General features: G+C 40.2%; 1 protein-coding gene across 1 annotated transcript; it reads left to right on the top strand.

The window, feature by feature from the left end:
- Positions 1–29,007: 29,007 nt before the first annotated feature.
- Positions 29,008–50,542, top strand: LOC124545646 (arginine-glutamic acid dipeptide repeats protein-like). Its single transcript, XM_047124592.1, has 3 exons — positions 29,008–29,028; positions 39,466–39,994; positions 49,059–50,542. The coding sequence occupies exons 1-3, from the start codon at positions 29,008–29,010 to the stop codon at positions 50,540–50,542; spliced, it is 2,034 nt and encodes a 677-aa protein (XP_046980548.1).
- The last annotated feature ends 21,547 nt before the right edge of the window (positions 50,543–72,089 follow it).

Below are 72,089 nucleotides of genomic sequence, written 5' to 3'. Positions count from 1 at the left end.
TTTTGCACAAGTTGTAGTTAAACTTCCGCTTCCTGTGTTTTACTCCTGATAACCGCATAATTACAAAAGTGTACCCCAATCAACACCGTAACCAGATTCTATGCTAATAAAGAAAGATAAATACTTGTTTTTGATTGATAATTTCTTATGTCAAATCACGCAGTCTAGCTTCATATATGTTGTGTACATATTTGGTTTCGAAACTTTGGCTGCGGCACTTACCATGGTAGCCGTGGCCGGGGTACTCGTAGGGGTAGGTCCAGTCGTAGGGGTACTTGTATCCTCCGTAGTGGTGGGGGTAGTGGATGCGGTGCCCGCCGCAGCCTCCCTCGTTAGCCTCGCTGACAGCCAAAATGGCTAGGCAGACACCCACCACCAGCAAAACCTGCAACAAGAATGCTCTGCTCATCATCTGGGCACCGGTCTCGAGTAAAGGTTTCCAGAAAAGCATTATGATCGTCTTAGTAAATAGGGGAACTGCGTCCACAGGCCCTGGAGGGTCCATCGGTACCGACCAACCATCATGTCATCCTCCACCAATGGGTCCAGCACACCGCTCTACCGGCCGTTTGTCAGTTTTCGTGATCTGGAGCCGCTGCTACTAAGTGAAGGAGCTCCCTAGTTGCCATCGCGAGGCTGAGTGCAACCCGTTCCAGTCCTCCCACAAAGGAAGAATCCCTGGCAGAGCCGGGAATCGAAACCTGATCTTCCGCATGGGTGGCCAATAAGTTACAGAGGTAGACAATAAATGAGGTACAAGAACGAATAAATGTGGAATCTGACGGACGGTAAATCTTAACTGCTGTCTAGAACAACATACAGAAAAATAGAAACAAAAAATGGCTCTGAGCACTACGGGACTCAACTGCTGTGGTCATAAGTCCCCTAGAACGTAGAACTACTTAAACCTAACTAACCTAAGGACATCACACACATCTATGCCCGAGGCAGGATTCGAACCTGCGACCGAAGCGGTCGTGCGGTTCCAGACTGTAGCGCCTTTAACCGCTCGGCCACACCGGCCGGCCATAGAAACAAAAATTCAAGACGTACTGGGGAGAGACTATTCGGTTTCAGGAAGAATAAAAGTACTAGACTGGCAGTGCGCTTAGTGACGACAGGCAGATTAAAAAAAGAATGAAGACACCAACTCGCATCTGTGGCGTCAGAGAAAACATTCGAGGATATATGGTGGAATAAGATTTTCACAATCTCTGGTAGATTGAGTTTAAAGTTCAGTGACATACAAATAAAGCAGAAAAGTCAAGTGTGAGTGACGCAAGTAAAAGTTCAAGAAAGACAGGTTGATGTTACGTAAGGCTGGGTTGTAGTTTGTCACCAGTGCTGATCAAATTGTACATGTAAGTCGCAGTACAGAAAATGCAAGAGAATTTCGAAAAAAGCGTGAAAGTTCGAATGGAAGAGACCAATACTAAAGTTCGCAGGTGATATAGGCCTTGCGGCCGGGTGTGGCAAAGACTTAGAATAAATACTGAAGGAAATGTGCACTTACTTGTTATGGAACACGCCTTAGAGATTAATTATGCTAATTTCTTTAACAGGAATTTTAAGAGAACACTATGACTGATATGGGCGTATAGGCCTACATAGAGCTCTTATCAGAACTGGAATTCCTGACATTTAGAAAAAAAAATTGCAAACAGGATAAAACGATGAACCACTACATAAGAGCAGAGTTAAGCGCGATAGAGGAAGTTGCACAGGACATGGACGAATAGAAGGAGCAGTTTATGTGTATGTAGGAAGTTAGCATCCGAAAGTACGCCTCAAATCATGAAACTTCAGGAAGAAGCTCAGTGGCAGGCAGCAGAGGAGCTTGTGAGACAGTTATAAGCACACCTTAGCCTTAAGTATGAACACTAGGAAAACAAAGGAAAGAACAACACTTTTACAGCAGCCAGGTCCACCACACTCATGCTATTGTTTATGACTGGCGAAACATAGGCAGCAGACAACAGGACGATAATGAGCGAGCGAAATGAAGCACTCACCAAAGACAGAGCGCGCGCCATCCTGCTAGTATTCTGCTGGAGAAGACTGGTCAGTGTCGAGATACTACCGAGGCACGCATTTATATCCGAGCAGTGAGGACACAGCCAGGGCGTCCACTGTTTGGAACAATAACACACGTTGAGCCAACCCAGCGTCAGCAGCTGCAGTTTACAGTAAGTCAACGCCGCCTCGCGTGCGCAACGCCAGCTACAATAACAGGGCAGCCACTATTTTACCAGCGGTTTTTGATGTGTATATACTAACATTAATTTCGTGTAATCATCAGATATACTACAAGGTAATATTGTGCTGCTTACATGGTATCTACACTAAATGCCAATAAAATTTACTTAAAAAAACTGTCTTTGCTTTGTTCTCGAGAAAAGGTTCGTTTAGGTAGTGAGGTGTTGTAACAATTCTTTTTCGTAGCTTAGATCACACAGGCATCTTATCATTAAATTTTCACAATGTTGATCTGAATAAACTCTTTAGAATTCTGGAGTTATGTGCGGTAAGACAAACTGAACGGAAAGTGTTCTGCAACTTATATACAAATCACACAGCTGTTATAAAATCGAGGAACACGAATGGAGGGCGGTTGCTGAGAGAGGTGTGAGGCAGGGCTGTAGCCTTCCCCATGATATTCATATCTATCGAGAAACCTGTAAGAAACCGAAGAGAAACTTAGAAATCGAATTAAAGTTCTGGGAGAAGAAATAAAAATGTTGCGGGTTGCCGACGACTTTAATTCTGTTAGAGACTGTAAGGGACACTGAAGATAAAGCGCACGGAATGGGTACTATCTTGAGAAGAGATTATAACATGAACATCAACACAAGTAAAACAAGAGTAACGTAGTGTAGTAAAATTATCAGGTTATGTTCAGTGAATTAGATTAGTAAATAAGACACTGGTAGTACTACATCGTTACGCTACTTGGACAGCAATATAACTGACGATGGCCGAAGTATAGAGGTTAAAAATGCAGAATGGTAATAGAAAGAAAACCTATCCTACAAAAAGAGAAATATTTTTGAATATAAATGCATGTGTTAGGACCCTGTCTAACAAGCTGTAACATAGTTGCGAATAAGAGCAGTGATCCAGGAAGCGTAGAATTTTTTTAATTCCATTCTATGATCACAAACATTTTTGTCCTCTGACTATCGATATCGGTCATTTGTGACCATCTATGTATTTAGAGTATCAAGATATGTTTTAAAAAGATCCGAAGATGGTCGCTACTGACCGAAATCTATTATCCGGAGAGCAAACTTTTTGTGATCATGATCAGGAATAAAATAAAAATGTTGTGTTTGGAGCGTTGTCTCATATGGAAGAGAAACATGAATGAAAAAGTACGTACAAGGAGAGAATAGAAGCTTATGAAAGATAGTAACACAAAAAATGCTAAATAACAGGTGAGTTGGTCGGATAACCAGTGAGCCAAATGGGAAGAAAAGAAATGTAAAGTACGATTTGACCAGGTGTGTCCAATCTTATAGCTTACCAGGGACACACTGGAAGAAGAGGAGTATTTATGGATCGCATGTAGTATACTTAACAGTAAAAATAGCCGCTTAGAATGAAACGACGGTCGGAGGTATGCAGCTGACGTACTGTAACGCAGAATTTTCTAATTTGTTATATTACTTATTTAAACTCAAATGCTTAAAAAAGATGGAATTAATTTGACATTTTATATATGAGATTTCATTAACGATTTTATGTGTATGTAATTAAGAATCATAGGATTTATGTGGCATTTCAATTTGAAGTTGGGAACCCAATGTATCTGTATCAGGTTCGATCGACGTGGTTATAATTCTCGGGGTGTTCTTAGGGTGTTCATCTGAGATTTTGGCTCTTTTTTCTATTTATGTGTTTTACTATTGAGAATAACTTTTCACAAACGTGCGTGCTTCCAAACGAAGATACATAACAGCGCAAAATGGGATATTTGTCTCTCGGCACGTATTATTTGTAAAAGTCGAACAAAGAGACAGGATCAAATTTCTCTTTTAGTTACATGCCAGACTGTAAATCTGTGCATTACATCTGAAAATCTTCTGGCATTGTATCTATATCATTTGCAAAAGGTGTCGCAAAATAAAGAAAAATTGATTATTTTTTCAAATTCTTCCACAGATCGTCTTTTGGATTATGTTCGGCCGACAATATAAGTTTGAAACACACTTATCGTTTGAAACGTTGAACTAATAAGCGGGTTTCTACCTTCAGGGTGTAAGTAGGCTGTATAAGTTTTTATATTGGTAACGTCGCGTAGCGCTCTGTATGTGCTGTGTGCAGTCTGTGGCTGGTTTGCATTGTAGTTGGAATATCTGCCATTGTCGTGTTGGGCAGCTGGATGTTAACAGCACGTAGCGTTGTGCAGTTGGAGGTGAGCCGCCAGCAGTGGTGGATGTGGGGAGAGAGATGGCGGAGTTTTGAAATTTGTAAGACTGGATATCATGAACTGCTATATATATTATGACTATTAAGGTAAATACATTGTTTGTTGTCTATTAAAATCTTTCATTTGCTATCTATGCCTATCAGTAGTTAGTGCCTTCCGTAGTTTGAATCTTTTATTTAGCTGGCAGTAGTGGCGCTCGCTGTATTGCAGTAGTTCGAGTAAGTGATTTGTGAAAGGTATAGGTTAATGTTAGTCAGGGCCATTCTTTTGTAGGGATTATTGAATGAAAGTCAGATTGCGTTGCGCTAAAAATATTGTGTGTCAGTTTAAGGACAGTCATGTATAATTGTTAAAAGGGGACGTTCCAAAGGCACCTCTTTAAGTCACCTGAAAGAAAAGTCAGATCTACCGAAAATGCTTCATCTGCCATCCAGTCTTGCTTTTGATATCATGTACGACTGATTTCATTAATTATGCTATAAATTTTTGAACAACTGGCCTCTACCGATTCACCTTACTTCTGTAAAACATACGATATCTCCACACTCAGCATCCAAACTTCTGAAGAATTCCTGGAATTGCGATGATTCAATCCCATAGGAAGCGAATCTATGGGCTGTCAAATGAAGAAATTGTATTGAAGTACATTTCCTTCCGATCATGACATAACAGTTCTAACTTGTAGCTACTTGTGATGATCAGAACTGTGGTGAAAAAGATCCTTTATCTCAGTTGCGACGAAATAACACAGAATTTCCTTGTATTTCCATCAATTAATTTCATGTACGTCTCTAAATCTCTAGTTCTGCAGGTGGAACTCTAGTAGTTATAAGACAACAGACCAGCACGCCTGGGCGGATTGACCGGCTATAAGCACCAAACTTCGGGGATTGGGGTATAGCGCGAGCGGTAGTGGTAAGAAAAAAAATGGTTCAAATGGCCCTGAGCACTATGGGACTTAACTACTGTGGTCATCAGTCCCCTAGAACTTAGAACTACTTAAACCTAACTAACCTAAGGACATCACACACATCCATGCCCGAGGCAGGATTCGAACCTGCGACCGTAGCAGTCGCGCGGTTCCGGACTGCGCGCCTAGAACCGCTAGACCACCGCGGCCGGCGGTAGTGGTAAGAGCTGGATGAACCAATAAGAGAATAGAATCGTGTGGCAGGAGCTTAAACTGAAAATATCCAGCGTATCATAACTTTATGTAAACGGAATTTAATTTTTTTCCGACTGTGTGATTGATGCTCTCTTCTTGGGCTGCATTGATACTTGATTTGGGTCGTATGCGGCCCGCAGACCGCGGCTTGGGCATCCCTCTATTTGACTGAAATAACCGATCGGTTAACGGAACTCTAATTGTTAGGTTTACGTTCTTTTTGATACACAAAAGTCTAGAGAATTGTTGAAGAAACTGTGGCTCCTGGTATTTGTTTATTCATCAATAAAGCTTTCCAAAAAATGGAGATAATTATTGTACAGTTTTGCAGAATGTACATTGCGTTACATATACAGCTCGTTATTTGCAAAGTCTGTTTGAAAACATCAAAAAGAAGCATTGTAGAATGATATGTCAATCACAAAGGGTCATGTTCTGTCGAGGGAATATCCTTTTAAAGTGCCATTTGTAAGTTCTGCACTTGAGTATGCAGTTTCTGTGGTATACAGCACAATGCAACAAACTAGACGTTAGTTGTTGCTCTGTTTCTATACCTTAGGTACTGTTAATAGTGATATGTGAGAATTATTTAATTTCTATGGGATAGATCGAGCTCGAGCTGCTGCGAGAAAAGAGCGTTATTCTGGCTTGATGCCCATTGTTTTTTCTTTTCTTTTTTTGGGGGGGGGGGGGGGGGGAGGGAGGAGTAGGCACGCCTAGAGAGATGTACATTACTCCACCAACAACCAGAGCTGAACCGATAGCTCGAAGGAGCGATGAGTTTCACAACGTAAGTATTGTTTGGTGGCCATTGCAGACACATAACAAGCACATAGCATGGCTTGTGGATTGTGAGGAAATCGGAAACAAGAGTATAGAAGCGTTAGAGATGTCGTGTAAGAAAAGTACGCTGGAAATTAAACAGACTAAAAAGTTAAGAAGTGAGGTCCTCGGCTAAGAAAGAAATATGCGGATAACGGATTACAATGAGGGACAGGGCGATAGGACATCGCGGAGTAATTTCAGTATCACTAAAGTGAAATTTAGAGAGTAAAAACTGTAGATCAATATGGAGATTGCAATATATCCCACAACTTACAAATAATAACGAACATAGGGTTTAAGTGTTACCTTGACAAGTTTCCATCAGACCTGTTAATCAAGGATTTTGATGAGTCTTAAGTAAGTTGTAGAGCGAACTGTGCTGAGTAACTGTCTAAAGGATTTTCATGCGACAGTCTCTACTTTCTGAGCACATTGGTGTTGAAATTTTATGTGTACCTACTATACCTGTAACGTTAGTCTTGTTTCGACCAAGCGAGCGTATCGCAACGGCTGAGGTTCATCGCATCCACGCTGAAAGCACGGGTTCAAATTCTGCCCGTGTATTTTCTTTATTATTATTTTTTCAATTTCATCGTGCATAGTATCATTAAACTGAGCCTGTCATGCAAAATTATTGAAAAATAATTTAAATGTGTTTTCCGTCTACGGTTCGTAGTTACAATTCTACACATATTTGGAAAGCTCCAAAGAGTTCGCAGCGATACACGAAGTATTAACAGCCGCGGAAGAATTCCAGATACAGGCGAAAGTACTCACTCCGTATTTTGATCTCGACTATGCAGTTAATAGCAATCAAACCGGCCACCAGGACCAATCGACACGTACCTTGCTAAAGAAGGAGCGAATACCGTCTCTGTGCAGAATGAAGCATTTGAATAAGATTAGTCATCTCTTCACAATACACCACAGTGTAACGGGGTCAAGAAAGATATTCCCTCACGTCTTCTGATGTATGCACCGAACATCCGAGAAATTTGATTTGGTTGTTAAAAAAAGAGGTGATGATTTGAGTTATAAATTTAAACAAAATGTAGTTGTGACCTGGAGAAAATAGGGGAAGTTGACAAAAGTTCTGTACGAAGATTTTTTAAAAATCTGTGATTCTCCTGTACATGGGACATGAAAAATTTGTTTGCGTTATTGATTCATGGAGACGTCAGATTGATCAGAAACTTCACACTTTCCCAATCCTGTGATGTTTATTTTTATAGACCGGTTAAAATACTCACGAAAAAATTTCAAAATGGTCTCGACATGCTAAAGACAAATAGAGATATCGGTTCGAGAGAAGATTCCAAACTACATTCTGTAATTCTACTTCAGTTTACTGTGTCTGCTTCCACAGCAATCATGAGATACGCTTGGTTCGCATCGAAGTTGGTCTGAAAGAGGAAAATCGCTTTGAATCCAAATAAACTGTGTTTCTATGTATCTCTTCCGAAAAATCCGCGTGCCGGAAAGGCAGTAGCTTCCATTAAATGTGCATGGTGCTCTACGAATTTGTTTTTCGGTTGATCTAGCACAGTAACTGATGCAAGGGACAGCGACCGGAACGATTCTGTTATCTGTTCTTAAAAGAACGAAATACACGTTTGAAGAAGGCTTGGTGGAATGATTGATTTACTAACGAAATCACTTCGGCGAAAATGGCTATATTTCAATAATTTTGTTTGAGACAAGCTATTTAATTGTCTTCTGTACGCTGAAACTGAAAAAAGAGGCACAAGGGCTCCATTTGAACCACTATTGCCAGGGTGGCAACCGTGAACCTTAGCCGCTGCGCTGCGCTCGCTTGGCCGGAGCCTAAGGTTACATGTGTAGAAGGTAAGCATAAAACTTCAAAGTCCATTTTCTCGGAAACTACTGGGACTGACACAAGGAAAAGAGTCGTTGCGGGCCGCGTCTACCACTCTGGAATGATACGACCCTCGTTCCAAGCCCACATAACAAAATACGAGTAAAAAAGTAAAACCTGCTTTAATTGTGTTACATTATCTGAAACTATAAGACGTTGCAAGCGCATATTTAATGGCGCTCTTACAGTGACATCTCCCCCAAACAACAGTTAACCCCCGTGTGTTACCTACAGACCCACGAAGTTCCCTCTTTTTTCTTTTCCTAAAAGCACGTTTGTTTTATTCAGAATTTTTATACACCGTATTATTTACCACAGTTTTGGATAAAAATCCTATTTTTTAACTTAATCCCATCCAACGTGAAGGCCTTACGTCACCCCACCGCGTGCCCTGTGTGCCCACACGGCACCACTGCCCTGGTGGACGTCGCAGCCAACGCCTTCCTACATCAATGAACTCCACGACCACCGTCGCTACTCGCAAGCAATTCCGTACAGTTGGTCCTTCGTTCCTGTTTACAGTCCTCTGTTCGGCGGAGAGGAACACGGAGTACACACCGTTGAGTATGCCTAGCTGGTGGACGAGTGTGTGTGCAATACAGAGACGTTCAGTTGAGCAGCGAGATGTTTGTAGTCCGTCGATCAGCTCCAATGAGAGTGTCCGCACTGCAGGAATTACAGCTGTGAGCGGCCAGCCAGCAAGCGGGAGAGCGGACAATGAAATGATAATGTAATCATGACCCTAAGCTGTCGACAGACGTTGATATGCATCAACGGCGACTGTTGAAAATGTGTGCGCCGACCGGGAATCGAACCCGGGATCTCCTGCTTACATGGCAGACGCTCTATCCATCTGAGGCACCAGGGGCACAGAGGATACTGTGGCTGGAGGTATTTATCCCTTGCACGCTCCCCGTGAGACCCACATACCCAGCTTAATATCCACACACTACATTCGTAGTGCCCCTGCCCATTGCACTCATTACACGCAGCAGACAATCTTCTTCTGTGCTGGATGCAAACGCATTGCCCGTGGGTCTCACGGGGAGCGTACAAGGGATAAATCCCTGCAGTCGCACTATCCTCTGTGCCCTCTGTGGCTCAGATGGAGAGAGTATCTGCCAGGTAAGCAGGAGGTCCCGGTCAGGGTACACATTTTCACCTGTCCCCGTTGATGTACATCAAAGCTGTCGACAGCTTAGGGTCTTGATTTAATTATTATTTCATTCTATCTTTCGGACATGTCGGAAAGAACAGATACCATCTTCATATGGAGATCGGACAGGTCTGCGCGACCTTCTTGCGATGACGGCAGACGCCTCGCCCAGCAATTCACCGTGCTTTTGTTCAATGGCAGGTCTCCGTAGACATTCTGCAAGCGCCTATTAATATCTGCGATGCTCTGGTTTTCCACCAAAAGAAACTCAATGACAGCTCGCTGCTTGCTCCATTACAGACGCCATTTTGAAGGGTACGTATAGTGCCGCCAGCTATCAGAACATCTTGAAACTATAGGGGCCGAAGCAGTGTATTCCACGATGCCCCAGAGCTAATTCCGCGTTTTTTCAACTGAAATTGGCAGAGAAAATACGTGTTGCATTACTTACTGAGCATCCCCATAAAACACTCCAAGAAAAAATATCCGAGCGCATAAGCGTATGGAAAATTCTAACTGAGTGGAGAGGTTTGTGGGAGATGTGCAACGGGAGTTTAGCAAATTTGTGGTCAGTCAGCTGGGCAACTGAAGAGGATAACGGCGTATCGCAAACTAAACTATGCGACTGAAATCGTTAGCGGATGAGGCGCTATCGCTTGCTTATTATCAAGCGTAACTCGGTTACCTATATAAATCCGTTGTTCTCGAAAGAAGATCCTCTTATTTTGTTATGGTATTTAAAGCTATAAGTACAGTATACAATTTATAAAATAAATTCTTTTATAAATTAACTGCAGAAGTAACAACAATGAACTTAGTTAGAAACTAGCCGTCGCTCTATCGCGGCCTGTCTGGACGAAATATTTCTCAAAACTTCTTGATTTCGTGCACGTTTAGTTTCTTCTCTAAGGTTCTATAAAGTTCTGTTCGTGTCTATAAATTTCCATAAGTTGGTAAGGAGTTCTTTTCGGCTGAACTCGGACGGATATGTAATCTACACTGACAACAAGCAGGGCAGGGACACATAGCATTGTGGATTCGCCTACAAAAGACAGAAACGTGACAACTGGAGGACACTTTTACTTTGGAATCACAGTAACTAGAGGCAACAAATGTTTAAGGGACGTTCAAAGAAAGAATCGGAACGACAAAATAAGGTTTCAATAACGGTAGTAAATTATTAGCAAACAATAACCTGAATATAGAGCTGAGAAAGGAAATTATTAAGACACGTAATTAGAGCATTTTAAGATGTAATTGCGAGACGTGAACAATAGAAAAACAGGTTGGAAAAAATAACAATAATACGAATGTTATCATCAAGACGTAGAAATAGAATGAAAATATGCTTTTGTGTTAAGCCAGAGGAGTCCGGGACTGATCAACGAAAATTAAATTTTTACAATGCCAGTGTCAGATTGGAGCAGCAAGAGTGAGAGATGTAGACATGAGACAAAGCACAGAAAGAAAATCATAGGAAACAGGAAAATTTCTACAAACGTTAATTTGTAAAAAAAAATAATGACAAAAAATATATGTGCTACAACTTGCACAGGAACCAGACTGTAATTATAAGAATTTACGGACATGGAAGGGATGTAGTAGATGAGATGGAAATGAGATAGGGCTGTAGCCTGTGACCCATGTTATTAAATCCAATGTGTATACAGAGGAATTTGTAAAGAAAGCCATGGAGGAATTTGAAAAAGGACTTAAAGCTCAAGGAGAAGAAACAAAATATAAAGGGAGACATAAGGTGTATATAAAAGTCTATCAACTGTTAGAAAGTTATGGCGGGTTGTTTTTATATAATGCTGGTTACTCTTTTCTGCCGTTAGGGACCATCTTGAAATTTTTTCAGATTAGTTAAAGATATCTTCATACCGTATACGACTGTAATAACTATATGTCGAGGCAGCTAAACACCGTCAATTATTAGTATCACATCCCACGATCGTACGCCAGCTGTGACCGTCACTCTCTCTTCCGCCTTTTACTCCAGCTGGCACTGTCTCCTCTCTCTTCTACCGTCGTTGCCTCTCTGCTACTCTCCTTCAGCACAAAAAAGCGCGAGTATGTTAGCATGAAAAATTTTTTAGTTAGGAAGGCGGAGAGACGATTTTGGCAGCTGGTTCTCCAATTTCCTGTCAAAATCTTTAAAGAGGAGTATATTCGCCTTTTTTCTCCAGCAGAAGCATTTTCCGGCTTATAATAAAGCGAATTCTATATGGCTCAAAATGGCTCTGAGCACTATGGGACTTAACATCTATGGTCATCAGTCCCCTAGAACTTAGAACTACTTAAACCTAACTAACCTAAGGACAGCACACAACACCCAGTCATCACGAGGCAGAGAAAATCCCTGACCCCGCCGGGAATCGAACCCGGGAACCCGGGCGCGGGAAGCGAGAACGCTACCGCACGACCACGAGCTGCGGACGAATTCTATATTGCAGTAAAGTTTTGACTGTTTACTTATATACTTTGACGCATTAATGTACTTTGTCATATGAACAACAAATAAGTATGCATAATATAATGTTAGCACAAAGTCCTTTGCTTAACATTTTTCTGGATACTTTGCTCATTGATTCATCGAAAACGCCCGGCTTGTGATTTGAATCCTAAAACAGTAAAAATCTTATTAGAAATACGTTACTGTATTTGTAGTCGTTTCAGTTTTACGTAACTCTTGGATGTCGTTTTAATTTCTTACAGATATGTTAAGACTCTTTTGTCCATTTTTGTCACTGCAGTATTACTTGGGCGTATTTGTATAGGCGTGAAGTGCCCATTATACAGAGACTGCGTGTCATAAAATTTTACTGGTGAAAAAATTCTGACTAAAACCACAGTCTGATGACCTCAGAAACATTGCGATGACTCTAGAACCCTTCCCATTTATTCACTACGACGGTTAAAATTACAGTTAAATCTCATTCCGGGTATTACGTACATATTTTTTATGCAGAAATACGGTAACTGTGAACCTTAGGAGCCGGCCGGGGTGGCCGAGCGGTCCTAGGCGCTACAGTCTGGAACCGCGTGACCGCTACGGCGTGGAGGTGTGTGATGTCCTTTGGTTAGTTAGGTTTAAGTAGTTCTAAGTTCTAGGGGACTGATGACCTCAGAAGTTAAGTCCCATTGTGCTCAGAGCCATTTGAGCCATTTTTTGTGAACCTTTGGATCTTGGTAACGGTTAGTGAAACCGAAAAATGTTTCGACGTTCCCTGAAAACATCAACTTAAGAACACGTAGTAAAAACTGCGACCATTTGCCACGAATAGAAATTATAAATGTGGCCTTTTCGACAACTGGTACTTTTGGTTCTTCGTGTGTGTGTGTGTGTGTGTGTGTTACTAATGGATACAGATTTTCGAAAACAGAAAAATGGTGTTTCTAGAAAAATGTCTAAAGAATGTAGAGTTAAAATTTGAGCCATTTGCTATGCTTAGTTATTTAGATAACTTCGCCCTAAGGCGCAGAAACGGCTAAAAACCGGCTTTTGACGTTTTCTGCGTGAGTACGCTAAACTTGAACCTCTGAATCACGAAAACAGTTACTGATTTTCCAGAGAACGTCATCTTAAAAACATATTCTAAAATTTTTGACGACTTGTCCTGAACAGAGGTTGTAGTAATGGCCTTTCCTATAACTGGTACTTTTTGTAACCAAAAATCATGCCATTCCTGCGTTTCCTGAGGAAACGACTTGGAACAAGTGGTGCTTTTATAATCTGCCTGAGGCTCACCTTAGACCACACCTAATTCAAAAGAACCAACCAATTTGCTCAATTCACCTCGGCTGGAGAAAGTGCGGTACTGTTTATATTTTGACCCTGTACTGTAGAATAGGGACAGTATGGCAATTCTTCCTAGAAGTATACGAATTATCGCTACGCCAAGAGCTATCTAAAATACTTGATCCTTTACCTCTGTGATCATTCTCACCGTGTAGCATAAAACCCTGTTTCGTGTCACCAGACTTTTCCCGATCTCCACCACCAATCTCTGTGCTTGATGATTCAGTTTGATAAACGTAGTAGATGTTTAATCACTTCAAGAAGTTACACGATACGGAAGGATTTTACTTCAACTCGCTAATTCCAGAGCCTACATTTTCTTGATTTTAATTATTCTCGTGCTGTCGTCAATCTGATTTGACCTATTTTCGTGACCATATTACTTCTGATTCTAAAAGATTTAAAACTCTACAGCCATTGGAACAAGAAAGGCTTGCACAAAATCGTCAGCGATTTGAAGTCCCGCTCGGCAGCGCAACGTACGTGCAAACCTAATTATGGTAGGTTCCTCTATAGTGCTCATTTCACAGGCCTCGAATCGTGACGACTGCCCTGTGACAAGTTCTTACTTAACAACTCGTCCTCGCGTTCCTCAAACGAAGCTGCTGACTTGGCGGCGCTTTGTCCTCATTCGAAACTGCTGATTGAAATATATGAACATTTTGTTGTGATTAACACTTGCCGTTGCTCCTCTCAGTGTCTTTGGTTTGCAGTGTTCTGCTTCACGTTCTCTGTATTTAATGTTAACAACAACGCTAATACAGTGCACGTAATTTTATGAATCTAGTACAAAACAAACGGGTAAAACAATCAATTCCTTCGTCTGCTGCAATGTTTGCGCGAAGTATTACTATTTCTTTATTTAACCTGATTTGATTAGGGCCTTTAGGCACTGTCTTACATCGTACCAGTGTTTCACACATAGAGTACCCTTATTACATCGTTAATTACATAGGAAAGGGTGATTGTAAAATGACTACTAGTATTAAAGTGACATGGGAGTCTATAGATAGAATGTGAGTAAATAACACTGAATATGAACCAATAAAGTTAATAATGGTAGTACATCTACAACCGCTGCTGTCACTAATAATGATAATAAAGATGATAATAGAGACAATAAGAATAAGAATAATGAGAATATTAACAATGACAGTAATAACAATAACGATAGTGGCAGATACAAAAAGAAGTTATAAGTGAACAAAATAGATATTTTGTGTTATAGCGAGTTCTGGGGAAAGGAAATTTAAGGAGACTGCACCAGTTAAGAAAACTGGGGAATGAGGAAGATTTGGGTGGAAAGAAGAACGTACATCAACATCTATATCTAAGTCTACCTGATTAGTATGCAATCCACAAATAACTGGCTAGCAGAGAGTTTACTGAACCATCTTTAAGCTACCGCTCTACTGTTCCACTCTCGAACAGCACGCCGGAAAAACGAAAACAGGGCTAATGAGTGTTTACAGGGAAAATGATAGCACTTATAGTTGCTTCAGTAGATATATCATCAACTATCTTCTGAAGCTGGAGATGTTTTTCAGTTCTCTAATCAAATGCGGAAGGTTATTACACAGTTGTGGGTCTGCTACTGAGAAGGACTTCGAAGAAATGGCTGAACGATAGAGTGGGGCAGAAAGTATTCTGATATGATGGGAACAGGTTTTCTGCCTTGTTACTCAAACAAGAACGTTAAAGTCGAAGAGAGATATGAGGGACAGTATACGTAGATAAGACAGTAGAGAAGACAGAGCGTATGGAAATCTCTGCGTTTGTCTGCACGCAGGCATAATAGCTGCGTATATAGCTGTGGATTATGGTCAAAGAGTCGAACAGTAAAGATATAACAGAGCCATTCGTAACCAGTTCCAGGCGCCGTGGGATTTCCTGAGAAATTATGAAATCATTTGATTCTGAAATACGTAATATATATTCATATATTTATAGAAGTATTTAAATATATATCTAATAGTTTATCGTAACTGGGCTACTGTCTGTTCGTGACAATTTGCTAAGAGTAATAAGCACGTCTCATACCAATCACTACCATACGGAACACGTTCGTAAAAGTAATAATTTCATCTTTCAACTGTGCGCCACTTCGGCGAATTGCGTGTCCCTAACCAAACTCATTTATACAACCGGGGAAAGGGGGACTACAGCTTAATATGGAATACGACTCACATCTCATTACTGAAGACTTCTCACATCACTGAAGAGTGAAGGTTAGATTAAAGACAGAGCGAAAATTTCTAATTCTTTTCCTGCTTAATGCAATTGCTTGAAGTACCTGTATGTGACTAACTTCTTGGCAGTAGCAATTTTGAAACGTATTCTATTAATATTGCTAAATATATGCAACTTAAATAACGAAATGATGTATAAATGCAGCAGTTGTTTTGTATTTCCAAACAAAACCATATCTAAGAGTTCATAATCGGTGCTAATATGAGTCTTATTAGTTATTTAATGTTTAAACTATTTTTCAATGAATCCCCCATTACACCAACATTTGTTGTGGGATAATTCATCACTGTAATAACAGGCGTCAAAAACTGTAGCTTAAAACATCACAAGTTTTCTTACCGCAGCACCACCAATTGGAAATCACAAAAGGACATAATGTAAACAGAAGGCTACAGCTGCAATGAAAAATTCTTAAAGGTTGCAGTCCACATTTAATATCGCTTATTGACGTCTGTTTTGTTTCTGCTTGCTTCAGAGGATCATAGAAAACTTAATTTAAATACTTCGCTTAATCTCACTCCAAATCCGTAAGCACATTTGGGAATAAATTCAGTCATCTTGTTTCTTTAATTTAGTTTTTATCATGTTGTAGTTGCCAATTTAAAGCAATATCAATTGCATCAAGGTTCAAGGCCAAACTAAATTACTTGAATAATAGGAGTGTGACACACAGTCCGACAGTGCTAGGGTATATGGTAATGACGACCTTGTCCAGCTCGTTACACTTGTCAGTGGCTACAAAATCGAAACTGCGCACTACGGAGCAATATCAAATAGAATGAAGGTTTTTCCGAACATTAACAGCCAGTGTGGCAAACTAATGACATTCAAAAACTTAATGTAGTTTCTCTACATAAATTTTACGACATTTTATATAGGTGTTGAAGTGTCTCCGATAATTACTGTGTTGGCGGGGACGAGGTTGAACTGTTGGATTGACAATTACTGTTTCTTGATTTTACCAGTGATCCTTGCTTCATACTGATGCGTGATATAAGTTGACAACTATGTAGCATATTTGACCACCTCTAGGTATTAAGATATATAAAAATAATTCGTGTAAATAAGCATTATGAAGAAATGTTGCGTTGCGAATATGTGGAAATTATTTAAAATAATACCTGCAAAGACGAGGTACAATGTAACATATAAGGAACTGTGTTTCTCATTATATTATGAGAGAGCATAGCTGCGGCTGTGGAGCATTCCATATTAAATAATACATAGTTAGAAGAGTCTGAGTATAAAGAGAAGTTCAGATTGATAAATCTTCCTGAGTCAATTTTTGATTGATGAACGATTTCAGATTTCACCTAGGAAATCGAAGCTGGACTAGTCTCACGGATTGGCAATGTATCAGGCGTAACTGATGTAGCTAAACCAAGCAAATATCTGTTAGAATAGCCACACGTTATATACCGAAAAAGAGTCCCATGTTCTGCCCTTAGCATTTTTCACTACACTCAGAACTACATGTAGAGATCTTCTAGGTTATCGTCAACTGAGTAAGTGGCTTCTATCTTAATGAAATCATATCGCTGGGTTAATGCAATGAAATTTAAAGCGGCTTAGCAGTGCTACTTGAATTTAATTAGGCAAATGCACAGATTTTTGGCACCAGGCTCGCTTTTTTAATGTCACAGCCGATAAAAGACGTTTTCAGCGCAGCATAATAACATATCTATAGCGAACTACTTTCCACTTCCATTGGTTTGACTGACGTTCATTTTGCCACAACAGAAGGACTTAGTTATAGGTCGGAAACCGGTTGCGTACTGATACCTCACGACAAACAGTTCCACAGCAATGCAAGCTGTAACTGTTCCTTTCGCCCTGAAGTATTGTTTCCAATAGTGGTCGGCACAAAAATAGGGCTTCAAGGTCATCTCGCCGTCTTACAGCATTGCCAGTTTTTTTTTACGGTGATAGTTTCTAATGTTCGTAAAAATTTAAAAAAATACTGGGCGACTCCATTTTTGGACTAGAATATGATCGAGTACTTTCCAAAAGGAAATTCACACTAGCTGCTAGGAAGAAAAATGATAAGTATCGTTACAAGAAATTTTGGAGAAAAATAATTTTTTACTTCTATCTGTGTTAGTAACAGAATCACTAACGTAACTGGACTGAAAAGAAATATATGAAAATCCAAAAAGTTTACAGATGCATATGCTGCGTCTTTTACTTCGGAAACATATAAGTATTCTGAGATAAAAAATAAAATATTATAAGAGGTGTGGAACTGTGCCGACTGAGTAGCAAAAAATGTCGCTGATGAATTTTCGTTTTGTAGGACTGCGAAGAAACTTCCGGCAAATTACTTCCACGATATTCCGCGCGCAACAGCTCCCGAGTCGTTGTAGGCCGTTGCCACGAGTTTTGTTCGGGTGACTCTCTTTAATATGTCCGAGAATATTCCCTACTTCCAGGAAATGTTTTACTGGCTGCTGATACATATCCTTCGTCATTGCATCGATCACTCAAAACGCCAATGTACGCTATGCAAAAGTGATTGTAGTTATTTTGAAGCCAATTCTTTTACTGAAGTCAAGCTAAATATTTGTTCGACGGGTTTTGTGAAACCCAAGTTTTATCTAAATTTGCTGTAAGCCTTTTATTCTCAGCACGCAGTAGGTGCTTGGTACACAAAAACCTCGTTCTTACGACTGCAATGTCCCTGTCTTGTGTTACAAATTTCGTCCATCATTACAGTTTCTGAGCGGAGAAGGCAGTGCATTGAAGCGACTGGCCAGAATCATCAATTTTATCACGGACATTAACCTGTATTTCTCTAGCCATCGGATACTATCCTCTGTCGTACTAAAGTACGTTCTAGCTTTTTGTAAAAGTCGTCAAATATCATAGATTTCTATGCTCTTCTCGGAGAATCAGAATAGGTGCTGGTACTGTTCTGATGTTACTGCACTGTTTATATATATATAGTCGACGCAGAAGCACCACAATGTTTTGTCATTTTATGAACTGCATTACCCTTACTTCGAAACAGTCAGCAAACCCTTCTATGAAAGAAAAGGAGTTAAATTTCGAATGTGCAAGTAAATCGAATGCAGTAACATTTTTTAGGAAAAACTCTTGTTAATAAATTCAGACTTGACAGTCTTAGTTTGATTGGCAGTTACTGTCGAGTAAACTAATCACCACCATTTGTGATAAATTTATTAGACGTCTACTGTAAGGGAAAAAACATTCGCAGTATGTCCTCTATAACTGAAAAGAATAGACATTCAAATCGAGTCAGCTTTTTACATAGTCGGCACTTACCAAAACTGAAGGATCTTATGGTTCCGTGTCTTCATATTCACTGTCGCTTGTTTCAGCCAGGTGTATCATCACAGATTCCACTACTGTGTCTCTTAAACCCTGGTTCAAGAAATCAGTTTCTTGCAATGCTTCTGTGTGTTTTCCGCACCTCTCCCACTCCTGCTGAGTAACATTGTCAAGAGCTTCGTGTGATAGATTCTCGACATCAGCAAGTTTGAAAGTAGTATTCCTCTTCGCTACTTCTCGCTTTACTTGGGCCCATATCAACTCAGTGGGGCTATACTCGCAGTGATACGGTGGCAGACGTACCACTTGGTGTCCCATTTCGTTTTCCAGTTGATCTAATTCGTAAGCCTATTTCGCATCTACGATTTCTTCCTTAGACAGGAGTTCAGCCTTCGTTTCTTCGACTGAAAATGAAACATTCTTTCTCTTTAACCACTCAATAATATCTGCCTTGTGCCAATCTGAACGTGGCAGCTTTTCTGTCTGAATGGAGTGATACCTGGCGTTATTCATCACGCTAATTGACCCTTCTTCCGCCGGCCGGAGTGGCCGAGCGGTTCTAGGCGCTACAGTCTGGAACCGCGAGACCGCTGCGGTCGCAGGTTCGAATCCTGCCTCGGGCATGGATGTGTGTGGTGTCCTTAGGTTAGTTAGGTTTAAGTAGTTCTAAGTTCTAGGGGCTGATGACCTCAAATGTTAAGTCCCATAGTGCTCAGAGCCATTTGAACCAACCCTTCTTCCATCTCAGACAACAGTCGAATAAACCAATTCTTAAGAACTTCTCCATTCATTTCTGAATTGTAATCGGATTGGCAAGAACTTTTCCCACCATGAAAAACAAGTTTGGTCCCTGGTATGAAGCCTGTGGTTAATGGACAAGCGTGGGCGATGATTAATCGGCCACCTCTACCTGTAGGCACTTTCAAACCTCAGTTTCCTTTGGAGTTGTGTGGTTCTGTCAAACCCAAGTTTCATCCCAGTACACTATCCTCCTGGTGTCTTCAGCACGCAAGAAGTGCATTGAGCGCAAATACTTCGCTCTTGCTGCTGCAATGTCTCTGCGTTCCATGAAGAATTTCCATCCGCCATTACACTTTTTGAATGGGAAACCAAGCGAGCGGTGAAGACGAAGAACGAAGGTCTCTGGGCCAGAGAAGTTAATTTTTTCTCAAAGGCCAGCTTGTATTTTTTAGCCGTTGGATAGTCTCCTCTGTCATAATTTACAAGTACAGTTTTAAGCACAAGCTCTTTGTTAAAACCGTCAGAGTCGGTTGATTTCCGTTCACGTTCGTATCCCTTTCTTGGAGAATCGAAACATTCATGTCTGGAGATTCTGCCAATGACGCAGATTTGCTAATACAGCCTACAGTTGACTTGAAGACACCACACGCTTTAGCAGTAAGTTTGTGAATTTGCGCAAAATTTATTTCTCGCTTATTCATTGTCGGCCAGATCAGTAAAGAACTTGAGTGCATTCGATACGATAATTTTCGATTGTTTACGAATGTCTTTCCGCCCTTTACACACACCAACTGGAGGGGTACTACAAGTAGGCCGTTGCTCCTGCATTGTTGTTTACCACCGAGCACACGTCAAAGCACCTTTCTATAGACAGTAAAACACTGACATCAGATGTGAACACTCGATGTAGCATGGGAACACTGAGCATTCAGCTGCTCCGACGTACCACACGGCTACCGGTACCTACATGGCAATAAAGCCGAGAGGCAGGCGAATCACAGCCCATAGCCCCTGATGGCGGCAGGCAGCGGCTGTGACCTTGAGAACTCTACTTTCGTGCCGGCCACTCTAGTCGGATGTATAAGTCATCAAATATCAAACGTTGTACCACATTTTTAAGTGGTGCGTGCACTATCACAGGGTGGTTGAAATTAAAGTTTCGGTACTTGAGACATCGTACACGGAAAATTACTTACCATATGGCTACCCAACTACATAGGAATGATGGTTAGACTGTACGCTGCAGGATTTGAGTTGTTAGTGGTGTTAGTGTCATGACCTGCCGTTAGCTGCCAATACTGGTACGATGATTTAGGGTTGGAACACAAACACAAAACTGCATCACAGTTGCAAACAGTCAACATAGATCTGGATAAGGTGGCAGGACTTTACTCATAAAGATGTTCATCGGAACGACAGCAATAGTGCTGCTGCTCTTTGCAGATATCGATGGGTTAAAGGAATACAGAGAGGGTCTCTTTCCGCACTGGGATTGAAGAACATGAGTCGGAAGTGCGAATTAACTGGCGATTTGAGAACTGATCCTGGGTGAGACTGACAGCCAAAAGTGCCACAAATTATAACCGTGATTGAGAATGCTGGACGCAATGTGCGATCTTGGAACAGTACAGGAGCTGTATGGCGACAGCTGAACATTACATGGTTCGTAAAGCGCTGTGAACGATTGTGAAATGATATTTGTAGAAACTTTACATTACTCAACAACTTTTGAAATGTCACTTTGCTTTTACGTTTTTTGCAAGGGTTGATTTTTGATGAACCTTGCAACATTTTGTGCAGTGGTGAAGCATAGTTTACTCTCACTGGTGAAGCTAACACTCACAATTGTCGTGTTCGGCTTTGTCACCATCAACGAACGTTCATGACGTTGCCATACATAGTGAACACGTCACTATATGACGAAGCTTCACGGCACATTTCATGATTGGTCCATTTTTCTTTGAGGACCTCGCGTCCCCAAGGACCAAGGACACACAGCGTGAATGGCACACATTACTATGCACTGCTTCACTGACGTGTGATCCATGCTCTAGGTGAGAGAAGTGCTTTGGACTCAACTGTTTTGATGCACGATAGAATTCCATTTCACACTGCCTGTGAGGTTTCTCGGTTACTGCGCAACACATATGGAGAAAATCGAATGATTGGCTGATTGTTCCAAACAGCGTGCCCACGAAGACCACCAGATTTAAACACATGTGATTTCTGGCTATAGGGTAAGTGGAGGACGATGTTTATGAGCTGGAGGCTGAAGACGAGCATAGCGAGGGAAGTAGCAAACATCTCACCTGAGATATTTCGGGCAGAAGTAGAGCAATGTATGTTGCTGTTCTAGGGTGTAGTCCTGGTCCTCACATTGAGCAACGTTTGTAGCTTGGAAGATAAACATTGTACACAAATAACGAACTTTTCAGTGGTTTCTTCGATATTTCTCTTATGCAAGTCTTTGCAAATGTTTCCACAAAGATTCACTGTTCTATGAGCACTAGATTTTGATGGGGATTCCCTTTCAACTAGCGAAAGTTTAATTATAACCACCCCATAAATAAACAGAAGAACAAGAATTACAAATAACTATTTTTTCAGTCCTCGTATAAAATCCCCCAACTGGCTTTCATTTTCGACGTCTCAAATTTACACGGACACTAATTTTCAGAGTTACAGATACCATTTCACTGTGATAAAACACAAAAGGTTGTCTGCAGAAAATTGTTCCAGGGGGTAAATTTTACACCGCCTTTCGATGTTGTTGCTATGGAGATATTGAAATTAGACCCTTATGTTCTTTTGACATTAGTGTGCATTGGAGATTTATTTGTAGTAGATGTGAACTTCCAGAACAATGTACTGTTTAACCATGCCGAGATATTTATTTCTTGAGCAAGCAAGCATTATCTATTTTCAAATAGCTTCTGGCCTGCCCACCGCAGAACGTGATATAATGAACACACAGAATTAAAAAGAAAATATCCTAGGTGGCAAATCTACATTCGTAGCTTGTACAAGACAGTCACAAGGACCACTTTATGGACACTGTATTTTCGCAGCTGCAGCTAGTTGTTGGTAAACACAGTTTTATAAGCAGTCGACGATGCTTGCAAACTATGCGAGAGCACTCGTCCGTTCCCGGTGGTTCAAATTTTAGGCTTAAGAGGTCTTGCCTTCACGCTCAACTCGGACGTCTTCTTCATTGCAACTGTTTACACTTCTATTAATTCCAAATAATTACTTAAAACTTTTATTTGAAAGACATGCAAAAAACACATCTATTAATTCCAATTAATTTCTTAAAACTTTCTTTCAAATAAAAGACACGCAATTCTAATTTTTAAACACAGTGTAAAAGTATTGGATTGTACAGTTTTTATAATGACGATACTCTCATTTTTCTCATGACGAATTCGGCGAGCAACGTCTACATCTACATCTATATCCATACTCCGCAAGCCACCTGACGTTGTGTGGCGGAGGGTACCCTGAGTACTTCTATCGGTTCTCCCTTCTATTCCAGTCTCGTAGTGGAAAGAAGGATTGTCTGTATGCTTCTGTGTGGGCTCTAATCTCTCTGATTTTATGCTCATGGTCTCTTCGCGAGATATACGTAGGAGGGAGCAATATACTGCTTGACTCATCGGTGAAGGTATGTTCTCGAACCATTGACAATAGCCCGTACCGAGCTACTGTGCGTCTCTCCTGCAGAGTCTTCCACTGGAGTTTATCTGTCATCTTCGTAACGCTTTCGCGATTACTAAATGATCCTGTAACGAAGCGCGCTGCTCTCCGTGGGGTCTTCTCTATCTCTTCTATCAACCCTATCCGGTACGGATCCCACACTGCTGAGCAGTATTCAAGCAGTGGGCGAACAAGCGTACTGTAACCTACTTCATTTGTTTTCGGATTGCATTTCCTTAGGATTCTTCCAATGAATCTCAGTCTGGCATTTGCTTTATCGACGATCAACTTTATATGATCATTCCATTTTAAATCACTCCTAATGCGTACTCCCAGATAATTTATGGAATTAACTGCTTCCAGTTGCTGACCTGCTATATTGTAGCTAAATGATAAGGGAACTATCTTTCTATGTATTTGCAGCACATTACACTTGTCTACATTGAGATTCAATTGCCATTCCCTGCACGATGCGTCAATTCGCTGCAGATCCTCCTGCATTTCAGTACAATTTTCCATTGCTACAGCCTCTCGATACACCACAGCATCATCTGCAAAAAGCCTCAGTGAACTTCCGATGTTATCCACAAGATCATTTATGTATATTGTGAATAGCAACGGTCCTATGACACTCCCCTGCGGCACACCTGAAATCACTCTTACATCGGAAGACTTCTCTCCATTGAGAATGACATGCTGCGTTCTGTTATCTAGGAACTCTTCAATCCAATCACAAAACTGGTCTGATAGTCCATATGCTGTTACTTTGTTCATCAAACGACTGTGGGGAACTGTATCGAACGCCTTGTAGAAGTCAAGAAACATGGCATCTACCTGTGAACCCGTGTCTATGGCCCTCTGAGTCTCGTGGACGAATAGCGCGAGCTAGGTTTCACACGACCGTCTTTTTCGAAACCCATGCTGATTCCTACAGAGTAGATTTCTAGTCTCCAGAAAAGTCATTATACTCGAACATAATACGTGTTCCAAAATTCTACAACTGATCGACGTTAGAGATATAGGTCTATAGTTCTGCACATCTGTTCGACGTCCCTTCTTGATAACGGGGATGACCTGTGCCCTTTTCCAATCCTTTGGAACGTTACGCTCTTCTAGTGACCTACGATACACCGCTGCAAGAAGGGTGGCAAGTTCCTTCGCGTACACTGTGTAAAATCGAACTGGTATCCCATCAGGTCCAGCGGCCTTTTCTCTTTTGAGTGTTTTTAAATCCACTTGAATTCTACGGTTCTAATCATCTGACGTTGCTCTACAACATAACGTAAGTTTTATATTATTACTGCACTTGTGCTGTACATATATAAGTACTGTTTCTCGTCTCCTATTATAAAAAACAAAAATACCTATATTCCAATCTGTCATCTATTAACATTTGGCAGTTTCAGATTCACCTGATGCTACATGAACATAATATAGTTCTGTAAAAAGCAAGTGGAGCGGATTTTCAGACGAACAGACGGCTATTTAATGGCTGCTTGATTGATCTCTGAATGAATGAAGTTTTTATGGAGCTATTATGGAAGTCCACATGTGAAGAGTTGAAAGATACACTAATTTAAGGGCCAACAGGAAAGGCATGAATAATATCTACTAGTAGAATGGAGAGAAAAAAACCAAGAAGTTCAACTACAGTAAGATACAGCAGAAGAAAGAAATGTATCCCCTGAGAGTGAAACACGAACATCGGCAGAAAAGATGAAAGTAGAAGCATACGAAATAAGAGAAAGATATTAAAAGTGAAGCGAGTTGCTGCATTTACGAAATGAAGAGATACTCTCAAAATAGTGGAAGAAATACATCTACTTAATACATACATATCTCTACTCCGGAAACCACTATGAAGTGCATGGCAGAGGGTGCGTTCCACGATATAAGATATTAGGGCCTTCTCCTTTTCCATTCACGTATGGAGCCGCTGGAAGATTGATTGCCTAAATGCCTCTCTGCGTGCTGTAATAAGGCTAAGCTTGTCTTCACGGTCCCTGTGAGAGCGAGACTTAGTTGTTTCTAGAAGCTTTCCAAGTAGTCTTTCATGGGATGGTTTGTGTTTATCTCCAAGCGTCTGTCACTTCAGTTCTTTCAGCATCTTCGTGACAGTATCACGTGGGTCGATAGCCCTGTGACAATTCCTGCTGCCCTTTTTTCGTTCAGTATCCCACTGTTGGAGCTGACCGATTCCAACTGAAGCTTACTGCTATTATACGATTGCGTGCTTTTCCGTTTTGCGATGCGAACATTTATGAACATTTAAAGCGAGTTGTCAATCTTTGCAATCACTTTGAAATTTCATCAAGATGTGACCCAATATTTTCGCAGCTTCTTACACACGACGCTTTACTATAGATAAATGCATTGCGTGCAAGAAGTCTGAGACTACTATTAAATATCGTCGGCGAGATCATTAATTCACAAGATGAACAGCAAGAACCCCAACACACTTCCGAGGGGCACATCCGCAGTTATTTATACATCTGTCGATCACTCTCCATCCAAGATACCTCACCGCATCCTCAACTCAGTCACAAATTTCGCTTGATACCCCGGACATCGCACTTATAATTGGAGTAGATGTGGTACTGTCTCAAATGCTTTTCGAAAATCAAGAAATGCTGGATCTACTTGACTGCCTCGACCCACATCTTTCGCTACGTCGTTTGAAAAAAGTACGAGTTGGGTTGCACATGCTCTACAGAAAATCGCTGCGATACCGAGGGAAGCCTGTGGGACTTAGGATATGGTATTCATTGTAAGCGGGAAACACTGCAAGTGTGCATAAATGCTAAGAATATGCAAATCATGTTACCGATGACTCTGGTACCGTAGATAGGCAAAAATGTAATGACTAGTACACTATACACGAATGAAAAGTAAGACGTCAGTGCTGTAAAATTAGTTGATAACATCGGCCTCATCTGTGAAAGTAAGTAGGATTACAGGGTCTACTGATACGGTATTTGGATTGTGAGGAATCCAAAGAAAAACAGAAATATTAAGGGCGGCAGAAATGGAATTTACTCCCAACTTAGCGTCAAAATTGAGGGACAGTATAGTATATGAAGTACAGGAATTCTGCTACATTGTAAGCCATATAAAGTATGACAGACAAAGCAAGGAAGTTATAAAAAGCAGACTAGTAAGGACGCGAAGAGCATTTCTTGCCAAAAGAAGTCCATCAGTATAGCAAAGAAGCGTTAATTTGAGAAAAAATTCTGAGAATATACTTGAGTACAATGTATGGAAGTGACTCATTTAGCGTGGGAAAACCAGAAAATGGATTCGTCTGAGTTGTGGCATTACAGCTTACATGGCTCTGTTCTAGGTCCATTGCTTTTCTCAATGTATATCAATGATCTGCCGCTAAAACATGCCAGATGATACAAAAACTATAGTCTTTACAGATGACACAAATGTTATTGTGAAAGCCGTGTAATCTCATATAAATTACGCAATTAATGACTAGTCAGTAACGTCTGCGCGTGGCTCTCAGAGAACAGGTAGACACTTCATTGGAACAAAACTCAGTGCGTACAGTTTGTGACACGAAACTCCTGTTAAAGTAAAATTTTCTTCTCCGAAGATGTTACGTCAGTCAGTGAAATCAAGCGTTTTAAATTTTTAGGGCTGAGGAAGGCTTCCTTGGAAGAATCGCGTTCAAGTACTTGTGCACAAATTGAATGCTGCTATCTTTACTGTAAGAGTGACCTCCACTGTCACTGTCACTGGAACACGAAAGTTTGTTTATTTTTACTCTGTTATCTCGTATGGTGTTATATTTTGGGAGATCCCTTGCACTGATCAAGGGCGGGCAGTCTTATCTGAGGTGTCAGGCCGGTAACTTCGTGTAGGCTATTGTTCAGGAGTCTCGGAATTCTTGCTCTGTCATCCCTGTACAAGTTCTTCATCCTCGGATTTGTCATTGACAATATTGACTCCTCCAGAAGGAACTGCAGCTGTCATTCGCTGTTGCACTGTGTATAAGAATGTGCGCTAGTCACCAGGTTCCATGTACAGTTGGCTTGCAACAGAATTGAAAAAAAAGGAGTGATAGATCCAACGTACTCAAATCCAAGTTGAAAAGTTACCTGGCAATACACTTCTTCTGTTCTGTCCAAGAGTTCTTCTTTCTCTGTAATTCGCTATTTATTTCTCTTGTTTTTTAATTAATTCCTTGTTTTAGCTGTTCCTAATCAGCATTCTACAAACTACGTATTGACTAGTTCCATTAGCAAATAGCTGTGGCAGGAAAGGTCCGACGGAACTTGATAAATAAATAAGTAAACAAAATAATGCTGAACATGAAATGGACAATAAGGAATGAAAAGGTTCTCCGCATAGAAGGGGATGAAAGTAATACGTAGAAAATTCAGTTTAGAAGCCGCAGAAGGCAACACTATAGGGGAAGACGGATACTGTGTGACTAAAAAAAAAGGACTGCCATTATCTCTGATATACAGGGTGATTCCTTTCAGGGGCGATGGAGAGTGGTAAATGTATCAATTTGAGGTGAGGGACCCTGGTCCGAAAACGACCAAGTCGAAAATTATAAGTGAAAATTGTTCTGTTACCTCTAATCGTGGAAAACATGTACCGCTACTGTTGTTGCTAAGAAGTGGAAGTGTGAAACAAAAAAACAAAATATGTGCAGTAAACATGGGCTCTAAAACGCGTACCTTCAGATCTATGCGTACTTGTTCATCTTCGCTATTGTGAAACACATCTCTTCTACTCTTCCACCTCCTCCAAAAATATGGGCTATACATTTTTTCGTGTTTTGGTCCGTTCCCTATAATCTTAGCAAGAACAGTACCGGTACATGTATTCCACTGTCACAGATATCAGAACCATTTTTGCTTGTAATGTTCAACTCATTCATTCCCGGATGAGGGCCTCTCAGCTCAGATTGGTATATTTACTCTTCTCCGTCACCGCTGAACGTTACAACAAGATCACGGATTCGCCCTGTATAGTGTAAGCCGTACAATCACGGTAGAATTTAAGGTGTCAGACGAAGTGCGAATCCAAAGACTGACAGAAGTGGCGAAGAAATGTCAACGCGAAGTAAATACTAGGCGGAAGAGCTTTATTTATGTTACTAAAAGCTTCTGGTTATCACCGTTACAAACAGCCTCAGAACTACCTTTTATGATTTAAATGAGACCTTCCAGCAACAAGTTGCGTCGTTAACATTCATTTAATCTGAAATAACGCCCACGATATAAGGAAATCGAAATGCATTCATTGAAATGAAAGTAGGGCGGATACCACAAATAATACTTGTCCATTTACTACACTGTAACTTTTAAATAACTAGAAATAAACCAAATATCTCTATTCGTATACTCTTATTTGTACTTCTTCTATAGAATCGTTAAGGAGTCTATATGCTTTCATGTTAATGTATGTTCTTGTGTGAAAGCTTTTTGTAATACCTACAAGGTTTCAGCAATAAGAGTTTTACCAAACAGGAGAGATGCTGGTTTCTTATATTCCCTGTAAAGGCACTTCTTCGGGAACTAAGAGTATCTGCATGCGGTGGTATCAGTGACGGCTCTAGTTCCGTGCGTGCGGCTCATGGCTAGTAGACGGGCGTATACGGGAGCGTCGCGTCTCTAGACACAGTGGCGTCGGATGGTACGCCATTGCGAAAGCGCAGCTGGTAACGCCCGCCGACCTCTTAGGCAACGGCGGGAGTAGTGACCGCGTATAAAAGCAAGGGTCGGCCCCTCGCTCTACAGTGTCCGGCCCACACCACGACAGCGGGATGGCGCACGCTCGGTCACTGGTGAGTCCTGTAGCTAGATTCCGTCTGGGACGAAAATTACGTTCAAATGTGTGGTTGAAAGAACTGATTGTCTCAGCCACACCAGCAATGATTCTGGACCATGTGTATGACGTTCATTTAAATCCCGACGGATGTTAAATCTTTGTTGCTGTCAGGTGCAGCGTAGAATCCTCTTCTTCTCAGCATAATTACGACAACCTACTTACTGTATTCAAGCCTTGGTCTCACTCTGCAAGCCTCTTCCACCCCGCCCTTCTCCCACGCACTTCGTTCCATAGTCAAATTGATGATTACTTGATGCCTCAGGATGTTCCTTACCAACTCATCTCTTCTTGTAATCAACTTGTCCTATAAATTTCATTTTTCTCCACTTCTGCTCACTATTCTTTCATCAGATCGCTTCTTATGATCAAGTTGTCCCATAAATTTCTTTTTTTCCGGTTCCGTATCCCATCATTAGTTACTCGATGTAGGTATCATATCTTCGGCATTCTTCATTTCCAAAACTTCTATTCTCTGAACTGTTTATCGTTCACGATTCACTTCCGTACAAGGCTACAACTCAGACAATTACCTTCAGAAAAAAGACTTCCTAACAAATAATTGTTTAGAAACCAGTTTTTTGCTATCGCCAGCCTGAATTTAATATCATCTCTACTTCGTCCGTAATGTTACTTCGCTGCCCAAGTAGCAGAACTCACCTATTACTTTAAGTGCCTCGTTACCTAATTTAATTGCCTCGGTATCACCCGATTTAATTTGACTACAACCCATTATCCTTGTTTTAATTTTGATGCTATTCATCTTATTATTTCTAGGATTCCTTCACAGCTTGCTCAGGTTACAGACTGAATGCCTATCCTTCTTGTCAAATACTCTTTAAAGTCCGTGTACTTTCTGTACAAGTTGTAAATGGCCATTCCGCTCTCTGTATTTTATCCCTAATAACTTCACAGTCAACAGTGTCAAAATATTTCACCATATCTACAACTTATGTTAACTTAGATCTGCCTTTTTCTTGTTCTAAGATGAAACGTCAAGTCAGTATTGATGTGCACGTTTTCATTTCTGGGGAACCCAAACTGACCTTTCCAGAGATCGATCTCTACCAGTTTCTTCCTTTCTCCTGCAAATAATTCGTTTCATTACATTGCAGCCATCACTTAACACATTGATAGTTCGATAATATCTACACCTGTCACTATCTGCTTTTCTAGAAACTGAAATTATTTTTGAAGTTAGCGGGTATTTCGCCTTTCCCATATATTTTTGTACATTGATCCGGTCTCCCAATGATATCAATAACTCCGAGGGAACGTTCCTACTCTATAGGCGTTATTTCGACTAAACTCTTTCAAGAGTCTGTCAAATTCTTCTCGCAGTAACATATACGTATCTCATTTCATCCTTATATTCTTTTTCTTCCGTTTCTGTATTATGGACTTATAGTTCTTCTCAGTTATGTAGTAGTTTCCACATATACAAGCCCTTGTTACAGTTGTTATTAAATAATTCAAAGAACTTAAGGGGTAATACCACAATTTCTTGACAATTAGTTTGGAGGCAAGGGAAGGTTATAGAGGAATAGTACTTGGGATAGTTATTACATATACATTTAAGTACATTAAAAAAAAATGTTCTTGGAAAATATTACAAGATGGCGTCAATATTGATTTTTGTGTAACTGGTGTTCGTTTGAATAAAGTCGTTCAATTTTCATAAAAAAAGACACTCATTTGTTAATAAATATTGTTAAAATTAAGTAATCCAAATTCCCTTTAAAATGTTATTTCAAAGTTCTGATTAAATAAAACGATATGAAATTGTTGAAGTCATACTGCGTGCCATTTTCAGAAGCCATATCTCAATAAAACGTGTTTGAAGTTTTGGAGTGTGTTATAGCCACGAACAAATAAAAAATCCACTTTTAGAAAATTCTTACCGTTAATCTGCTATCCCAGGACTGGGCTATCCTACTGATACCGTTGCAATTGAAATCATAAACACTTGTTTATCGTAGAACGATTGAAATATCGGTCGTGGCAATACCATGAACGCACAAAACCTTACAATTCTGTTTAGCCTTACTCCAAGCTTGCTTCATTCCTAGGACTATTCGGCGGTTAATTTCATATGCGTTCCGTGTAAACTTTCTGCTTCGTATAACAACTTCTTGACAGTCTGGCAAACAATATTTACTGTGAAGCCTAGGACTCGAGGACTCCGTTCTTGTAAACTGATGTCTGCATTGCACGCTTTACATTTCACGTGTTGAGAAATAATAGAGAAAACGGGAAGAAAATTTGTACTCCTGTATCTCAATTCGTAATTCACATAAAAATCCTGGTTACTGTCTTTCAATTTCTTAGCAGAGGCACTGACTCCTTCTGTATTGGTATCAACCTTATATCTATTCTTTGGACGCTTTGCTGACATACTGCTTCCACGCCGTGTTGAATACGAAGTTTTCTTATATTTTCTGCTCGAGTACACTTTCTTAGACACCGGCCGCTGTGGCCGAGCGGTTCTACGCGCTTCAGTCTGGACCGCGCGACCGCTAAGGTCGCAGATTGGAATCCTGCCTTGGGCATGGATGTGTGTGATGTCCTTAGATTAGTTAGGTTTAAGTAGTTCTAGGTTCTAGGGGACTGATGACCTCAGATGTGAAGTCCCATAGTGCTCAGAGCCATTTGAACCATTTGAACACTTTCTTACCACTCATTCTTACCTGAACGACAAAACTGTACACTATAAGATTGCAAGTAAACTACAAGAAGTCAGTACTTAAGAAAAAAATCAGGATCGAAGCGAAAGAATTGTTTTTATCGTACACGTAGTGACGCTTGCCGACGCCAAGCTGACGCATATTGTTTTGGAATGCTATACCCAGACGTTGCATGGGGTATTGAGCTGGCGATGGTGGGCCGTTTCGAGTCATCTTAGGCTCCTGAGGAGTAGCTCGGAATTCCGCACAAGAATTGTTTTTGGGATTAATGTTTTTGCCTCATATTTTAGAAGGTTCAAAGCATCTTTCAAGCTAATAAAAATGAGTTTTTTTAAAATTCTTCAGTAGTGTTACCGAAACTTCCTGGCAGATTAAAACTGTGTGCTGGACCGTGACTAGAACTAAGGATCTTTGCCTTTAGCGGGCAAGTGCACTTCCAGCTGAGCTACGCAAGCATGACTCAAGACCCGTCCTCATAGCTTCAGTTCTGCCAGTACCTCGTCTCCTACCTTCCAAACTTCACAGAAGCTATTCTGCAAACCTTGCAGAACTAGCACTCCTGGAAGAAAAGATATAGCGGAGACATGGCTTAGCCACAGCCTGGGGGATGTTTCCAGAATGAGATTTGCACTCTGCAGCGGAGTGCGGGCTGATATGAAACTTCCTGGCAGATTAAAACAGTGTGCCGGACCGAGGCTCGAACTCAGGACCTTTGCCTTTCGCGGGAATGTGCTCTACCACTTGCCCGCGAAAGGCAAAGGTCCCGAGTTCGAGTCTCGGTCCGGCACACTGTTTTAATCTGCCAGGAAGTTTCATATCAGCGCACACTCCGCTGCAGAGTGCAAATCTCGTTCTGGAGTAGTGTTACCCTTCAAAAACAAGAAACCAGAAGTGAAAAAGCAGATCAGAAGAGTGGAGTTTTTTAGCAACTTGTTTCAACGGAACGGTCATTAAATTTGGTTATTACTACAACGGTTCCAATTATTGCGCTCGTACATAAGAAAATAGGAGTCCTCGTCATCTATATTGAAAGCACGTGGTAAGCCACACAACAATTTCGAGAGAATTCTTGTAAATATTTGGATATGTTTAATACGAGGACAATGTTATTCTAAGAGCAACGATTATGCACTGACACTATTCATGGTGAGCTGTTATTGGAGAATGGATAATAGCCGAAATCGTGGTCATCAATAATTTTTTAACGGTCCAAGTAGAAGTTACTGTCGTTTCTAAAATATTATAAGACAGTGGAGACAAGTAAGCAGTAAATGATTTAAGGGAGTATTTCGTAATCGATCGATCACTTTAGGGAGATCGCGGGGATATGAAACTGTGCTTCAGCGGCAAGTAATGATGTAAGTACAGAGAAGGAGACGTGCAGCCTTACATCATAGCCTCAGCGGCTCTATGAGTAACAATAAGCGTAAGGACTTGGCGTCGAAATGCAACGTGCTGTTGATGCAAACATTGCTACTCAAAGGAGATAGTTTATACGACTCAGTACTGACGCACAGATACATATCAATAGAAACTGGCGGAGTTTGTGCCCGTGAATTAATAGCCGAGTAACTGGTAACCAAAAAAATGAATTACGCCGGTGATCTAACTTGTCCAAGAAAGGAACTACAAATATGTTCATTCAAAATATATGAAAGATACTTAGATTCATAATTTTTCGGTAAGAAGAATTAGTTAAAAAATGGTTCAAATGGCTCTGAGCACTAAACATCTGAGGTCATCAGTCCCCTAGAACTTAGAAGTACTTAAACCTAACTAACCTAAGGACATCACACACATCCATGCCCGAGGCAGGATTCGAACCTGCGACCGCAGCAGTCGCGCGGTCCGGACTGAAGCGCCAAGAACCGCTTGGCCACCGCGGCCGGCTGAAGAATTAGTCGTTTAAAATATGTGTGCTTTACTGGATAATGTAGTCTGGAAAGACACAGGCATACTTAAAGCTGCAAAACAGGAACTCAACAGTAGAATGTGAAACATTATCTCATGCAGCAAGCATACAGGGATGCCATTTTTTGTACATATCCTTGAAGCCGCGCCACCTCCTTATATTGTAATGTTGATTGAGGGTGTTGTACGTTGGATCACTTAATGACTTTCGCCTTTAGCCACCCTTGTAACTTAAGTTTAATATTGTTTTTCTTTCAATTTGCAACGATAGCTCTGTTGTGGACTGGCAAGACAGCCAATCCACAGTGACGGGTAGCCGAAAGGCACGCATTTAAGCTCACGCAGGCTGGCGTGAGGTCTGGAACAGTTAAAGGATTTGAGTCTAGCAAATAAAGTACGTAGCTGTTGGAATACTTAACTTTAATCCATAATTGGTGAACATCGGTCTGACGGTACATGCATCACAAGATAAATAGCAATTGATAATGGCGCCTTACTAGGTCGTAGCAAATGACGTAGCTGAAGGCTATGCTAACTATCGTCTCGGCAAATGAGAGCGTAATTTGTCAGTGAACCATCGCTAGCAAAGTCGGCTGTACAACTGGGGCGAGTGCTAGGAAGTCTTTCAGGACCTGCCGTGTGGCGGCGCTCGGTCTGCAATCACTGATAGTGGCGACACGCGAGTCCGACGTATACTACCGGACCACGGCCGATTTAAAGGCTACCACCTAGCAAGTGTGGTGTCTGGCGGTGACACCACAAGCTTGCACTTGATGTGGGCTGCAGTGATGTTCTGAAATTATAAAAATTATCCAGGAACATCAATTGTATTCAGATATAAAAGTCTTGCAATAGAGAAAATATTTTGAATACTCCCTACTTAATAGTATATGTGTTACTACACACCATTATCAAAAACAGGTCACAAGTTAAAAATATGTTGAAACTGAAATAACTGGAAACTAACAGAAATTTTCATTTTCAAGACGGAAAGTTCTTACGAGTTTACAGAAATCACTTCATTTGCAAAAATCACATCTTATGTGGTAGAGACCTTTTTCAAGGTTCAAGGTGCTCCAGGACTGACCAAGCATGGTTTAACCGTCAATTCGCTCCGTAATTTGTTTTAAAATGTACAGAATTTTACTCGGCACAAGACAATCTGTAACTGGAGAATTAACAATGGCCTCAATTGCTTTAATTTAATATATTGACATAGCAATATTTACAAACGCTGCACGAAATACCACGTAATGTGTCGCAACAACAGAAACTGCAGAAAATTCCGGAAACTGCGTACGGCGGTCTCTACTACGTTTTCCTCCATTTGATCCTGAAATCGGTCACTAGACGACCATGAAACATCACACGCACTCCCCTAATGAGTAACGATAAACATGCTAACAGGGAATTACAAAATGTAAGAAAGAAAACAGGTCAAACTTGGGAAATACAAAATATGTCCAAATGATCTGTGGAGCCCTGTACCCAGTATCTGTGGGTAAATTAAGCAAACAACAGAATAACATGTACAACTCCAAAAATAACAGCAATTAATAGATTGTTACTGATCTAATATACGGTGAAAATGTGCAAGACAATGAAAGACAATTTAAAATGTATCTGTGCATCGTAAATTCTTAAAGATGATCCACCGCTAGTACGACAAAATCTAACGTGCACACTATTCGTTCAGCTTCTGCTACTTGCATGCCTCTTAGTTGACGTCTCGGTGTTCATTGAAACTATTGGCAACGAATTTGTCAAAAGTAAACAACCTAGCGTCTCAAGCTTAGAAGTAACAGTTCAATTCTTTTTAAATTAGAGATAGAGTCAGTATTGTATAAAAACAAATATTCTAACAACTATTATTTTTGTTGACACTTAGATCCATTGCCGGCTGGTGTGGCCGAGCGGTTCTAGGCACTTCAGTCTGGAAGCGCGCGACCGCTCCGGTCGCAGGTTCGAATCCTGCCTCGGGCATGGGTGTGTGTGGTGTCCTTAGGTTAGTTAGGTTTAATTAGTTCTAAATTCTTGGGGACTGATGACCGCAGATGTTAAGTCCCATAGTGCTCAGGGCCATTTGAACCATATAAAAGTCGTTTTGCTTGTATGGATTGATTTCAAACGATATTTTTGTATAGTTAAAAGCATCAAAGATCTCTTTGCATTTTTGATTTGTTTTCAGTAATTGTGAGATGAGTTTTATAGTATGTTCGCAGTCCAGAACAATGACCTCAGAAGTCAAGTCCCATAGTGCTCAGAGCCATTTTAACCAACCTGTGCCGGCCGAAGTGGCCGTGCGGTTAAAGGCGCTGCAGTCTGGAACCGCAAGACCGCTACGGTCGCAGGTTCGAATCCTGCCTCGGGCATGGATGTTTGTGATGTCCTTAGGTTAGTTAGGTTTAACTAGTTCTAAGTTCTAGGGGACTAATGACCTCAGAAGTTGAGTCCCATAGTGCTCAGAGCCATTTGAACCATTTTGAACCAACCTGTCTGCCTCCAGCCCACCGAATACGTTTTGGCTGCGGTGAACCTCAACCCATCCAATGAATCGCTTCTCGGTGGAGCTATCGACACAGGTGGAATTGTGGTGTAAGGTTGAAGTCTGGACGAATTATGTTCAGATTCCCGTAGACTCATCCAGCATTACTTTTCCCTTATTTTCCGCGAATCACTTAGCGCAAATTTCTTTTTGATTGTAAGGAAACCAAGGAACACCCTAGAATAAAATTTTTATTGCTCAGGACGTTGAATGTAACTCAAAGAAAAAGAATTAGGATGGCAGGAGAGCAATAAGAAAAGAGAATAACCAAATATTTAATATGAAAACCGGAAAATACTTCGAAATAAAATGAGTGAAAAATTATTGGATCCACGAGACAAGAATACATAGTTTGCCAGATGACAGGAAAATATCTCATATGTACAGTCGCTGCCGAAGAAAGTTAAATGCAGTACAAGAACTAGACTATCCTGGCCCAGAGAAGTCTACTCGTATTAAATAGAGGCCTGAAGTTGAGGAAGAAATATTATATAATGAACGTCTTTAGCACAGTATTGTGTGGTAGCGAATCACGGACAGTGGGAAAACGGTAACACATAAGAAACGAAGCGTTTGTGATATGGTGCTACTGAAGAATGTTGAAAATATGGTGGTCTGATTAAGGAATGAGGAGGTTCTCCGCAGAATAGGAGAAGAAAGGAACTTGTGGTAAATGCTGACAAGAGGAAGGGACAGGACGACAAAATCGTGTGTTAAGTCACCCCAGGAATTAACCTCCACGGTAAGAGAGGGATCCGTAGAGAGTAAAAAATACAGGGGAAGGCAGATATTGCAATACATTCAACTGCGAGTGCTACTCTGAGGTGAAAAGGTTGAGGCAGGAGAGGAATTAATATATTAAAATAATAAATAAAAATACATAAATTCTGTAAATAAAAATAAAAGCGAAATAACTATACTGGAATCAAATATTAGTACCAAGACACGAAGGGAAAGAAAAACACTGGAAGTTTTTGGTACATGATCTATAGACGGATTTTTCTCATTAAGTAAACAAGTGAGGTAACAAATGGAGGACAGTAGGAAAACAGACAAATCAAGGTAAATGGGAAATACTTAGAGAAGACAAGATAGTTTAGTAAAACTTTTGCCACGGCAGCAAGGAAATTTGTGTTGGAATGATCCGTGGATGTGAAAAGCTGTAAGGGTAAAGAGAGACTGCAACACGCTCGTGATAGTTTCCACCTCATTAGTTCTTCTGCAGAAGATGACTGTGTAGTTATTGAAAGCAAACGGTCGAGTTACCAATATACAAAACAAGATATGGGAAGTGTAGCATGCACTGTGCACGAAGATAGTTGGGAACAAGTATACAATGGATAAAGCTTAATATCAAATCTTAACTAATGAGTTAAAACAGTGAGTTAACGATATGATTCTTCTGGGTTGTCAATCGTGATATATTCTAAAATAATGAACCAGTGGTTTGGTCATTATTAAAGTATATGGAAAACTACTTGGCCAGAAAATCTGGGATTATAAGGACGGCAGTGAAGGCAGTACATGAAACTGACCAGGCAGTAGCAGACACACACTAATGAATAGTGAGCGAAACGTTGGAGCGCCGTTTTACAATACGGAAGGATTTTTTGCAAACAGAAGCCAAACTCTAAAGCCTTTGAATACATGGTCCTGTTACAACAGTTTCTTATATAGATGGAATTTTTCTTGAGATTTTGAATTTTTTTGAACTTGCAAAGTTTGCAAATTTTATATTTCCGCAAAGCGATGTTTAAAGAATTTTGTGAAACCGCCTTGTTTTTCAAAAACTTGACTGGAGGAATATTAACTCTCGAAGAACGGACAGCTCATCTTTAGGAATCAACATGAACTCTGCAACCATCTAACATGTGAATCCTAGGTTACTCTGTTCGGTCATAAAGCACACAAGAAATTAAAATAACGCTGATTAGTTTGTTATCATGCTTCTTGTATTTCAAAATAACTTCGAAACATCTCCGGAGTGCCTAAATGTCTTTATAACGAATATCAGGTGTGCCGGTTGACTGAAGTTTACCTAACAAACAGAGCTTGGTCTTTTAACGACGAGGCAATCTCAGAATCGAAGGTATATCACGTGTTCCTCAAGAGACTCCGTGATAGGGATGTTACTGCTCACAGCTAACATAACTGACCCAACGGAAAGTCGTGTTGTTAGAAAATAGTTACAAAATGCAGGGAGACCTGTATATGATCTCGAGTTGGTACACAGACTAGCAAACCAACCACTACATAAATATAACAAAATGCGTCTAAACTGACGGAAAACCCCATATCGCTTACCACTTTGTTGACATTCAGTCACTGTAATAAATTACAACCACCTAGTACCTGGAAGTATCTGTCCAGGCTGATTTAATCTGGAGCCACAGTGTCGTGTCTACTCGTGAGGAAAACAGGCGACGTATTGAGATTTATAACTACCTTAGCGTAATCCACCAACGAAAGATGTCTTTTATAAAACCATTGTTCCGTCAATTATTGAGTGTTATTCATTCACCTGAATCACTAACTAAGATGAATTAGTGGACGATATAGAGACATATCAAAGGAGCACTATTAGTTCTTTCCTATCCTTTACTACCCTGATATTACTGCCAAACTTGGCATTTGATGTTCCTGTAACTCTCAAAAAATGTATTGTGTTATGCAATCAGCATTTGGCGTATCGGCCATGAGGAAAAAATTAGAAAAATTGAGATGTATACGGAGAGGTGCCTACAAACCTTCTTTGCAGGTATTCTCCGCCATGCGCCATGCGGTGTTGATGTTGTGCAGAATTCAGTCAATATGTTCGGGATCATGTCTATTATAATTAGGAATGCTGCTGTCTCAGTTTTAAGCAGTGATACACAGGATTTATTAATGTTCGGCTTTTCTACCTTGAAAAGTCCACTCCAGTAACGTCTTGCATTGGGGTGGCATACATAGAACAGGGACCGTGCCTAAAAATCCAGGTACATATGTGGGCTCTATTGCTGCTAAGAAATTACCCTATGCAGTCCTGTGTCAACGTTAAGCCTTCTGAGAAGATTTAGGTTCCCACGACTAGAGAATGTGGTATTGCCTTTTGGACGATCTCATAGCAGTGCATAATCTTGTATACTTTTCCCAGTTGCACCTAATAAAATTTTTCAGATTGTCTGATCATTTTAACAGAAAGAATGAAAACATTCATTTTGTGTGAAATTATCCTCCAGTGAACCAAATAAGTATGTCTACTAATCTGTTACAGGTATGTCTCCTGCTGGGGGCCTGGCTGATGGTGCTTGTGGGCTGTGACACTGCGTATCCTGGATACCCTTTTAACGACTACCCCTGGTACCCCTACCACAAGTACCCTGTATACCCATTCAGCCACTATCCCCTGTACCATTTCAACGATTACCCTGCGTACAAGAACTATCCTGTACATCCTTTCAAGGACTACTATGAATATCCTCACAAGTTTACTTCCCTGTATCCTCACAAAGACTACCCTCTTTATTCTCACAGTCAGTGGCCTGTGGAGCACAAGAAAGATGTCCACAGCGAGTGGCCTGTAGAACACGTCAAGGATGTCCACAGCGAGTGGCCCGTGGGACACGTCGAAAACGTCGACAAGTGGCCCATCGAAGATGTTCACGTGCACAAAGAGCTTGTGAAGCCCCACAAGGGTCACTACCACCAGCACATCATTGAGTACGATCCTTACATCCATGGATATCCTTACCACCACCACCACCACCATCACTCCCATAAACATCCTGCACATAAGCACCTTGGTGAGTAAACCTTCTCTACAGTTTAGAAGTCTCTTACTACATGTCTGTGTATATTAGCAATAATGTGTTGGACTAATACAGAAGTAACATCAGTCAGTTACGATTTTATTCTTGAAATAATCATTTCTCTTTTGGGAAGAATTCAAACCTCAGCAGAAACAAATGTATCATCTTTCATCATCGCTACATTTTTTGCAGAGACGTGTAATCTCTACGAGCGAGGGGACCACGTCTGTTCGTCATAAATGATGCCATCCAAATTGGTGCTGTATGCAGTACATGACCATAAATGAAAGTGATAGAAGTGGGAGTTCTAGATGGGCAAACGTTTAGAAAAAAATAGCATTTTTGGCGCTGGTCGAGTGACACACCACTGCACCAGCTGCTGCCTAAAAATTACACAGACTTGAACGACCCAAGCCCCGCCTGACCCGCGCCAAAAATGCTATTCCCTCTAAACGCTCGCCCATCTAGAACTCCCACTTCTGACACGTTCATTTCTGACCAAGCCCTGAAAATACCATCAGCCTATATTTCTTTCCGAGCCACTGAGTAACTTGAAGAAAGCCAGGCAATGACCCTAGCCGGTGAGGTTCCTAAGAGAACCTTTAAAAGTTTGCGGTGCACAGCCCGAGACCAGGATCCTCGCCTGATTGTAGATAGAGTGTGCCTTTCTTCACCGCGGCACTAGGTGGTGGAGGGAAAGGGGAGGGTGGCGGGCCCATCGACCCATCGATGTAGCCTCCTTTTATCCCCGGGTTAAGGCCCCGGTACCCGTTTGATAGCAGGCTGAATGGACCTGGAGCCGTCATGGGGGGACTGGATCGTGGAAAAATTCCCACCCATCCGGCATTCAGCACAGTTAGTTCTCAAAAGAAGACAATAAAATGTAAGAACATCAATGTTTTTTCCCCAATCAAATTTTCTCGGAGTTTTAGCTCATATACAAATGCTTGTGGAAATGTATGCAGATTCTTCATTTTTTGAACCTAAAAAACGATGAGTGTTGTGGATGAGGCTATTTACTCGTGTCGCAACTGTATGAGAGCGTAGTATATCGTTGGAGGCGTTGGAAAATTTTTGGAACTATCGATATACTATTGTCGGCATTTACGAAAGGCATCGATATTAGCAACACAAAAATCGATATGTTTTCGTACTGGTTGACGATTTAATATTTACAGGATTTTTTTAGATTGATGAGAATCACAGAAATGATTAATAAACCTCTAAAAATGACTCACTAATTAGTAAAAGACACATGTACTATAAAATCACTTATTTACAAAAAAGGTAATTAATGTAACTAGTAATTATCAGTTATAGACATTAAAAGAACTCTTTAATACTTCCCTTATCAGTCTGCTTCTGTTGTCAGGCACATCCAAGTTTATTAAGGAAGACACTTCCGCGCGGAACAGGAGAAGCTTAGCATATTATTTTTGAGCAACTTCTGACGAAACGCGTGCGAAATGACGACTGTTAATTCAGAGCTTACAGAATCATAGATCCGTCCTAATGTGGTTGATCGAGGTATTGCTTTAGCTCTTTGGGCTCAGAATCAGAGACAAATTCCTTGCGTGATTGAGCTTTGAGACAACAACATTTCATGTCGTCACCAAATTGGAGGCTTCTTAGAGTCTTCTTGTGTGACATCTGAAACTCTATATTTAGGAGGAAATTGAACCGTTCACCTATGTTCAGAACGAATTTCTTTAGTTATTTCCGCTATTGCACCTGAAACTGCAAGAGGAGTATCAAAATGAATGTCCTTCACCTGGGGATCCGGAACTGTAGCCATGGCAAGAAAAGCATTTTTATCCAGGGGACTACTGTGAGTAACGCATTTTCTACAGACTCTCCTAAATCAGTTGAAGTTATTGCGTGCTCCACTTTTTCTCGAAGCAGGTTTGTTATAGGAATGCTTAAGCTTGCACTCAAAACAGCTAGCGCCACAAACCTCTTCAGTGGCTTGTTTGAACGCTGCAGGAAGTTTAACGAGACTTCTTATCACATTCTGCCTCATAGTTGGGAGCAGGGAGTGGTACTTTCGACCCTTTTCATACACTGCTGTCACCAAACGTGTGCGTTTAGCATTTGCAACGGTGAAAGTTACTCACAGAAGAAACAAGCATTCATGAACATCCAGTACACATACATTCATGTTCAAATGTATTGTTCATTTTTAGTACCGAATATGAAATTAAATTAAGACATTTACTGTCAGATTGCAAATATTGATAGTAGCTGGAATGGGCAAGAAATCTGCAGATGAGAACTATAATGCTTATGAGTCAAGAAAGGCCAGACAATAAAAAATGTCACTTTCCATATCCAACGTTTAATGTTGATTAATATACATATAATGGCAATTTAATTGCTGTGTGTTTGTATTGATATTACTACGAAAAATGTCGCTATTTTGATATATCGATGTGTGTGTCCATCCAGGCTTGGTGGTAATGCACGTGTCATCTACAAAAGGATCGAAATTGGATTTGCTGTGAATTTTCCAACTCTTGCACTTGAGCAAGACATCAGAGTCAGTAATCGATCTCGCGCAAAGATTTACACTACAATTCTGCTAGTACTCGGTTATGACTTTTTGCAAATATACCTTTTCGACTTCCGCGCGCAATCTTTGTTGGTCACTATTTTCCGCCCCTCTGCAGCAGCCTAATAACAGAGTGGGAAGTACAACACAGAGAAGTGAGTAAGAGATTTATGAAAGACTTATAATATTATATTTATGGAAGATTTATAATATCCTTCTTTCATTGTGATGAAGTGAACGATTTATAATCTCGAGCTGGTGCCTGAGATAACTTTCTTATGAAAGTTTTTATGTTACGATTCACGAAAGTAGTGTAAATGAATGAGAAGAGCGAGTGTGCCATTAAAGAAGCAGCGGAAAGCTATAGTTATTACCGTCGGTGTTGTCGTTACCTTCTTTGGATTTTACCGCTGGCACTGCTACAGTGAAACACACTTGCACGAGACACGCTGTTCTTCGACTTGACTGTCATGTTTACAGTATAGGTCGCAAATCATTAACTTCATTTAATATCAATTCTTCAATTCTTCAGGTTTACTGATTGTGATACTGAAACTCCGGAGCAACTCATTGTTAAAATGCTAATTCCAACAATGTAACTAAAGCGACTGTAGGACAGTAATCTTCAGACCTTCCGCCGTATGTTGCCATAATGTGACGCTATTAGCATCTATCACGTGACTTCAGACAGCATGTCCAAAATGGCCGACAGTGATGTTTCATTTCGACAGCTTGCTGTCATTGAATTCCTTGTCAAAGAGGCAAAATCTGCTGCTGAAATTCACCTCAGACATCAGCTTCTATGAAGATGTCGGTGTGAGTGCTAGAGGTATTAGGAGATGGTGAGCTCATTAGAGAAGACATTCAGTGCAAACCATGCAGTAGGGCACAGTACAGTGTAAGAAATGATGCAATGCTTTGGTTATCGAAAAGTTTGTGATCGTTGGGTCCCACATTTATTGACTCAAGACCACAAAATTCAGAGAGGAAACTGTGGATGGAAAATCTTACACATCCTCCCTACAATAGCGACTTGACACCCTCCGATTTCCATCTTTTTCATTCCGTAAAGGAACAGATGCGAGTCTAGCACTACGAGACGGAGCATATTCAGAAAACAGTGCGTCAGTGTCTTCGTGTAGATGGCTCAAATGGTTCAAATGGCTCTGAGCACTATGGGACTTAACATCTGAGGTCATCAGTCCCCTAGGCTTAGAACTACTTAAACCTAACTAACCTATGGACGTCACACACATCCATGCCCGAGGCAGGATCCGAACCTGCCACCATAGCAGCAGCGCGGTTCCGGACTGAAGCGCCTAGAACCGCTCGGCCACAACGGCCGGCCGTGCAGATGGAACGGAGTCCTATCGGAAGCGTATTTGAAACCGGCAGAACGATGGGAAGAATATGTGCAAATAAATGGAGATTATGTTTAAAAGTGAGAGAAAAGTCTGTGGATTACGCCCAAGTACTTGTTTTCTGTAAAAGTGTATGAGGTTTAAAAATTGTTGCTTACTACTTTCGTATATAGTTGCAGACTGTCAGTACGAGGATATTATTAAAATAATATCGAACGTATATGGGGGTGAGGTTGACATACTCATATTACTTGCTATGTACCACGTGAAGTAATATGTGTTCTCAAACAAGATCTCAAAACTCGAGAAAATTATTCCATGAGTCATAATTGACGGAAAATATGCAAAATATGTTAGGAGGTTGATTCGTTTGTTTCCAAAACTAGTTGTTATATGAGCAGCAAAAAGAACTGAACTTAAGTGCCTGAGAAGCTCACTAATATTCTTGTTCTAGTTCAAATTTTCATCAATATGCACACCCAAAAAACTGAAATAGTCTATCCTGTCTGCTGAATTCTTTTCATGTTCTACATCAGTTGCTGCTATTGACTATATTTGTTTTACAAAACAGAATATAGTGTTTTTTCTCAAAATTTAGAGGGAGTCTATTTTCAGAGAACCATTTAACAATTCACTGAAAAGCAACGTTCAGGCAATAACAATAGCTTCCGCTGCTTTCTATTTAATCGGATTTATTATCCAAACCAAATACTACGTTTTACTGGCAGAACTAGGACTGTTAATATTTTTAAAATACCGGGAAGCCGATATATCGATATTTAAAAGGACAATGTCGTCTCCCCATACATCGATGGACGTAATAGACATATCGATATATCGACGGAAAAATATCGCTGTACCTGTCCATAAAAATATCAACTGCACATTATAAATATACTGCTGGTTTTACAGTTGTATATTTAAATACTAATTTATTATTAGATACTCTTTACATCAACAAGCTAGCAGCCTGCTTGTCCCACTTAGAGCAATAATTGCAAGGATAACGATGCAATTTCACGCTTGGAGATAACCACTTCGTTACCGTTGGTAACTGTATGTAAGTGGCATAATCAAAGATCTCCGCTGGGTCCGTCGTCCGGTTTCGTCACATTTCGGATTTGTCCGGAACAGTTTATCTCGACTTTCCTGTTTTCTTCATTTTTGTCAACGCTAGCGACCTAGCAGTGGTAATGTCAAAATTGCGTGGTGAAGCTAAACGTTGCCGTTTCTGTTGGTAGCGTCGAGTGCCGATTACGTCAGAATTTCCTCTGACACCGTCCGTCCACCGTAAAGACCCACCTCGTCATTTAGATTTTTGATCATCATTTTCAGCAACAGTTTTTGAAGAATTTCAATGTGAAGAAATATGCTATATGCTGTTTCTTCGCATCGGAAATCTTGTTATTCCATTCACACCACCCCTATCTCCTTCTCCCCCTCCCCGCCCCCAGTGCAATTGGACAACTTCTTTTGTGCCATATAATTGCTTCGCACATTCAAAGAGAAAGTCTGGACGTGATGAAAGCTCAAAAAGTTGTAAGATTTCTTCACAGAGTGAATGTAAAATTATGTTCTACTACAATCTCAAAAGAACAACTTAAAATACTTACCGACAAGTGTGAAAAATCTATAACATAAAATAAAGACATCGATCATCGATATTAACAATCTTATTTCGATATTTCAGCGGAAGTTTGTAGCCGATACATATCGAAGTATTTTGGGAAAAGTATCGGTATATCGATATTCTATCGACTGTCCTAGGCAGAACACTTAGCAGATGCAACATGTTTACTAGTGAGATTGCCTACATTACGCTGGTTCTCCCTCTGCTAGAGTAGTGCTGTGCTGTATGAGATTCTTATCAGACAGGATTGACGCAAGACATCGAAAAAGTTCAAAGGACGGCACCTCATTTTAATCTTCACGAAATATGGGGGAAAATGTCACGGATATGATAAGTGATTTGGGATGACAAACGTTAGACTAGAGGCGTGTTTCGTTGCCGCTAGAATCTTTCACGAAATTTCGATCGCAGACAATCTCCTCTGAACGTAAAAGTATTTTACTATCGCGAAAGTATATAGGGAAAAAGTATCATCATAATACAATGAGAGAAATCAGAGCTCGTACAGAGAGATATAAGAGGTCATGTTAGATTTAAGAGGTCATTTTTACCACGCGCTGTTAGAGAGTAAGGGTAGAGAAACAGTCTGAAAGTGGTTCAAACAACTCTCTGCTGGGCGGGTGCTTTGTAGAGTAGTCACGTAGATGTAGAGTACCGTATAACACTACTATTGTCTGCAAAAAGTACCAATTCTGCTTCATCAACGTGGAAGGTTATTCACTTATATGAGGATCAGATGAGGATCTCGTGGGAGTCCCTTTGTGGTACCTCCTAACTTACTTGAATTTTCTCTCCTTCCTACATTATTTGAATTACTTAGCACAAGTTTTTCCATTCATTTTGTTAAGCATAATTCAAATTAGTTGTATGTAAACCCGTCAACATCGTAAAATTGAAACTACACAATCAAACACATTGCAAAGATAGCAAAATATGAACTGGCGGCATTTTATTATTTAGGGCTTATAATAGTTGGTCAGTGAATGTGTAAACAGCATTCTCAGTTGAGCAACACTTCTAGAATCCGAACTGTGATATGTTCTGTAAATTATTTCTGTTCAAATAAGATACTCCTCATCAGTACGTTACTTTCTCGAATATTTTGGAAGAAGATTTAAGTAAGAAAACTGGGCGATAATCTTTCTTGTAACTTTCGTATAAAGAGCTTTTACAATTGCATATTTTAGTCTCTCTGAAAGAATTTCCTGTTCCAGTGATGCATTACGTAGCTCACCGAGGACACAAAGTATTACGTTAGGACAACTTGCAAGAAATCTGTTTTAAAGTCCATCAGCACCATATCAGCTTTCGTTTTTCAGAATATATCTAATTCTGTTAATTTCATTGAAAGATGCTGGCACTACTTATCGTTGCTAAAAGTTTTGTGGAATGAAATCTTTCTATATTGTCTTTTCCGCGCGGGGTAGTCGCGCGGTCTAGGGCGTATTGTCACGGTCCGCTCGGCTCCCTCCGTCGGAGGTGCGAGTCCTCCCTCGGGCATGGGTGTGTGTGTCGTCCTTAGCGTAAGTTAGTTTAAGTTAGATTAAATAGAGTGTAAGCTTAAGGACCGATGACCTCAGCAGTTTGGTTGCATAAGAACTCTTACTTCTTCAACTGATCCGTTTAATCCTATATTTGCTGCTACATTTAGAAAAAGATTATTAAAAATCATTACAGCTTGCCAATTCTCAGTCACACGTTGTCATTTAGTTCAATTAATATGGTGTCTGGTTGTCCTGTCTCATGTTTCTCAATATCTCATATAGTTCTAAACTTATTATTTGCGTTGTTCATTTCTGTCAAAACGTGTATATTTCTGTAAATTTTTATCATTTTCCTTAATATATTACAGTACTTTTTGGACGTCTTGACACATCCTGACGTCGACGCAAATTTACCTTTCCTTTTACGTTAAATTTTAGTCTTCATATTTATCCATGGCTTACGTGACTCTTTGATGGGATTTTTGGATAATTTTTCAGTCAATCACTTTCAAATATTGACACAAAATTACTACGGAATACACTGAATTTCACACACTAGTATCTCTTTCCATATACACTAAGGTGACAAGTCATGACATAGTGATATGCACATATGCAGATGGCGGTAGTATCGGGTACAAAAGGTACAAAAGTGCACTGCATTGGCTAAGCAGTCATTTGTACTCAGGTGATTCATGTGAAAAGGTTTCCGATGTGATTCTGGCCGTACGACGAGAATTAACAGACTTTGAACGCGGAATGGTAGTTGGAGCTAGACGCATGGGTCATTGTGAATTCAATATTCCGACATCCACAGTGTCGAGAATGTACCGAGAATGCCAAATTTCAGTCGTTATCTCTCACTACAAACAATGCAGTGGGCGAAGACCTTCACTTAACGACAGAGAACAGTGGTGTTTGTTTAGAGTTCTCAGTGCTAACAGACAAACAACACTGCGTGAAATAACCGCAGAAGCAAATGTGTGACGTACGACGAGCGTATCCGTTAGGACAATGCACGAAATTTGAAGTTAATGGGCTATGGCAGCAGACGAATAACGCGAGAGCTTTTGCTAACAGCTCGACATCGCCTGCTGTTCCTCTCCTGGGATCGCAGCTGTTTCAGTTGGACCATAGACGGCTGTAAAATCATGGCCTGATCAGATAATTCCCAATTTCAGTTGATAAGAGCCAATGGTAGGGTTCGAGTGTGAGGCAGATCCCACGAAGCTATGGACGCAAGTTGCCAACAAGCACTGTGCAAGCTGGCGGTGGCTCCATGATGGTAATGACTGTGTTTATATGGCGCGGACCGAGTCCTCATGTTCAGCTGAACCGGCCATTGAGTGGAAATAGTTACGTTCGGCACCTTGGAGATCATCTGCAGGCATTCATGGACTTCTTGTTTTCAGACAAAGATGCGCTATGTCACCAAGCCACAATTGTTTGCGATTGGTTTGAAGAACATTCTTGACTGTTCGAGCGAATGATTTACCTACCCAGATCGCTTGACATTTATGGGACATAACCTAGACCTCCGTTCGTGCACAAAATCCTCCACAAGCAACACTTTCTCTATAACTGACACCTATAGCGGCAGTATGGCTCAGTCTTTCTGCAGGAGACTTCCAACGACTTGTTGAGTCCATGATAGCTCAGGTTGCTGCACTATGCTGAGCAAATGGAGGTCTGATTAGATATTCGGAGGTATCCCCTATCTTCTGTCACCTCAACATATGTCTCATCTCATAAGACCTCTTTTAATTTGTTGTTAAAACTTGGTACTCTTTTATCGTTAACAAACCTCATTGCTTTGCGTGTTTTCCGACATCACGATCGTACCACATTTCATAACGAAACTCAATATGTCGTAACCATTCCTATTAATAAGTAAACAAAACAGAACGAACAGTCCTAACCGTGGCAGTGGAGGGTTTATTCTTTATAGTCCTCAATTTACCTGTACAATTGACTTTTTCTCTAATTTCGCAGCCTAGCTTTATAGCCTAACTAACGTAATTCTTCATGTTTACAGCTCGTATACCATTCTTCCGCTCAGTCCCATCGTACTTCAATGTCTACAACATCTTTGATGGAGGAGACACCCAACAGGAGGCTGCAGCAGAAGCTACAGCAACAGCCAATGATGAAGTCCCCCGGGAGTCTTTGCAGACTGGGAACAACATCGAAGCTCCACTGTCTCGAGGCGTATCCGTGGACCAGGCAGCAGCATCGGCACCGGCAGTGGCGACTGTCCAAGCGAGCGCGCCTGCAACTTTCCTGAGTGCAGCAGTTCCCACTGTACAGCAGCTGCAGCAGTCTGAGGTGACGCCTGCCCCTGCTGAAAAGTCGATGATGCCAACACCAGATGCAATGCTGTTTCAACAAGGGAACGTCCCAGTATCTGTAGCTGATGTAACGAGACCTGTGTCTTTTCCAGTGCCAAACCAACAAGGGAGTTTCACAGGTCCCACTACATTCGCGGCAAGTTCCTTGCCGCTACCTCCGCCAAACCAGCAGGGAACTTTCCCACCTCCCACTTCATTCGCAGTGAGACCCTTACTACCGTCAATGACAAACCAGCAAGGGGCATTCTCAGCTCCAACATCGTTTGCTATGAGCCCTTTCCCATCTCCTTTCCCAAACCGACAAGGTAGTTTTTCAAGTCCCGCTGCATTTGCAGCAAGACCTTTTCCACCTCCATTCACAAATCAGCAAGTAAGCTTCCCAGCTCCCATGGGAGATGCAAGGAGGCCTGTGACAACAGTGGTGCCACATCAGCAAGGCAATCTCCCAGCTCCCATGGCAGACATGAGGGTGTCAGTGCCAGTTTCGGTACCAAACCAGCAACAGAACTTCCCAGCTCCCATGGGAGATGTGAGGAGTTTTGTGCCGTCAATGGTGCCAAACCAGCAAGGGAGCTTTCCAGCTCCCATGGGAGATGCGATGAGGCCTGTGGCGACAGTGATGCCACATCAGCAAGTCTTCTCAGCTCCCGTGGAAGACTCGAGGCCTGTGGCAACGGCAGTGCCAAATCAGCAAGGGAGCTTCCCAACTCCCATGGGAGATGGAAGAAGGCCTGCACCAGTGGCACGTCCAAATCAGCAAAGTAATTCACCAGCTGCTGTAGCGTCCACCATTGACCAGCAGGTCCCCTTTGTCACGCCGACAGCCATGGAGACAGACACATCAGCACATGAAAACAACTTGCAGTCAGCTTTCCTGACCTTTCCAGCTGCCAAGCCTGACACTCCCAAGGGCTTCTTCAGTGGTGTCACTGCTCAGCCAGAGGTTCCATCCGGCTTCAACAGCGTCAGCAGCCAGACTGACTCCCCAGTGGCCTTCATGAGTGGTGGTGGTGTTGGGGCAGCTGTACCATCCCACAGTCGCTTCGGCTGGTACCCTCGCTTCAAGTTCGTCAACGTCGCTGACACCTTAGGCCGCACCACCGAGTCTCCAAAGACGGTTTCCACGGTTCAGTTCCCCACCAGCACAGTCACAAAGACCACTTCCCACTGACCACTTTCAAAGTTCGTCATGCAGAGCCTAAAGAAACAGGAGGTTAATAGCCATGTGTAAATATCTCCTTATTGTATATTTATTGCCAGTTAATAAATAAAATTTGACTAACAACCAAGTTCTGCATTTTTGTTCGTATTTGTGTACTCCAAAATAATTGATACCATCCTACATCTCTTTCTGTTTTGAGCTTATCTTGTCAATAAATAGTATAGAGTAATTGGGCAAACTAATGTGAACACATTAGCTTATTCTAGGCGCGCAGTCCGGAACCGCGGGGCTGCTACGGTCGCAGGTTCGAATCCTGCCTCGGGCATGGATGTGTGTGATGTCCTTAGGTTAGTTAGGTTTAATTAGTTCTAAGTTCTAGGGGACTTACGACCACAGCAGTTGAGTCCCATAGTGCTCAGAGCCATTTGAACCACATTAGCTTAAACAGTGAATGTTTTTTCTAACTTATCTATAACACTGCGATGTTGTCCTGTCGTTTAATCTTAAAGAATCTCAATTGCACAATTTCTTTTTCTACCAACGATTTTGGTTTGATGAATAACCATCTTGAGGTCCTTATCAATTCCAGCAACATGTGTAATGCGTCAAAAGGATTCTGCTAGGAGGCATAGTCATATTCTGAAAAGTCAAAGTGGTTAGAGTTTTCGGTCAACTATTACATACCTTACAGACTCCTGGCGATTGCAGATTGTCGGTGCCTCCTGGTCGACACATCTGTGACAACACTCGAGAAGAGTGCTAAAGTACCTGGACCTACTGTATCAAGCGTGGAAGAGCTTTTCCAGCTGAACACACTGTTGCAAGAAAAGCGAAATTTTCTAATAGGGAAAGGATGACATGGAGCATGATGTTACTACTTCTAACAAAAAGATCTATGTTACTAAAATAATTCTCAAGATTCGTACTCATCTGGAAAACACACGTACAATAACGATGACAATGGCAGTAAAAGAGACATTTTAGCAGAGCCGCTTGTAAAATGGCTGTCATTTAAGGAGAACAGTCAGAAGGGCAAGTAGCACCGAACCACCCAATTGGAAACATGTGATCCTGAGCGATATAACTATTTCTACAATGTTCCGTATCAAAGCGTGTGTTTCCGTACAAAGTACGCCGGTGCAGACTTAGTGGGCACGTACATTCGCGAGTCACTGGTTCAAAATAAGAATTAATACTGTAAAGGAAGTGGGTCATAAGTATAGTTACGTCGGAACACACTCAGCTGTATTCGAACGTACGATCGGGATAGAGGCACGTACATTCTGAGTATTACGAGGTGTGGCTAGAAAAAAACCGGACTAGTACTGGTGAAACAATAAAACGAATGCAATAAGGCTGAAAGTCGCGTGGCCTGTCACGTGACTCTCGCTCCGCCTACTGCTCGAGTTTCATCTGCCTCCTGCACTCAGTCTGCCCGTGGCGTCTGTTTTAAGTAGTTGACGTTTTGTCTGTGCGTCGGAAAATGTTGAGTGTACAGAAAGAACAGCGTGTTAACATCAAATTTTGTTTCAAACTAGGAAAATCTGCAAGTGAAACGTTTGTAATGTTACAACAAGTGTACGGCGATGATTGTTTATCGCGAACACAAGTGTTTGAGTGGTTTAAACGATTTAAAGATGGCCGCGAAGACACCAGTGATGACACTCGCACTGGCAGACCATTGTCAGCAAAAACTGATGCAAACATTGAAAAAATCGGTAAACTTGTTCGACAAGATCGCCGTTTAACAATCAGAGCAGTGTCTGAGTTAACAGGAGTTGACAAGGAAAGTGTTAGGCAGATTCTTCATGAAAGTTTCAACATGAACAAAGTGTGTTCAAAAATGGTTCCAAAGTGTCTCACAATTGAACAGAAGGAACGCCGAAGAATGATTTGTTCTGACATCCTGGAAAACATTGAAAGTGATCCCACCTTCTTACAAAATGTTATTACTTGCGATGAATCGTCGTTTTTTACTTACGATCCCGAAACTAAACGCCAGTCGATGCATTGGAAAACTCCTGGTTCTCCACGACAAAAAAAAAAAGCACGAATGTCAAAATCGAAATTCAAGGCAATGATGATTGTTTTTTTTTTGACATCAAAGGGATTGTGCACATTGATTGGGTACCAGAGGGACAAACAGTGAATCAGCATTACTACATTAGCGTCCTGGCTACCCTACGTGAGCGAGTACGGAGAAAACGGAACGATTTGTGGAGAAAAAAGTCATGGATCCTTCGCCAAGACAATGCCCCAGCTCACAGTGCGTTGTCAGTGAAGACGTTTTTGGCAAAACACAACATTCCCATCTTAGATCATTCACCCTACTCACCTGATTTGGCCCCCTGTGACTTTTTTCTTTTCCCTAAAGTCAAGTCAGCTTTGAAAGGAACTAGATTTGAGACTGTTGAAGCAGTAAAAGAAAAAGCTTCGGAAGTAATGTGTGGACTTACCGAAAATGATCTGCAGCATTGCTATGAACAGTGGAAAATTCGTATGGAGCGGTGTAGAGACCGAGGAGGAGAGTACATTGAAGGAGATAACATGAAATTGTAAATAATTGTAAATAAATGTTTTTTCCAGCATCAGTCCGGTTTTTTTCTAGCCGCACCTCGTATCATTCCCGTGGCCTGGATAAAAAAAAAATTGTGGTTAAAATGCGTTTACTCACCTGAGAAAGAAAATAATCGGACTTCGTAATTAAATGAAAAGATAGATTCGAGGGTCTGAATGTCGCCGCAAATATGACCAAAATATTGAAACTGACATTGGCGGCCACGGAGGGAAAGAGATAAACACATTCACTTATCTCTATTGTTGAGCAGCGCCGTCGTGAAGATCGTCGCCTCCATCTAAATTCTCCATGCAAAATTAAAATAATAATAGCTTTCTAGAGTTACAGGAGCTGGGATCCATGGTATCGTAAATTAGAATTGCTTCAGAAGTTGCTTTCATTATTTACCGCAATTTCACTCGAATTTGACAAGCACTTCCTTTATACATCTAATCACCAGGATATGAGAACAACGAAAGGTGACTGTTACTAAAACCAATAAACGAAGAGAGTAAATCTTCTTTTGTCCCCCAGTGTTAAATATTTTTCAAATTAATCTTCGGTATGAGACTCGAATTATTATCTACACATTTATCAATAAGCAAAAAAAATACATTTATCAATAAGAAAAAAATTATTAAATTTCTTTATAAGTAGTCGAGGAATACAGTGTGTAACTATTCTCCGGCGTCAACGACTAAGTGTGGTGGATCCCCGTCATGCTGGAATCATAAGTGTTGTCTGACTGCCAGTGGGACTTTCTCCAAAATATCAGGTAGTACTTCATGAGAAATATGCGATAATTTCCTTCACTGAGCGTTTCAGGCAGAAGGTACAGCCCAATAATATGGAATAATGGTAAGTCCCTGTTTATGGTGGACCACAAGAGCTGCCTTAAAAGTTTTCAACTCCCAGACAACGCGTTTGTGGCTGTTAGCTTAGCGTGCTAAAGCGGCGTCGTCAGTAATCAGTAAACAGAACACACATTTCGAAGTCAGGGATGTTTCCAATTTGATGCGGTTACCATTGGTAGAGACACGCGTGCTGAGGAAAGCCATCACTGCTAGGTCTTGTATCTTCCGATACTTTAAAGGTTGCACACCCATCCCGTGCATGACATTCCACACTCTGACACTGAAAACTTTCCAGCAACCAAGACATAGATTAACAACAATAATAATAATGCAATCGTTTATCCAAGAATAGCAAATATGGCGTGAGTCGCGTAATAGGCATGCGCCCGTTTTTACGTAATTTAAAGGTTGTATCAGTGCTATAAAGGACGCTATAAAAATATACGGAAGCCACAGATGACATCGCCAGCAGTAATGAAAACCGACCGTTGCTAGCAGTAAGATGTAAATGTGCTGGAAATGGAATTACAGTGTGAATGGGTTGCATGTGACCACATGCAGATGTATAAAAAAAGACGAAGTTCGAAAAAAGAGGACAAACGAAAACATAAGGTTCAAATTTAATTAGTGAATGAATTAATAGACATAATATACATTTGTTAACTTTTGTCGGTATTTCTCTGAAGATACAGTTTTCTGTAGAAGTGTAAGCTTGCTTAGCAGATACTTATAAAAAGATATACAGGAAAATGCATTTAAATTATACTGGACCGTCAATATACGTTTAACAGAGTCAATGTTCAACTCATTCCTGTCATCAGTCCATTGTGTTTAATGAGCGAAAATACTTTTTCTGCAATTGCATTGTGCCCTGATGTTCTGAAACAATACTTGGCATATTTTAGCAATTCCAAATGGCAATAAACAGACTTAATTTCACAAAATACTTGGTCCATTTTTCATTACAATACAACTTACTAAATTCAGTGTCATTCCTATTCTGTTTCAGAAACTGCCTAACACTACAAAACTGGTCAAAATATTTTTCATCTTCGGTGCCAAAAGCTTTACATTTAACTTGCAAAAAGAAAGCATTTCTTCAACATCACTGTAATTAACATCTTTTTAAGAGACATCCATCTGAAACAGAAAAGGTCGTCAAACATACAGAGCCATAGCTTTAAATATTCCTGGACGGTTGATACGGAGACATGGATTCCTCAATAAAGTTCTCCTTATCAAAGCCTTCATGTGTTACAATTTCCAGGTTCTATTTCACTTTTAAGCAAATGAATTTTTCATTTAATCGGTCCTCAAGGACCCTACACACATAATCTAAAATTTCTGTCACTTCCAGCACACAATTGTCCTACTTTTCTAGGTGCAGAATATTTGAACTAATCACAGACATCAATGAATGCAAATGCCATAAGCAGGCTTCACTTAATGTAGTCTGAAAAACAGGAAAAAAAATCTTTGGTGGCTCACTTTCGCAGCAGCATACATTTGGGGTACCTTTTCAATGGCTGGGAAAAAATACAACCTCCTAGTTTTCTTGTGAGACAGTACTTGTTTGTAATTTACCTCAACACATTCACAGAAAGAGTGTAACTGTTCCGTTCTAACAGTGTAAATCTAAAAATAATGATGAATTTTCACAATGACAGACACCAAATAAACAGAAACACTATCAGCTCCATGCCGAATTGCATTATGTGAACTAGGCATTTCACACCTCTTATATTTTCACTGTTCAAAGACGTCTTTGATCTGCTGTATATATTCTTGCATTTCCTCCGCTTGCGATTTATACACCCAAAGTATGTGTTAGCATTATCACCTACAAATGTTACTCAACTGCTAGCAGTACTCAAATGTTGTAGCGTTTCGGTAATAGCCTGTGAAGCAGTCTCATATGTTTCATTTGGAGTAGATGTTAGCTCGAATACTTTTGTTTTTAAACCCCCAACTTTGTAGTCATAACGCTGAATCAGAATGGGGGATATTTTTATGTTACCATGGTTACTTCCATCCGTCTAGACACCAAACTAAAAAATGCTACTCAAAGCATCCATGGTTACATTCAAGGCACGAGGAGCAATTACATTTCCATTATGCTTTGAGTTTTTATTCTGGCTGAGGAGATCTTTTTAGTAACATCTGAATCAAAACAGATGGCTTCATTTAATTTCGACCTGCAATCCATTGCATTACATTATGGAATGCTAGTGCTCCTTCTCTATCAAGAACTTGGTAACTTAAAAAAGAAGTAGATTGCTGCTGCTGAAACAATATGTCTACCCTACAGACTGAACTGCAACCCTGAAGATATTTGTTAAGCTGCTGAATGGTAATATGATGTTAGAGATCTTGGCCACCTAGTGCAAGAAACTTAAAATATTTTAGTGACACAGTGATATGCATAACATTTAAATAAATTAAATGATATTTATGTATGCTTTGCAGTAGTGAAGAATTTTATCGCTAATTTTCCGAATATAAATAAATTGAAGGGCTAAGAAACCGTAAAATAAAACCACGACAATAAAACGATCTGACGATCTATTCCTTATCTTTACTGGCCACTGAGACGTAAATTCCACCTCCACATATTTTACATTCTGCTTCGAATCCGAATTCAGTCCTCCTTCTCTTGAGTGCAGGATATTTATAATAGAGGTAATAGAGAACATCTGAGAATGTGCACTTGCGTTTATGCATTTCCAGATATTTCATAAAACTCACTCAGTTACAATAAGCAGCAAATCACACTTACAAGTGGGTACTGCGTACAAGATACGAAACCTATAATGCCAAGTCAAAATAATGTGAATCCGAAACTCAAAATACGGAATCGAAATTTTAAATAATCGATGTTTACCCTTGCTTATGGACCGATCTATGACAAATAGCGAAAAACGATAAAATGCTGCCATCTTTAGATAAGATATTTAAGAAAAGAGCAACAGAATGGGAATAACCGCAAATATAATTTTGTTACGGTCAACCTTGCAAAAAAGGAGGATAACGTAAAAATCCGCAGTGACCCCGAACAATGAGATAAAAAGAAGGATAGAAAGCAAATAAAAACAGTCTCGATCGCGTTTCCAGATTTTTTAATTGTTAGCAACCGGTTTCGGCCCTTCCTCAGACCGCCTTCAGGGTTTTCGCCGCAATTATGGCTACTGGTGGCGGCAGACGGAGCTCCGAGGCCCGAAACCGGTTTCTAACAAACAAATAATCTGGAAACGCGATCGAGCCTGCTTTTATTTGATTTTTAGAATTTTACACCGATCGCTGTTCTCCAAACCCAGAATACTCTCTAAAATTTTAGAAAGAAGGACACGTCCGGAATTGTCCGGACGTCTTGCCACGCTATGTTCGTCTAAGGTAAGCATAGCGTTAAATCTTTTGAAACTTCTTTGTGTTTACTTATTTTTACCATTTCAACACTGACCTACGGAATTTTCGCTGACGATGACAACTCAAACTTGACCTATTCATTTATTGTCCACAATGTACAAGCCCAACGCAATCTGACTGCTATACTATGACAACATGGCTTCAAATAATTAACGCAAAAGAATGGCCCTGAATTTCAAGAAATCCTAACAATAACCCGTACTTCATAAGTCACTTACCTCACAGAAAATCTTCATAGTTCGAACTACAGCCATCACAACAACCAGCAACTACAGCCAGCGAAATAAAAGGATTTTAACTACTATAGACTCTGACTATCAGGAGGCACATGGTTAGCAAAAGAAAGATTTTGTTGTGAGCAAACAATGCATTTAGAAGATTTTACCTTATTTATGTGACAACCAGTTCCAAGAAATATATAGTCGTAAATAATTACACTACCCAAACATTACCAACTACATCCATCCTTATTTTACAATGCATGCCCTACCAACACTAAGTCTCCATGAAGGACACATCTCCAAGCTGTCCGCTCGCTAACTGCTAACTGCTAGTCCGTCCAACCACAGAGTCTCTTACGGAGGGCGCTGAGCGCTGTCAGCGATATTAATACAGTCGATAGCACTGCCAACATAAAAACATATAAACGGGCTACTTACATTTTCGAGGATTGCTAGCAGGGAAACTGTGTACCTCTGACAAAACAGAGAACTATTTATTTTTACCTCCTCAAATAGCCTAACCCTGCGACTTTATATAGAATAGAATGTCGAAGAAATCCTTTAAAAAATCTACAGTAATATATGTTGTCTTATTTTTCTTCATCAAACAGCATGTCATGGCATCTTATGCGTGCAAATGTCAGTCATGGGTTGTCACAATAAGTATAGGTTGAAGGCTCGTATTCTTATGTCAGTACATACAACGGTGTCATCTACTAATTCCCAAATAATGCACGCTCTGACGAATACACTGAGAACAGTAATAGAATCACCAGAATTGAAACAAATTAATTTACACGATCAGGCCCAATAGACTGCTCGCTGCTTTGAGAGATTACCTCCACTTCAGCATGTCTTTAGCTCCTTTCTGCCATTCTTGCAGCAGTCCCACTCTCTGAATGTCTTTGGATACGCAGTCACTTCATCGAGTTCTAGGTCTTCCTACGGGCCTTCTTCAGCTTGGCTTGGTGTTGAGTACAGTTTTCGGCCATCTGTTGTCCTGCATTCGAGCAACATGCCCTGCCCGCTGGAGTCGTCGTGTCTTCATTGTTCGATTTTCGATGTTCGGCTCTTTGTAAATATCATACAACTCTGTATTAAGACAAACCCTCCATTCTTCACTCTCATTATCGTAAACTGGTCCAAAAATCTTCCGAAGGACTTTCCTTTGAAATATCATCACTCTGTTGAGATCTTGCTTGGTTGTACTTCAGGTGGCACATCCATATAGTACTAGTGGCTGTAGCAGTATTTTGTAGATGTTTATTTTGAAGTGTCTTGACAAACTTCTGGTTTTGAGGAGAGCATTAAGGCCGTGGTAACATCGTTTACCTGCCTGTGGTCTTGCCTAAATTTCCATTTTACTCGATAGTTCATCTCTGAATATTGCGCCCAGATATTTGAACTCCCTGACTTGACGATAAGAACCTTTAGTTGTCTGTAAGGATGAAAGTGGTTCTTGAGTTTCATTATGTCTACGATGTAGAACCACGTATTCCGTCTTGTCATGATTGATTTGAAGTCCAATTTTCCTCGCTATTGTTTCCAGAATGTCAGCCATTTGCCCTAAGTCTTCTTGCGACCAACACAGCAGCACTATATAATTGGCATATGCGAGGTACTTCATGTTCACATCCCGTGTCTGCACACCTCTGAGTTCACTAGATGAAATCACTCACACTACCTTATCTAATGCGAAATTGAAAAGAACAGGTGATAGTCCTCTAATGAACTCAGAGGAGTCCAGACCGTGGATGTAAACATCAAGTATCTCGGATATGAAAATTAGGGTATATATATATTCTGTGGCAATAAAGGGGGTGAGTTTTCATCTCTAATCTCTGGTGACAAAGTTTATGTAATAGAGGACTGTCGCATCCTGCGTTCCGTTACACTACCTCGACTAATGAAAAAGTGTCATGATGATTTCTCCATTGGGAAGGGATTCCGAACTAGTCCCCCATTCGCATCTCCGGCTCTGAGCACTATGCGACTTAACTTCAGAGGTCATCAGTCACCTAGAACTTAGAACTAATTAAACCTAACTAACCTACGGACATCACACACATCCATGCCCGTGGCAGGATTCGAACCTGCAACCGTAGCAGTCGCTCGGCTCCAGACTGTAGCGCCTAGAACCGCACGGCCACTCCGGCCGGCCATCTCCGGAAGGGGACTGCCAAGGGAGAGATGACCATAAGAAAAAGACTGAATAACCAACGAAAGGATAACGTTCTACGAGTCGGGCGTGGAATGTCAGAAGTTTGAATGTGGCAGGGCAGTTAGAAAATGTGAAAAGGGAAATGATTCAGGGAAGCGAAACGGAAAGAAAACAAGGATTCCTGGTCAGATGAATATAGGGTAATATCAACAGAAGCAGAACATGTCGTAACCGAAGTAGCGTTCGTTATGAATAGGAAAGTAGGGCAGAAGGGCAGAGAGTGCCAGTGTTGTTCACATCAGAATCGACAACAAACCAACACCGACAACGATAGTTCCGGTATTCTTGCTACGTCGGAAGCCATAGATGAAGAGGCATAGAAAGCATATGAGGATACTGACAAAGTAATTCAGTACGTACAGAGAGATGAAAATTTAACAGTCATGGGGGATTGGAATGCGGTTGTAGGGAAAGGAGTAAAAGGAAGGGTTACGGCAGAATATGGTATTGGTACTAAGAATGAGAGAGGAGAAAGTCTAATTGAGTTTTGCAATAAATTTCAGCTAGTAATAGTGAATACTCTGTTCAGGAACCACAAGAGAAGGAGGGATAATCGGGAAAGGCCAGGAGATACGGGAAGACTCCAGTTAGATTACATCATGGTCAGACAGAGCTTTCAAAATCAGATACTGGATTGTAAGGCGTACCCAGGAGCAGATATAGATTGAGATCAGAGTTTAATAATAATGAAGATCAGATTAAGTTTAAAAGACCAGTCAGGAAGAATTAGTCTGCAAAGAAGTGGGATACGCCAGTTCTAAGAAATGCAGAGATACGCATGAAGTTCTCCGAGGCTATAGATATTGCGATAAAGGGTGACCCGGTAGGCAGTCCATTTGAAGAGAATGGTAATCACAGAAATTGGACATAAAAATGTAGGTACAAGGAAGGTAGCTGCGTGGAAACCATGGGTGACAGAGGAAATACTTCAAGTGCTCGGCAAAAGAAGAAAGAACAAAAAAGTTAGGGGAAACTCAGAAATACAGAAATAAAAGTCACTTAGGAATGAAGTAAATAGGAAATGCAGGGAAGCTAAGATGAAATAGCTAGGATTTCTGTTTTCTGACAAGAATATTATATAGAAGAATGGAAAAGAAAATTGAGGGACTGTTACGTGACGATCAGTTTGTTTTTAGGCAAGGTAAAGGTGCCAGAGACACGATTTTGACCTTGCGGTTGATAATGGAAGCAAGAGTAAAGAAAAGTCAAGACACGTTCATAGCATTGCTCGACCTGGAAAAAATGTTCAACAATCTAAAATGGTGCAAGATATTCAAAATTCTGAGAAAAACAGGGATAAGCTATAGTCAAAGACGTGTACAACAATGCAAAATGGGGCAAGATGTTCAAAATTGTGAGAAAAACAGAGATAAGCTATAGTCAAAGACAGGTAGTATACTATAGGTACAAGCCCCAAGAGAGAATAATAAGAGTGGAAGACCAAGAACGAAGTGGTCGGATTAAACGCGTAGTAAGATAAGGATGTAGTCTTTCCCCCATATTGTTCAGTCTGTACATTAATGAAGCAACAACAGAAATAAAAAAAAGGTTCAAGTGTAGAATTAATATTCAAGGTGAAAGGATACCAATGATAACATTCACTGATGAGATTGCCATCCTCAGTTAAGATGAAGAAGGGTACAGAATATGGACTGAGAGTAAACTGAAGAAAGACGAAAGTGATGAGAAGTAGCAGAAATGAGAAAAGCGAGAAACAGAACGTCAGGGTTGTTGCTCAAGTAGTAGATGAAGTTCAGGAATTCTGCTACTTAGGCAGCATAAAACCCATGACGGATGGAGAAAGGAGGACATGAAGAGCAGAGTAGCGCTGGCAAAAAGAACATTAATGGCCAAGAGAAGTCTACTAGAGTCAAACACTGCCCTTAATTTGAAGAAGAAATTTCTGAAAATGTACGGTTGGAGCACAGCACTGCGTGGTAGTGAATCATGCATTATGGGAAGACCAGAACAGAAGAGAATAACAGCATCTGAGAAGTGGTGCTACAGAAGAATGTTGAAAATTTTCTGCACTGTTATCGTAAGGAATGAGGAGGTTCTTTGCAGAATCAGCAAGGAAAGGAGTATATGGCAAACACTTATAAGAAGAAAGGACAGCATGGTAGCACATCTGTGAAGACATCAAGGAATAACTTCCACGGTAGTAGAAAGAGCTGAATGGGTAAAAACTATAGATCAAAACAGGGAGCGGAATATATCCAGCAGATACTAGTAATTAAGGATGTGGGTTGCAAGTGACAGTCTGCGATTAAGAGGCTGGCATAGGAGAGGAAGACGTGGCGGGCCGTATCAAACCAGACAAAGGCTAAAAAAAAAAGAATCGATGACCTTATTATCCTTCAGCAACGGCAGCTACAGCCACCATTACTGTAATCGAACTGACTGCCTTTAATTCCCATAAAACTGTCCTCGGTTGTAGACCACGTCATGATGTAAAATACATCAATATTTTGGTCACTTTTGTAAGTAGCTTTCATCAGAACGGATGAAATATTATATATCCTACAATTACGGCAAAAAGGTTCGTATATTGTACAATACAGCCCGGCATACGACCCATAAGAAAATTATGGAACCTGCCTCTGACCTCAAAAGCGTACAATCTTTGCTAATATCTGCTACACATCAAGGCGAAGCCTACAATTTGTAACAACCATAACTATATTTTAATATTACTCTCGGTAATTTGCAGGGTGTTAACGAGATCTTTAGTATATTGAGTCAGCACAAATTCATTTAGCATGATGCTCTTATACTCATAAACACGTTTTAACAGGTATCTTCTGGATGGCCATGGCCATGATATATATAAGTGCTAACTTCTTTTCTTTAGAGACTGTAGGTAAAAGCTCAAAAGGTTTCATGTGTTTGGTTTTATTCCTCAGAAGTGGTTGGTGAAAGCGTGTGGTAGTAAAAAAAATGTTTTTAGAATTCCGTACCTCAATCGAAAAAAAGACACCTTATAGTAACGTTTTATTTTGCGTCTGTCTGTTTCTCTAACAGTTACAAACTCATAATTTCAGGAACTGATAAACGTATGAAGCTGTAATTTATACCACATACTGAGACCTACAGTTCTGTAGTGGTGTACAAATGTTAAGCTTATAAGTCAACACAATCAAAATAAGGGATCATTTATGTCACATATTTTGGTATTGGAAAAATCACACATTTAAACGTATAGGGTCGTTCCCCTTGACGCAGAATATTGAAATGCGACAAAAAGAAAGGTTTCGTAATACAAGTAAAGAAAAGAAATCAGAAAATTGTTAGTTTGTAATTGCATGGCAGGAAGAAATACTTCATTTATCATTTGCTATCCGACGTCAGACATGAAATTAAAACATTCTGAAAGTCTTGGAAACCCTGGGACAACAGACACAGACAAAAATCGTCGACATCTTCGATTCCCTGAATGGATGAACTCTCTCTCTCTCTCTCTCTCTCTCTCTCTCTCTCTCTCTCTCTCTCTATACGGGGTGAGTCACCTAACGTTACCGCTGGATATATTTCGTAAACCACATCAAATACTGACGAATCGATTCCACAGACCGAACGTGAGGAGAGGGGATAGTGTAATTGGTTAATACAAACCATAAAAAAATGCACGGAAGCGTGTTTTTTAACACAAACCTACATTTTTTTAAATGGAACCCCGTTAATTTTGTTAGCACATCTGAACACATGAACAAATACGTAATCAGTGCCGTTTGTTGCATTGTAAAATGTTAATTACATCGGGAGTTATTGTAACCTAAAGTTGACGTTGAGTACCACTCCTCCGCTGTTCGATCATGTGAATTGGAGAGCAGCGAATTACGTAGGGATCCAAAGTGATGGATCTTAGGTACAGAAGAGACTGGAACAGCACATTACGTCTACATGCTAACACCTTTCTATTGGTCTTTTTCACCGACGCACATGTACATTACCATGAGGGGTGAGGTACACGTACACACGTGGTTTCCGTTTTCAGTTACGAAGTGGAATAGCGTGTGTCAAGACATGTCAGGCCAAAAGTGGGAAAATCGGAAATGTGTGAAAAACGCAAATGTGAGGAAACGCAAATGTGTGAAAAACGCAAATGTGGGAAAAACGCAAATGTGGGAAAAACGCAAATGTGGAAAACTCAAATGTGGAAAACTCAAATGTGTGAAAAACGCAAATGTGGGAAAAACGCAAATGAGGGAAAAACGCAAATGTGGGAAAAACGCAATTGTGCGAAAAATATATGAATTTAATAAAACGCATTAGAGAGGAAACGAAAAGGTGTAAATATTGGGGGATGCATAAAAAAAAGCAAATGTTCCCCACATCTGCAGTTCTCCCTCTTATGTGCTTAATTAATTTCAAATGTTTGGTTACCTCATATCTTCCTCTTCCTCAAAATGCAAATATGGGAACAACGCAAACGTAGGAAAAACGCAAATATGGGGAAATATGCAAATTTGGGCCAAAACGCAAATATGGGGAAAACGCAAATATCGGAAAAACGAAAATGAGGGAAAGACGCAAATGTGGGAAAAACACAAATGTGGGAAAAACGCAAATGTTGGATAAAGGCAAATATGGGAAAAAAGCAAATGTGAGAAGAATGCAAATGTCTGAAAACTGCAAATGTGGGAAACACGCAAATGTGGGAAAAACGCAAATGTGGGAAAAACGCAAATATGGGAAAAACGCAAATATGGGAAAAACGCGAAGATGGGAAAAACGGAAATATCCGAAAAACAAAAAATATGATAAAAACGCAAACATTGGAGAAACACAAATGTGGAAAAACGCAAATATGGCAAAAACGCATGTATGCGAAAAAAGCAAATATGGGAAAAACGCAAATATGGGATAAACGCAAATATGGGATAAACGCAAATATGGGAAAAACGCAAATATTGGAAAAACGCAAATATTGGAAAAACGCTAATGTGAGAAAAATGCAAATGTGCGAAAACTGCAAATGTGGGACAAACGCAAATGTGGGAAAAACGTAAATGTGGGAAAAACGCAAATGTGGGGAAAACGCAAATGTGGGAAAAACGAATAATATGAAAAAAACGTAAATATTGGAGAAACGCGAATATGGGAATAACGCAAATATGGGAAATACATAAATAAGGGAAAAACGCAAATATGGGAAAAACGCAAATATGGGATATATGCGAATATGGCAAAAACGCAAATATTTGAAAAACGCAAATATGGGAAAAACGCAAATGTTGGAAAATCGCAAATGTGGGAAAAACGCAAATGTGGGAAAAACGCAGATGTGTGAAAAGCGCAAATGTGGAAAAAAAAACGGAAATGTGGGAAAAATATATGAATTTAATAAAACGCATTAGAGTGGAAACGAAAAGGTGGGAGTATTGGGGATGCATAAAAAAAAGAAAATGTTCCCCCCATCTGCAGTTCTCCCTCTTATGTGCTTCATTAATTTCAAATGTTTTGTTACCTCATATCTTCCTCTTCCTCTAAATGCAAATATGAGGAAAACGCAAGTGTGGGAAAAACGCAAATATGGAAAAAACGCAAATATGGGAAAAATACAAATATGGGATAAACGCAAATATGGGAAAAACACAAATGTGGGAAAAACGCAAATATCGGAAAAACGCAAATGTGTGAAAAACGCAAGTGTGGGAAAAACGTAAATGTGGGAAAAATGTAAACATGGGAAAATCGCAAATGTGGGAAAAAGGCAAACATGGGAAACTGCTAATATGGGAAAAACGCAAATATGGGAAAAACGTAAATATGGGAAAAACGCATATATGGGAAAAACGCAAATATGGGAAAAACGCAAATATGGGAAAGACGCAAATATGGGAAAGATGCAAATATCGGAAAAACACAAATATGGGAAAAAGGAATTATGGGAAAAATGGAATTATGGGAAAAATGGAAATATGGGAAAAAGGCAAATATGGGAAAAACACAAATGTGGGAAAAACGGAAATGTGGGTATAACGCAAATGTGGATAACACGCAAATATGGGAAAAAAGCAAATAGGGGAAAAACGTAAAAATGGGATAAACGCAAATATGGGAAAACGCGAATGTGGGAAAAACGCAAATGTGAGAAAAATGCAAATGTGTGAAAAGTGAAAATGTGGGAAAAAAGCAAATGTGAGAAAAACACAAATGTGGGAAAAACGCAAATATGGGAAAAACGCATATATGGGAAAAACGCATATATGGGAAAAACGCATATATGGGAAAAACGAAAATTATGGGAAAAACGCAAATATGGGAGAAACGCGAATGTGGGAAAAACGCAAATATGGGAAAAACACAAATAAGGGAAAAACTCAAATATGGGATAAACGCAAATATGGGAAAAACGCATATATGGGAAAAACACATATGTGGGAAAAACGCAAATGTTAGAAAAACACATATGTGGAAAAAACGCAGATGTGGGAAATTCGCAAAAATGGGAAAACTCAAATGTGGGGAAAGCACAAATATGGAGAAAAACGAAAATATGGTAAAACGCAAATGTGGGTAAAACGCAGATGTGGGAAAATTGAAAAAGTGGGAGAAACGCAAATATGGGACAAACACAAATAAGGGAAAAACGCAAATATGGGATAAACGCAAATATGGGAAAAACGCAAATATGGGAAAAACGCAAGTGTCGGAAAAACGTAAATGTGCGAAAAACGCAAATGTGGGAAAAACGGAAATGTGGGAAGAACGGAAATGTGGGAAGAACGGAAATATGGGAAAAACCCAAATATGGGAAAAGCGCAAATATGGGATGGGCACAAATATCGGAAAAACGCAAATATGGGAAAAATGGAATTATGGGAAAAATGTAAATATGGGAAAAACGCAAATATGGGAAAAACGCAAATATGGGAAAAACACAAATATGGGAAAAACACAAATATGGGAAAAATGGAATTATGGGAAAAATGTAAATATGGGAAAAACGCAAATGTGGGGAAAACGCAAATGTCGGAAAAACGCAAATGTGGGGTAAATGCAATTATAGGTAAAACGCATATATGGGATAAACGCAAATGAGGGAAAACCGAAAAATATGGGAAAAACGCAAAAATGTGAGAAACGTAGATATGAGAAAAACGCAAATATGGGAAAAAGACAAATAAGGGAAAACGCAACAATGGGATAAACGTAAATATGGGAAAAACGCAAATATGGGACAAACACAATTGTGGGAAAAACGTAAATGTGGGAAAAACGTAAATGTGGGAAAAACGTAAATGTGGGAAAAACGGTAATGTGGGAAAAACGGAAATGTGGGAAAAACGGAAATGTGGGAATAACGCAAATTTGGGAAAAACGCAAATATGCGAAAATCGCATATCTGGGAGAAACGGAAATGTGGGAATAACGCATATGTCAGAAATACGCAATTATGGGAAAAACGCAAAGATGGTAAAAACATATGAAATTAATAAAACGCATTAGAGGGAAAATAAAAATGAGGGAAAATTGGTTTATGCATAAAAAAAAACAAATGTTCTCCACATCCACAGTTCTCCCTCTTATGTGCTTCATTAGCTTCAAATGTTTAGTTACCTCATATCTGCCACATCCTCAAAGCGCAAATATGGGAAAAACCCAAATATGGGAAAAACGCCAATATGGAAAATACGCAAATATAGGGAAAAACGCAGGAATGGTAAAAACGCAAATGTGGGAAAAACGCATATGTTGGAAAAACGCATATGTGGGAAAAACGGAAATATGGAAAAAACGCAAATATGGGGAAAACGAAAATATGGGGAAAATGCAAATTTGGGGAAACTGCAAATATGGGGAAAAACTCAAATATGGGATAAACGCAAATATGGGAAAAACATATATATGGGAAAAACACAAATGTGGGGAAAACGCAAATGTTAGAAAAACACATATGTGGAAAAAACGCAGATGTGGGAAAATCGCAAATATGGGAAAACGCAAATGTGGGAAAAGCACAAATATGGGGAAAAACGAAAATATGGGAAAAACGAAAATGTGGGTAAAACGCAAATGTGGGAAAATCGAAAATGTGGGAGAAACGCAAATATGGGACAAACACAAATAAGGGAAAAACGCAAATATGGGATAATCGCAAATATGGGAAAAACGCAAACTTGGGAAAAACGCAAGTGTCGGAAAAACGTAATTGTGCGAAAAACGCAAATGTGGAAAATATGAAATTGTGGGAAAGTCGCAAATGTGGGAAAAAAGCAAATCTGGGAAAACGCAAATGTGGCAAAAATGCAAATGTTGGAAAAACGCAAATGTGGGAAAAACGGAAATGTGGGAAGAACGGAAACGTGGGAAAAATATATGCATTTAATAAAACGCATTAGAGTGGAAACGAAAAGGTGGGAATATTAAGGATGCATAAAAAAAGAAAATGTTCCCCACATCTGCAGTTCTCCCTCTTATGTGATTCATTAATTTCAAATGTTTAGTTACCTCATATCTTCCTCTTCCTCAAGATGCAAATATGAGGAAAACGCAAATATGGGAAAAATGCAAATATGGGAAAAACGCAAATATGGAAAAAACGCAAATAAGGGGAAAATGCAAATATGAGATAAACGCAAATATGGGAAAAACGCAAATATCGGAAAAACCCAAATGTGTGAAAAACGCAAGTGTGGGAAAAACGTAAATGTGGGAAAAACGTAAACATGGGAAAATCGCAAATGTGGGAAAAAGGCAAATATGGGAAAACGCTAATATGGGAAAAACGCAAATATGGGAAAAACGCAAATATGGGAAAAACCCAAATATGGGAAAAACGCAAATACGGGAAAAACGCAAATATGGAAAAGACGCAAATATAGGAAAAACGCAAATATGGGAAAAATGGAATTATGGGAAAAATGTAAATATGGGAAAAACGCAAATGTGGGAAAAACGCAAATATGGGAAAAACGCAAATATGGGAAAAACGCAAATATGGGATAACAGCAAATATGGGAAAAGGCAAATATGGGAAAAACCCAAATATGGGATAAATGCAATCATTGGAAATCGCAAATGTGAGAAAAACGCAAATGTGGGAAAAACGCAAATGTGGGAAACACGCAAATGTGGGAAAAAGGCAAATGTGGGAAAAAGGCAAATGTGGGAAAACCGGAAATAATGGGAAAAACGCAAAAATGGGAGAAACGCAGATATGAGAAAAAAGCAAATATGGGAAAAACACAAATGTGGGAAAACCGCTAATGCGGGAAAAACGGAATTGTGGGAATAACGCAAATGTGGATAATACGCAAATTTGCGAAAAACGCAAATATGGAAAAATCGCGTATCTGGGAGAAACTCAAATATGGGAATAACGCAAATATGGGAAAAACGCGAATATGGGAAAAAAGCAATTATCGGAAAAACGCAAAATTGGGATAAAAGCAAATATGTAAAAAAGCGAAAATGGGAAAAACGTTAATGAGGGAAAAACGCAAATGTGGGAAAACGCAAATATGATAAAAACGCAAATATGGGAAAAACGCAAATATGGGAAAAACGAATAATATGAGAAAAACGTAAATATGGGAGAAACACGAATATGGGAAAAAAGCAAATATGGGAAAAACACAAGTAAGGGAAAAACGCAAATAAGGGGAAAAACGCAAATATGGGAAAAACGCAAATATGGGAAAAACGCAAATATGGGAAAAACGCAAATGTGGGAAAAAGGTAAATGTGGGAAAAAGGCAAATTTGGGAAAAACGCAAATGTGGGAAAAACGCAAATTTGGAAAAAACGCAAATGTGGGAAAACGCAAAATTGGGAAAAACGCGAACATGGGAAAAATGTAAATGTGGGAAAAGCGCAAATGTGGGAAAAACGCAAATATGGGAAAAACAGCAAATGTGGTAAAAACGGTAATATGGGAGAAACGGAAGGTGGGGAAAACACAAATGTGTCAAAAATGCAAATAAGGGAAGAAAGCAAATGTGGGAAAACGCAAATATGGGTAAATAGCAAAACTGGGAAACACGCAAATGGGGGAAAACCATATGAATTTAATAAAACGCATTAGATGGAAAACGAAAATGTGGGAATTTTGGGGATGCATAAGAAAAAGGAAATGTTCCCCACATTTGCAGTTTGCAGTACGCCTTCTTATGCGCTTCAATAGCTTCAAACGTTTGGTTACCTCATATCTGCCTCTTCCTCAAAATGCAAATATGGGAATTAAGCAAATATGGGATGAACACAAATATGGGAAAATCACAAATATGGGAAATACGCATATATGGGAAAAACGCAAATATGGGCAAAACGAAAATATGATAAAAACGCAAATATGGGAAAAACGCAAATACGGGAAAAACACAATTGTGGGAAAAACGGAAATGTGGGAATAACGCAAATGTGGATAATACGCAAATTTGGGAAAGACGCAAATATGGGAAAATCGCATATCTGGGAGAAACGCAAATGTGGGATTAACGCAAATGTGGGAAAAACGCAATTATGGGAAAAACGCAAGGATGGGAAAAACATATGAAATTAATAAAACGCATTTGAGGGAAAATAAAAATGTGGGAAAATTGGTTTATGCATAAAAAAAACAAATGTTCTCCACATCCGCAGTTTTCCCTCTTATGTGCTTCATTAACTTCAAATGTTTGCCCCTTCCTCAAAATGCAAATATGGGAAAAACGCAAATATGGGAAATACGCAAATATGGGAAAAACACAAATGTGGGAAAAATGCAAATGTGGGAAGAACACAAATGTGGGAAGAACGCAAATGTGGGAAGCACGCAAATGTGGGAAGAACGCAAATGTGGTTAAAACGCAAATGTGGGAAAAATGCAAATGTGGGAAAAACGCATTTATGGAGAAAACGCAAATATGGGAAAAACGCAAATATGGGATAAACGAAAATATGGGAAAAGTGCAAATATGAGGAAAAACGCAAATATGGGGAAAAACTCAAATATGGGATAAAAACAAATATGGGGAAAAACTAAATAGGGGGAAAAACGCAAATATGGGGAAAACGCTAATATGGGTACAAACGCAAATTTGGGTAATAACCCAAATATGGGGTAAAACGCAAATATGGGGAAAAACGCAAATATGGAAAAAAACGCGATTATGGCAAAAACGGAGATATGGGAGAACATACGAAATTAATATAATGCATTAGAGGGAGAATGAAAATGTGGGAATATTGGGGATGTATAAAAAAAGCGAATATTCCCCACATCTGCAGTTCTCTCTCTTATGCACTTCATTAACTTCAAATGTTTAGTTACCTCATATCTGCCCCTTCCTCAAAATGCAAATATGGGAAAATCACAAATATGGGAAATACGCAAATATGGGAAAAACGCAAATATGGGAGTAATGCAAATATGGGAACATCGCAAATATGGGAACATCACAAATGTGGGAAAAACGCTAATGAGGGAAAAACACAATAATTTAATAAAACGCATTAGAGGGGAAACCTAAATGTGGGAATATTGGGGATGCATAAAAAAAAGCCAATATTGAACACACATGCAATTCTCCCTCTTATGAACTTCATTAAATTCAAAATTTTAGTTACCTCATAGTTACCTCCTTCCTCAAAATGCAAATATGGGAAGAAACGCAAATATGGGAAATACACAAACATGGGAAAAACTGAAATATGGGAAGAACGCAAATATGGGATAACCGCAAATATGGGAAAAACGTAAATGAGGGAAAAACGCAAATGTGGGAAAAACATATGAAATTAATAAAATGCATTAGAGGGAAAAAGAAAATGTGCGACAATTGGGGATGCATAAAAAAAGGAAATCTTCCCCACATCTGCAGTTCTCCCTCTTATGCGCTTCATTAACTTCAAATGTTTAGTTACCTCATATCTGCCTCTTACTCAAAATGTTGTTAAAACGCAAATGTGGGAAAAATGCAAATGTGGGAAAAAAAGCAAATATGGGGAAAATGCAAATATGGGGAAAACGCAAATTTGAGAAAAACGCAAATGTGGGAAGAACGCAAATGAGGGAAGAACGCATAGGTGGGAAAAACGCAAATATGGGAAAAACAATGAAATTAATAAAACGTGTAAGTAGGCTGTTTAGGTTTTTTTATTGGTAACGCCACCTCTGTATAAAAATCACTGGCTGCGCTGTGTGCAGTCTGTGTCTAGTTTGCATTGTTGTCTGCCATTGTAGTGTTGGGCAGCGGCAGCTGGCTGTTAACAGCGCGTAGCGTTGCACAGTTGGAGGTGAGCCGCCAGCAGTGGTGGATGTGGGGAGAGAGATGGCGGAGTTTTGTAATTTGTC

This window comes from Schistocerca americana, chromosome 8 (genome assembly GCF_021461395.2).
Source record: "Schistocerca americana isolate TAMUIC-IGC-003095 chromosome 8, iqSchAmer2.1, whole genome shotgun sequence".
NCBI lineage: Eukaryota > Metazoa > Arthropoda > Insecta > Orthoptera > Acrididae > Schistocerca > Schistocerca americana.
Note: the sequence above shows the minus strand (reverse complement) of the source record. Positions and strands in the feature narration are given on the sequence as shown.

What these genes read in the sequence shown, in the direction of transcription:
- LOC124545646 (XM_047124592.1), top strand. Translation starts at nt 29,008, where the DNA reads ATGGCGCACGCTCGGTCACTG. An exon ending in TGGCGCACGCTCGGTCACTG is followed by an intron (nt 29,029 to 39,465) that starts GTGAGTCCTGTA and finishes AATCTGTTACAG; the next exon opens with GTATGTCTCCTGCTGGGGGC. An exon ending in TCCTGCACATAAGCACCTTG is followed by an intron (nt 39,995 to 49,058) that starts GTGAGTAAACCT and finishes TCATGTTTACAG; the next exon opens with CTCGTATACCATTCTTCCGC.